The 58,681-nt window shown below is 47.1% G+C and overlaps 5 protein-coding genes and 1 long non-coding RNA gene across 12 annotated transcripts in view; 3 read left to right on the plus strand and 3 right to left on the minus strand.

The window, feature by feature from the left end:
* Positions 1-95, minus strand: part of LOC111949311 (uncharacterized) — a 7,573-nt gene extending 7,478 nt beyond the window's left edge. For all 3 annotated transcript variants that reach the window (XM_023966337.2, XM_023966336.2, XM_078936814.1), the window contains exon 1: positions 1-95. This exon is cut by the window's left edge and continues 55 nt beyond it. The gene's annotated coding sequence lies outside the window, so the exon portion shown is untranslated.
* A 5,397-nt stretch (positions 96-5,492) lies between these two features.
* olgc8 (membrane guanylyl cyclase) lies at positions 5,493-19,351 on the minus strand. 2 transcript variants are annotated; one of them, NM_001104651.1, is given in 24 exon segments: positions 5,493-5,833; positions 5,902-5,993; positions 6,069-6,167; positions 6,240-6,392; positions 7,327-7,466; positions 8,554-8,641; positions 8,935-9,028; positions 9,207-9,326; positions 9,416-9,517; positions 10,663-10,711; positions 10,853-10,991; positions 11,981-12,102; positions 12,206-12,349; positions 12,427-12,513; positions 12,592-12,736; positions 13,682-13,754; positions 13,834-13,979; positions 14,537-14,639; positions 15,557-15,661; positions 15,871-16,003; positions 16,089-16,221; positions 16,736-16,847; positions 17,032-17,131; positions 17,228-19,351. In NM_001104651.1, coding segments are annotated over 23 exon segments (2,580 nt in total). In that variant the 5' UTR covers positions 17,062-17,131; positions 17,228-19,351; the 3' UTR covers positions 5,493-5,662.
* LOC144987439 (uncharacterized) lies at positions 12,266-13,365 on the plus strand. The gene is made up of 3 exons (XR_013651327.1): positions 12,266-12,386; positions 12,465-12,757; positions 12,858-13,365. It is a non-coding gene; the product is annotated as an uncharacterized LOC144987439 (long non-coding RNA).
* LOC101170304 (nephronectin) lies at positions 18,314-26,445 on the plus strand. Its single transcript, XM_004079541.5, has 13 exons — positions 18,314-18,454; positions 19,364-19,464; positions 20,330-20,422; positions 20,693-20,812; positions 21,856-21,972; positions 22,041-22,175; positions 22,257-22,328; positions 22,989-23,651; positions 24,294-24,377; positions 24,839-24,937; positions 25,580-25,763; positions 25,831-25,915; positions 25,989-26,445. Exons 1-13 carry the CDS (start codon positions 18,387-18,389, stop codon positions 26,073-26,075), a joined length of 1,908 nt encoding a protein of 635 aa, XP_004079589.3. The 5' UTR covers positions 18,314-18,386; the 3' UTR covers positions 26,076-26,445.
* LOC101155147 (Fc receptor-like B) lies at positions 24,468-34,031 on the minus strand. 4 transcript variants are annotated; one of them, XM_023948974.2, is made up of 11 exons: positions 33,804-34,031; positions 32,401-32,436; positions 31,960-32,220; positions 31,640-31,885; positions 31,378-31,551; positions 31,201-31,281; positions 30,372-30,462; positions 28,403-30,295; positions 25,588-28,284; positions 25,318-25,374; positions 24,468-25,117 (listed from the first exon to the last, which is right to left on the minus strand). In XM_023948974.2, exons 1-7 carry the CDS (start codon positions 33,823-33,825, stop codon positions 30,392-30,394), a joined length of 891 nt encoding a protein of 296 aa, XP_023804742.2. In that variant the 5' UTR covers positions 33,826-34,031; the 3' UTR covers positions 24,468-25,117; positions 25,318-25,374; positions 25,588-28,284; positions 28,403-30,295; positions 30,372-30,391. The 4 variants fall into 4 exon arrangements, with proteins under 4 accessions (XP_023804742.2, XP_078792948.1, XP_078792947.1 ...); XM_078936822.1 differs by having other exon boundaries at positions 25,588-25,731; positions 25,891-30,295; XM_078936821.1 differs by having other exon boundaries at positions 25,588-30,295.
* Positions 34,032-36,600: 2,569 nt separating this feature from the next.
* LOC101169813 (myelin-oligodendrocyte glycoprotein) lies at positions 36,601-40,657 on the plus strand. Its single transcript, XM_004079539.5, has 3 exons — positions 36,601-36,760; positions 38,712-39,077; positions 39,149-40,657. Exons 1-3 carry the CDS (start codon positions 36,700-36,702, stop codon positions 39,226-39,228), a joined length of 507 nt encoding a protein of 168 aa, XP_004079587.1. The 5' UTR covers positions 36,601-36,699; the 3' UTR covers positions 39,229-40,657.
* Positions 40,658-58,681: the final 18,024 nt, after the last annotated feature.

The raw sequence follows: 58,681 nt of genomic DNA on the forward strand, positions 1-58,681 counted from the left end.
GCTCAGCAGACGGACTTTGGACAGGATCCAGTCCACGGTAAAGTCTTCTGACCGGATCTCGCCGGGTTAGCCGGGAGCTAACGGGATTAGCATTTAGCTCATGTAGCGGCTGAGAGAGACGCATAAATCACAGACGTTTCTATAAATTATTTTTGTTTTTAACCAACACATGAGACACAACAACGGTTCTGAAATGTCCAAAAAAGCTTTAAAAAATAAACAACTATCTGGGATTTGCATTTTTATTTTTGAGCTGAAACCGCAGGATATGACGTAAAACTATTTCATGGTTCCGTGTCCCGCAGGTTCTGTTGGCCGTGGTGGTTCTGTCCTGGTCTTATGTGATCTACGCCGGCAGGGTGGCGGCCCAGTGGATGCTGGAGAAAAGGACTGGGGTCCAGAACTGAGGAAGACCTGGATCCTCAGGAGCTGGAGGTCCAGAACCTGCTGGAGACCCAGAACCTGCTGGAGACCCAGAACCTGCTGGAGGCCCAGAACCTGCTGGAGGTCCAGAACCTCCTGCAGAGCCAGAATCTGCTGGAGGCCCAGAACCTGCTGGAGGTCCAGAACCTCCTGCAGACCCAGAATCTGCTGGAGGTGCAACAGGAGAGGATGGAAGACCTGCAGGTTCGGTCCAGCAGAGGGCGCTGTTGACGCCTTTGGTCAGTGCACCGCGTGATTGGATGTTGGACCGTTTCCTGTTGACACAGGAACGCGATACGTACATTACATACGTTGGCAGCGACAAACCAATCAGAGAACGACACGTACCTTATCCACGCCTCCAGTTGGTATATATCACTGGCACGTCGCCAAACGAGCCCTGAACATGGCGCCCGTGAAGAGACAGGCCTACGAGGCGCAGTTCAAGCTCCAGGCCATCAGTTACGCGGTGCTGAACGGGAATCGAGCCGCCGCCAAAGAGTTCCACATCAACGAGTCGATGGTCCGGAAGTGGAGGAAGCAGGAGAGCGAACTGCGCCAAGCCAAGGAGACCAAGCAGAGTTTCCGTGGCAACAAGGCGCGGTGGACGCAGCTGGAGGACCGGCTGGAGGACTGGATCGTGGAGGAACGGGCCGCCGGCAGGAGCGTCTCCACGGTCGCCATCCGGCTGAAGGCCACGGCGATGGCTCAGGACCTGAACATCCAGCACTTCCAGGGCGGCCCGTCGTGGTGCTTCCGCTTCATGAAGAGGCGCCGTCTGTCCATCCGCCAGCGGACCGCCGCGGCGCAGCAGCTGCCGGAGGATTACGACGAAAAGCTGTCCGTCTTCCGGCGCCACTGCTGCAACAAGATGGCCGACCGGAAGGTCCCGCCCCACCGCGTCACCAGCATGGACGAGCTTCCGCTCACGTTCCACGTCCCCATGAAGCGCACGGCGGACGACGTGGAGGCCGGCGCCACGGCGCACGACACGCCTGTGTTCTCTGTGGTGCTGGGTTGTCACGGTAACGGACAGAAACTTCCACCTATGGTCATTTTGAAGAGGAAGACGCTGCCAAAGGAAGCGTTTCCCGCCGGAGTGGTGGTCAGGGCCAATCAGACGGGCCGCATGGACGAGCAGGACATGGGGGTGTGGCTGAGGGAGGTGTACGTGCAAAGGCCCGACGGTCATTCGCACGCCACGCCGTCCCTGTTGGTCTGCGCCTCCACGCACGCCCATCTCGCCGCCGCCACCGCCGAGAACCGAGCGGAGCTGCTGAGCTCGGAGCTGGTCATCATCTCGGCAGGTTTGACGAAGGAGCTCCTACCGCTGGACATGGGCGTGGCCAGAGCGTTCAAGGGGAAGCTGCGAGCGGCGTGGGAGCGATGGGTGACGGACGGCGAACACAGCGGGTGGCAGCGGCGGGCGAGTCACGCCGCCATCTGTGAGTGGGTGCAGAACGCCTGGGCGCAGGTCTCTGCTGTCACCGTCGCTCGAGCCTTCGCCAAAGCCGGCTTCGCCGCCGAACAGACGCCTGGCAGCGACTCCGACACGGATGAGAGGGAAGACGGCGTGCTGGACGGCGAGGAGGCCCGGCAGTTCGGTTCAGACACAGAAGACGAGGACTTTGATGGATTAGTGGGGGAAGACTGACAGATGGAGTCAGACTACTGTCAAAATGAAACGCTCGCTCACCCACGCCGCTGTGCACGCCCCTGTGCACGCCGCTGTGCACGCCCCTGTGCACGCCGCTGTGCACGCCCCTGTGCACGCCGCTGTGCACGCCCCTGTGCACGCCGCTGTGCACGCCGCTGTGCACGCCGCTGTGCACGCCGCTGTGCACGCCGCTGTGCACGCCGCTGTGCACGCCGCTGTAGGATCGGTTTCACGTTTACTATGTCTGTTCGTGAACTTTCTCTCTTTTGAACTTGGAACAATAAAATAATGACGACACGTTTATGTCTGTGGAGGTAAAACTAAAGAAATATGAAAAATCGTTGTAACGTCATTTATTCAAACTGGCGCCGCAGCAGAACTCCGCCCACTTTAGTCCAGCGTTAGCTTCCATGTCTCCATCAACCTGTGACAGACGCAGACCTTCTGTTTTGACCTCATTCAATGCCTGCTGCTCGGTTCTGCTCTTCTGCGGTGCAGCGTTTACACCATTAGCTGTTGCCTAGCAACAACAAACCAGCTGAAAAGGTGGGGGGGGGGGGGTCGCTGTCCTCATTCAGTAATTGTTTCAGCAGTTATGGTAACAAATCTACAGCGGTGACATCAGTAAAGGTGAGTTCTGCTGCAGCTGAATGAGCCTCAGCCGCTGTTTCAGGACTCAAACCTGTGACACCCCCCCCCCCCCCCCGCATGTGTGTTTGACTCAGAGGTCAGAAACAAAGACAGACGTTTCCACATGAATCTAAAGTCTTTTTTTTAATGTCTGTGTGGTTCAGAACGTCGTCTCTGAGCAAACGCTTCATTTGAACACGTGTGACCCCCCCCCCCCCCCACAGTGAAGTCACTGTTCTGTTACCTGTTACAGGCTGTACGTTTACGTCGACTCTACGTCTTCATGTTTTCTCATCTTTATTGGAGTCAAATCTGTTTCACTCTCTGGGTTCTGCTGCTCCTTTAGCCTGATACTGATGATGATGATGAAGATCCCCCCCCCCCCCCCCCTCACAGGCTGTCTACCCCCCCAGCAGAGGAATCAGCTGGTAAAGCTTCCTCTGGAGGGCTGCACTGGAATCAAAGTGAGGATGTAATGACGTCATTGACCAGCAGGGGGAGTAGAGATCCGCACACAGCTGGACGGTTTAACGGAGAAATCCGGTTTACCGTCAAATGTCTCTGTGGTTTCAGGTTCATGAAAAGCTTTTAGTTTTTCTGACTTTATTCATCTTTTTCAAATAATTCTGCATCTTTGTGTCCAACAGGATTTTTCAGTTTTGTTGTTTTTTCATCCATCATTAAATAAAGTTAAGTTCTTTTAACAAATCATTTCATCTGATTTTCATTAAAAACGTTTTTCTGTCACTTAGTTTCTGACTATTTGCAAACAAATCGTTTCATCTAAATCCTGGTCGTTTGTTGTTCTGTAAATGTTTCCATCATAAATAAAGTTGGTTGATGGATTATGGGGGTGAAATGCTGTTTTCTGCTCCTCTAATGTATTCTGTAACTAAAAGCCCCCCCCCTCGGGTCATTGTTGCAGCTTCTCCTTCATGATCCTCAGATGTGGAAATGTGGGCGAGCGAGCCTGAGCTTCAGCAGGAGAGAGAGCAGCACGCATTCATCTGCAGCTCTTCAAACGCCGGAGCGAGTCGTGTCATCTGTGATTAAAACCCAGCTCTGCCTTCAGAACAGCCTGGATCCGTCTGCAGGCGGTTCTGGGCGGTTCTGCTCATGAACCCAGAGATCATTACCATCACTGAAGCTTTCAGGCAGCGAAATGAAGCAGCTGAGCCGCTTTCTGCTTCAAACTGCTTCACTTTATGGCCGTAGCAGAAATAAATGTGTTTCTTAAAATGAAAATTCAGAAAAAAGAAAAACATTCCTAAAACAAACTTTTTAACGTGAAAACAACAAATCTTTCTGTCCGACAATCCGGCTCCAGAAAACCAACAACTATCCACAAACTTCAATAAAACCGTCAGTCTGGTCGTTTTCCTGGTTTTGAAATAAACATTTCACGTCGACACGTTTGTGAAGCTCAAACAGACGTGTTCCCGTGAACAGCAGAGCGTCGTCTGCATACGTCACATTCAGAGGAAGGCAGCTGGGAAAGTCTAAAAGATTCTGACGAGGGACGATAGATCAAGGGTTACAGTCCAGATTTTGGGACAATGTGGATTCAGAAACACATTTTAAAGATCAATACTTTACATATTTATGTGTGTTTGACCAGAACCCATTTCTCCTCCTGTCTGTCTGTTTTCTGCATCTGCAGGTCAGATCCAGTCTTTCTCCAGAGACAAACAGGGAAACATGTTTTGGGGGGGGCGGCCTCCTCTGAAGAGGCGGCGGGGGGGGTCAGTGTTTGAGGGGCGCCGTCTCCTGCAGCTGCTCTGCTCTGTAAAGATCTCATGCAGATGAGGAAACGTCTCTTCATCACCCAGCAGAACCTCGGACCGGTTCAGTCCAGAAAAGTCCGTTTAGTTTGGGCTGAAATCCAGATTTACTGTCAGTTTATCCAAAGTCACCGTTGAAAACCTCTAAAACGTCTGAACTTGATTCAAACCTGTTTCTACGACTCATGAACTCTTTTCTGGAACAGACCAAACTCAAGATTCATGAATCTTTTCAGGCACAGAAAGACAGAAAAAGAAAATCTGGTTGTTATTTTACTGACATTAAAATCACTCAAACAGTGAATAACTGGAGAAACTGAAGTTAAGACACAAAACAGGAAAAGAAATGACTTTGTTGAGCATTAAATGACATTTCAAGATTTGGACTCAAACTGACAGAAAACATTTATTTCTATTCTCTAATTTATCTCTTTTCTCTCATTGGATGGACTGAAATCTGCAGAAATGAGGGCAAATCAACCTCCTCTTTACTGTTGCCATGAAGACCTGTCTGTTGGGGGGGGGTTAAGACAGCAGGGTAAAGGGGGAGGAGCCAGAATTTTCTGAATTTAACTTATTTTTCTTAGCTTCTCACTGTAAGCTTGTAAATATTTTTCTTATTCTGGTCACGTGTTCCTCATTTCTAACAGTCGGCTGCAGCGAGGAGCGTGCACGTTTCACGTGAACAGCTCTAGCAGTCTCCTCGTTAAGTCTGCAGGATTTGGGGGGAGTTAAAAAACAGAAAATCTGTCTGACACGCCTGCGTCCCCCCCCCCCCCCTGACTCCCCCTCACGTGTTGTAAAGTGTTCTCTACGACCTGTAACCGCTGCATGACCGTAGAGAAATGTGGTGAACATTTTCCTCTACGGGTTCACTGAGCGCTCTACACCTGAGGGTTCACCTGTGTGCCGTACAGGTGTGACCATTGTTCACCTGCAGATCCACCTGTGAGGACGGCTGGTACGACTACGGCTGAACAGGAAGTGATGACAACATTCAATACAAAATCAACAACAGTTTTAAACATTTCTGCTAAATAAAGAGAAAAAACGGTTTGAGTTTCTACAAAAACGACATTTCCGTCAAACACGTGAGACGCTGAAGCTTCAGGAACCTAACACAAACTCAAACACACGTGTTGGTCCTTCTCTAAACCCACTGAAGGCGTCTTCAGACGGGATCCATGAGGAGATCGTCGCTCAGGAACCCGGGAATGGCCGCTTCCCTCTCTGCCTCCGTCTCCATGGTAACGGCCTTGGTGGGTTCAGACTCCTTCACATCCCTGGTGACCGGAGTGGTCTTCTTCCCCTGCAGCCAGTAGGTCACCATGTCTCCTTTGCCCTGCAGGAACCCGCACAGACGTCACAGGTGGTCCGCCTGCGGCGGCGGTGAAGGACGCCGCGCCTCACCTTGACCTGCTGAACTCCCCGACACTCCAGGACGTAGCCTCCGATCTCCTCCAGCAGGTAGAAGGTGCTGGAGCTGCACTGGATCTTCAGGGCTGCAGAGACAGAACACGTTCATGAAACGCGTCCAGCTTCGGCGCAGAACCTCCCCGTGGGTCAGACAGCATCACCGGTGCTGGTGGACTCCATGCGGGACGCCGTGTTCACCGTGTCCCCAAACAGACAGTACCGCGGCATCTTGGTCCCCACCACTCCGGCCACCACCGGCCCTGAGGAGCACAGGAGAAGCTGTGAGACGGACCCCCCCGCAGGGTTCTGTGGGTCTGCGGGCCGTCCGGTACCAGAGTGGATTCCTGCGCGGATCTGCAGCTGCATGCTGGGTTTGTGGGGGATCCGGAAGGTCTGGCAGACGCCCACCAGGTCCAGAGCCATGCTGGCGATCTCTGAGGCGTGGAGGATGCCGTTCTCCTGAGGAACCCCGGACACCACCATGTCTACGCCCGAGAAGGAACCGAAGGTTATCAGAGGGTTAAGGCTTTTCAAAATAAGAGCCCGATCAGCTGCACAAAAGGTCTGAGTTCTATGAGGGAAACGACGCTGAAGCTTCTGCGGAGCAAAGAAAAGATGAAGACCCAAAACTCTGAGGTTTACACCAGAAAACCAGCTCAGTGGGAGAGTACCGGCTGACAGTTGTGGGTTTGAATCCACCGTCCTACTAAAAGGTGACAGACATGTCTTCCTGTTTGACCCAAGAACAGTAGGAGCAGTCAGACCAAACGTTGTCATGGAGGGATGGAAACCCACGTTTAGAAACAGAAAGAGTCATGGATAAAATACTGAATGTAATAAATGTGACCAAAAAGACTGAAACTGTGGTTTTAACTGTGGTGAAAGGTTTGACTGACATCTGTACCAAACCCAGAAACCTGCAGGAAACCTGCTTTACTATCACTTCCTGTTCAACTCTCAAAACCAGAATATAAGGCCATGTTCAACCAAAAAGCTTTATAAAACTCAAGGAGGCTGTGTGAGAGTCAGACACAAAAACTAAAGTTCAGATGAAAATGTTGGTGTCCAGACCAAACCAAACCAAACCAAACCAAACCAAACCAAACCAAACCAAACCAAACCAAACCAAACCAAACCAAACCTCTGATGCTTTTAAAGAAGCTCTGACATCCTTTAGGTAAATATGAGAAAAGGAAAAGCTTTTTGATGGACTGCTCCTTTGAGGAAATGTCACAGATGAGAGGGTCATCAAAAACACGTGAAGAATGGCGTTCCAGCTCCAGACGCCATGTGTGCGGTCAGTAAGGAGCCGGTACCAACGACTAGAGTGCGGCGGATGTTTGAAGCTTTTTAAGGGTGAAATGTGTGGCTAAAGCAGTAAGGCAGACACAAACGTCAGACATGAAGTGTGATCCTCACAGGCGTCGCCGATGGTCTCCACCTTGTACACGTCATAGTTGTCAATGATGTTGTCAAAGGTTGTGTAGAGCTTGTTGAGGAAGTCCACCACCTGGTACGGCGTGCTGCTGCTGGACAGCTGAGTGAAGCCAACGATGTCGCTGTGGTCCAACCGGGACAGCACCAGAGGAACGCCAAGAGAAAGCAAAGCATGGAAACTGGATCACATGGGAGTTCTGACAAACTGGATCCACCTGGACTGAACTGGACCAGAAACTACACGGACCGGGGAGATTTATGGGTCTAATAAACCCATTTGATACCATAAACCATGAGATTCTATAGAATAACCTGGATTATAGGGCATTAGAGGTGAAGGATCACAATGGAAGAACAACAACAGAAGTTGTTACGGTCGCAGGATTATTGTTCAGATTGTCACATGTGGCGTCCCACAAGGGTCAGTGTTAGGACCCAAAGTACTGACATTTTATTCTAACCATTTCAGTCGAGTATGTAAAATATTGAAGACTGTTTGTTTTGTTTTGTCACACGAAAACTTATTAGAGAGCGCCAGAAAAAATAGAATGGTTTATTCTTAATAAGTTAACAATAATTGATTTGATTTATTTCAGGCAATTTTAGCAAAAAACAAAAGATGAAAGGTATAAATCCCAATTTGACCAAAACAAAAAGGATTTTCTTAGGATGATGCACAAAGCAACGTTTTCCATAGAAGGAAAAATATTGTAGGGTTCTCCAGAGAACGATGCCTGACTTGGATTCTCTACGACTCTCTTGTTCTTCCATATGTTCTCAGTGTGGAGCAGTTAAAAACACGTTATTAGATGTATGACTCTCAGATTTGTTTTCCTTTGAATAAATATTCTTTAAATTTGATATTTGACTGTGAACTCGAGTCGTGTAATGGCAGTTTGAGTATTAAATGTGGATGTGCTGGCATGTGTGTATAGAGTTTCTGGTGTTCAAAGCATTTTAATAAATAATCAAATGAAATCTAAAATAAGCTCCGCCCCCTCTTGAACAGACTGTTGGAACCTCATCAACAGTGGTCATTCTCTTAAATGTTTTGGTTTTGTTACTTCTCCTGTTTGCTTTAATACTTTTTTAAAGATCTTTCTAAAGTCTTCCAGGCCCGTCTAGATAAAATAAAGGGGATAAACTGAAAAGCCGACTTTTCTGACGGTTTTGGACACACATCTCAGACGGGCGTAGAGCTGGACCCACCTGAAGAAGACGGTGGCGCTGACGTAGCTCTGCGCCTGCGACGGTTTCCCCTGACGTAGATCGTCGGCGACCTGCTTTGGGAGCATACCTGCAGCAACCAAAAACTGTTGCAACTGTTCGTAGACGTGACGAGGCGGTTGTGTACTTTGAAACAGACACTCTGATAGGATAAAGCCTACAGTTTGTCAGAATACCGGTCCAAATGTGTGATTTAAATGTTAAATGTCTGGTGAAGAACACAACTATGAAGTAGCAGATGAAGATTACAGGAAATCAAGAATTTGGGTTTTAATCTGAGATATGATCATATCATCTGCATAGAAGTGATGATGCAAACAACCAGCAGATCAGCTGGATATCAACGATGTGGATGCGTCTCACTGTAAAGCAGCCGGTCGGTTTTCTGTTTCTCGTGGGTCAGATCCTGAGTCCGCTCGGCCACCAGGACCTCCAGGTGTTTGCTGTACTTCTCCATCTGAGAAGAACAGGTGGATAAAAAACAGAAGAAGAGCGGGAAATGAAGCCGTCAAAGAGGATTTAGGAATGTCTGAAGAGTTAAAAACATGCCATGCTTTGACAGAACGGGAGACTTTCCATCAGATACGATGAACGGTTGAAGATGGGGTCTTTATGTGTGGATGTTGGGTTTTTACCAGGTTCATCATCATGTCCACTGGGCTGACTTTAATGGGGTTGATCCGGTGGACAAACTTTTTAATTTGCTCAAAGGTGGGCCGGTGGGCGGGGTTATGAGAACGGCACCGACGAATCAGCTACAAGAACACACGTGGGTCAAAAACAGGAACAGAAAGAGGTAAGACGGGCAGTTTTAGTGAACATCAGGAAGGGGTTTCCTCCTCACATCGACGTAGTCAGCGGGGCAGGGGCAGGTGTTGTCGGTTTTACTGGAGATCAGCTCAGGCAGAGGAGGACACCAACCACAGTCCAGACTGGACTCTTCTGCCTGAGAAACGAGGATGATAAGCACAATGTGCAGCTGAAGAGCATCACTACCAGGTTTCAGTGTTTCCTCGTTATGTCCTGGTATGACTTTCCCGCTCACTGTTTCACAGATTTTTAGTAGAATTTTGTACACTGCATTGTGTTCTGTGTCCTGATTGGCTGTAGAGCATGTCAATCAATCTCCTCCGTGACGTTTTTCCTGTACAGAAATCGTTCAGTTTGTCAAATCTACATAAATCTTTGATCGTGATCCGATCGTTGTTATCATTTTATGATCCTAAACACATTTTTCCATAAAGGTTTGAACTTTAAATGAGAGAGAAAAGTGTAGAAATGTTCATGTGTGTCTGAGAAACGTGGAAAATGTGTGTAGTGACGAGTTTTACAGCCTCAAACATCTAAACAAAGATCCTCCTGGGACAAACAAAGGAACAAGTCTATTCTTTAACAACACCGATATAATAAAGCAAACATGAACTAGATTCAGAAGAAGGTTTGAGTTGATCGTTTTATGCTTTTAGATGATTAACAACATTTGTAGAATAACTAACTGCAGCTTTAGCTAAACAATGTGTCGTCATACTTTCAGTCCAGCTCAAAGTTTTCAATCAGAAAATCGTTTTCAGGTGAAAACTATAAAGAATCTCAACCTTCATTTCTCTAAATAAACTGTTTTGTAAAATAACCTAAATAATGAAACTAAAGTTCTTCACGTTTGAGGAGCTACAGACCACAGAGGTTGAAATGACGGCTCATGTTGTTGTAAGTTTCTCCATTTAAACTCCTTAACATCCGAGCTTTGGCTCCAGTGGTTACGTTCTTTGGAATACTGTGACTCTTCAACCATCCACAGTAAAGTATTACTGTGATCACTGATATACAACACATTACTGAGGTGGTTGTGTAATCATTGTAAATCAGCTGTAAATCAGCTGATTCTGGTGCATCAGAATCAGCTGATTTATCTTCATGGCGTAAACTGATGAAGACTGTTATTAAATGTCACCGACGACACCTCCGGTGATAAACGGTTAAACTGATAGTATCACAAACAGTGGTTGTCAAAGCTGCAGTCATTTTTCCCTCTTTTTAAAAACATTTGTGTTTCATCATGAAGCAAAATCAGTGGTTGACACTTGGACTTACAGGGACGGGGTCATTCCGAGTGGCTATCTCCAGGAGAATTATGGAATAACTGGGAAAACACAAGTTCAGAGGTCAGTAGCAAAACTTTTGTCTTTCCTTTAAATGCGGTGCTTTGTTGTGTTCACTTTAATCTTGATGTACGGCAAGTATCCATTGACTGAGTGTGTTTAAAATGTATTCGTTTTAGCACCTGAAGACGTCTCCAGCTAGCGTTGGTTCCATGTTGGAGTTCTGAAACTCGGGTGGCATGTACACCTCCATGAGCCTCTGCTGATAGGTAGACAGCGGTTCGGTCCCATCGTCTCTGCGGTACATCCTCAGTCCATAATCTGGCAGCAAAGATCACATCCATCAAACAGGTAGAAGAGGTTTTCAGTTCACTCATTGCAGCAGGTTTACGTCTGTGGTCTCAAAGTGACGCTTTGTACACAAACACTATCAAGAAACAAGCAAAGAGCTCGGTGGTCTTGTGGGGCGGCAGTGGTTGAGCAGGTCGGCCAATCGCTGGGGCTCGATCCCTGCTACACCCAGCCAACCATTTCCTTTGGCAAAACACTTCACCCTCACTGATGTAGCCCAGGGCAGATGTGGCTACAGCAATAGCTCACCATCACCAAGTATGAATGAGGAGTGAATGTTAATGGAGACACATTGTAAGCACTTTGATCGTCTGGAAAAATCCAATCCATTATCTTTAATAATATAGACAAGTCTGCTTATGTTTTCTGTAGATCCTTGATTTCTTAACTTGGATTGACAGTTTTTAAATTAAATTCTTAATGCAATATTCAAATAAATCTATTCTCAGTCTCTATTTCATATTGCAATTCCTCGACTTGAAAAGGATCGTATCATTGCACAAGTTTAACTTAGAAATAAATGGGGGCTTGTCCGGGATCAAAATATAGGACTTAGTATATGTGGTTCATACCAATACTCTGAAGAAGACTGTTGGACATTTTCCTAAACAGTTTTCCCGATGAAGCATTTTTGAATCATTCCTATGCACTATTTGAGAAACGACCACAAACATCCAAGTCTGCATTTATTTTTATCCTCCAGGACCCCGTAAACCTAAACTTTTTCAAATTATTTTTTTTTAACGTTTTCTTAAATGGGATTTAAAAAAGAATATGTATACCGATATTTCTGCATTCATTTGTTATGAAATATTGTTTCCTTAGAGGCGATAGTCAGCAATGAGGTTTCTAATGGCACCAAAAAACGTATTTAATGAATTTTTCACTTTGAGTAAAATGTTGAAAACATTTTAGCCTATTTTAGGAATGTATCCGTGACATCAAACCCCTCCTTTAACCTGTTATTTTGCAGACCCAGCGGTCATCCAAGACACAGTTCATAGACTTCAGTCGCCCGTGACAGATCTTGTGCTGGTGGAGATACGACATCCCTCTGGCGATGTCCGCAGCAAAGGAGAATCTGTCAGACAGTCACAGTAATATGATTATGATTACTTACATTTGTCCAAACAAGCATTGTTCATTGAAAACAGCTGTGTCTGCAGATGGACAGGAAAGTTCACCTGAAGCCCCAGTTGATTGGGATCTCCTCGTTAAGAAGGACATCGTTAAGGCTTCCCTTTGGGCAATACTCTGTTATTATGGCGATGTTTGGAACCTCAATACAGCCTCCAATAAACTTGCAGAGATTGGGGTGATCCAGTTCCCTGGTTCAGGAGAAAACAGAGGACTTGGACAGAGGAGGTGGTTTGATAAATGAGAACTCATGTTGGGCATTTGTTACCTGACTTGTTTGACTTCTTGTCTGATGGTTTTGGACAGTGAGAACATCTTTGTCTGGATTATCTTGATGGCTACGGTCCTGCCGTCACTGTTGGAGAAAGAGCTTGTAACTATGACACCAGTGAGGCCAGGCTAACCAGCTGCCACAAAACATCAAGAACAGTACTATATCCCGGTGCAGATGAATGGAGTCTTTCGGGTTCCAGGTTGTCCTGTACAGGAATTGAGCCCAGTCAGACAGCTGGTGTTGCTGTCACAGTTCCCCACAGGAACACTCATTATACTGCCCATGGTCATTCGTGATTCCTGATCTGTACAGATAAGAGCACTGTGTGAGTAACAATCCTATCTCTAACTTCTTTACAACTTGTTTTTGGGTGTTATTCCACCCATCCATCTGGTTTTTACACCTACTGAATGAATCCCTTCTAGGGTCACAGGATTATTGTTGGCCAAAGTTGGAAAGTGGAATGCATCAAACCCTGTGATGGACTGGCAAACCATCCAAGATGAAACTTAACCTTACCATGGACATTTATGCCAATTCATGCCAATCACCAAACTCCTTATGGTCCTGTGGTGGACTGTAGGACTATGTAGTTTCTATCCCTCCCCTACTGTCCCCAAAACTGAAGGAACCAGTAAAGAAATCCGACAGATGGGTTGAAAAGTAGCAATCAAACAAATGAGATTAGTTTGATTGGTAAGATTTTGATTGTAAGATCCTCTAAAAATGGAAGGCACAGGTTCCACATCCTGGAACCTAAATATTGTCTTGTACTCATGCAAGTAATCCTTATCTCATTGGACTTAAACCAAGCCGGCATCTTGTTCTCCTTATTTGGCTGCAAATCAAAATGTTGCAGTTCCTCCAAAGACCACCGGAGGCAGTTTACAGAGGGACGCAATTTTCCATTGACTTCCATGTTAAAAAGTCGAATTTGACACCAAAAATAAATGTTATCAAAAACATTTATGTTTAAATTCTTGTTTTTGATTCATACAAACTTGGGTTGGGAGATTTATTTTATTATTTTAAATCTGCTTTTTTGGTTTTGAATGTGTTTAAACTTGAACATCTTTAGGGAAGCCTGTGGTTTTGATTGGCAGGTGGGTGGACCCAGCAGAGGGTCATCTAGACTTTTCTCATTGAACTGCCATTTTTGCAACATTGAGTCGGGTGGCGTACACTAAGGTCAACTTAACCAATCAGCCTGAACTTAACCCCAGCCCTTTTAATCTGGATTTTGGAGTACCTTGTTTGATCATTGAGAAGTCGATGATCCAGCTCTCGTCCCACAGCAGCTTCTCCTTCTGGTACCTCAGCCACTACAAAGACAAAATCTTTTGAGCATTAAATCCATTATTGTTTGGCGGTTTGACTTTCTTTCAGCTGTGTGAGTCTCACCACTGCAGTGAGGATGAAGGACAAGCAGAACAGGCTGACCGGCAGACTGATGGCCATTTTGGTCGTCATGGTCATGGGACAATCGCCACAGTCGGCTGGACAGGTGGAGCAAAACTCCCCCTCCTCACAAACATTGTTACCACAAACTGAAGGAAGGGGGGATAAATGAAAAACTGTTACTTGTTTGGTCTGATATGCTTTAGCAACCAGACAGTACAGAAATCTTCCCAATGCTCAGTGTCCGATGACCTAGACCTGCGCTTGCTTTCCTTCCTTCTTTAGAAGCTGTCAAACTGACAGAGGAATGCTCTACCATGACAGCTTGATTCCAGCTTGTTCCATCGGAATAAATGATAAAATGTTTGATTTTAGAGATTCCAGAATCAGAAGTGGGTCCTTAGAGGAACCAGTGCTGCAGGAACAAGGTAAGCTTCAGGTACAGATGACTCATCAACACTAGTGACTTTGAGCTGGATTCAAGTAGTAGAGACAATGTTCTTTTCAACGACAAAAGCTTTTGCAATTTTCAGGACCTAATATGGGTAGTTCATTAAAAATGGGAGAAAACAACAGCAACCAAAGGAGCTGCTCTGGTCAAATGAAACCCTGTGGCTATCTGGAACAAGATCCATTAACTAACCCCAGACTTACCCTATGTTGTCAGTTGATGGTTGTCATTGGGATGAACACATAAAAAACCTACCCATAGCTGGCAGCACAGTACTTTTGGCCTCCAGGGCAGCCTGCATGATTCCAACTCGTATGTGAGCAATGAGGGAGGTCAAGCCTGCATGAAGAAGAACCACCTGCAACATTTGGGTGGAGCTTGAGAATAGTTTCCATGGTTTATCAAAGACAAAGCAGTCACAACAGATCAAAGATGACCAAACTGTCTGCAGTAGTAGCTACACATTGATGGTTTGGGGAATCTTGTTGTTTTGTCAAAATAGATCCTCACCTTCAAAGGAACCTAAAAAATCCTGAACACCTGAGTGACAAACGGCAGTTTGTCATCTGCATAAAACGACACACTTGAGTGTTTAGTACGGTGTGTGACAGATGTAAATCCTCAAGACTTCAATAAAGCCAAACTAAGACCCATTCATCCATTTTCCCAACCTGCTAGACCCCTTTTGGGGTCAGAGGGTTGCCAGAGCATGTGCCGGCTACTGTTGGGCGAAGGCAGGGTACACCCTTGATGGGTTATCAGACTGTGGGAGGAAGTTGGCAAAATGATGAAGAAACAGTTTTCTGTACTATTGAAGGTCCACACTATTGGTAGGCAGGTCCAGGGCTAAGGGCAGATGTGAGGGGTATGTTTGAAACCAAGATGGAATCTGGCTCTTGGCGCCCAACCCTGGCCTACACCTTTTGGCAATCCCAGAAAAGCAGTATTTTAAATAAAAGGTCATGAGACAGTTCTGGGCTTGTGGTGCAATAGAACCATAAAAATCTCAAATCTGTTCTACTCTTTGGCGCTTTCAACACATTTTTGGAAGGAATTTGTAGACACTTGTCTTTCTCCTTCTTTACTCATCAGTTATGTCCTTTCAGTGGAATAGGACTTGTTTAGAAGAACCCATCACTGTCACAGATTGGGTTTGTGGTAGCACATCTGCCATGAGTAAAACGTTATTCAGTTTTTGCCTGTTTTTTGCCGTTTCAAAGACCAGTTTTGACACCTCGACCTGACTGAGACACCATCTATGGTACTTCTGGTTACCTTGGCAGTCCAGTTGGTCTGGGACATCTTGCCGGAGGTGGAAATGGTGTGGGTGAAGATTTTTCCATCATCAGGGATCCAGGGGCCACAGATGCTCTCTGTTGTCTGTCAGGAGGGGAAGATCTGAGCGTCAGGTGGGTGTTTAACCATCAGACCACGGCATATGTATCAGAACTGTTTTGTTAAATCCTCTTCCTGTTGCTAAATCTAAATGTTTTTGTGTATTCTGTCTACCATGTGTTGTCCTCCAGCTGCCTCAGAGGACTGACACTTCCTCTAAAATGAAGATGAACTGAAATCATCAAATCCTTCACCATGTATCCCAGAGGACAGGAGTGGATGTTAGCGTGATGAATGCAGCAGTTCTCTCCGTTGGCGTCTTTCCAGTTTGCAGGACACTCGTGACGTTCGCAGAAGCTCCGAGCTGAAGCGGCGTCTGTTATGTCACTGAAACACCACAAAAGCACATCAGCAGCTCAGATCGGGCAGGCAGACTGGACGACCGGTCAGTCCCATGCAGTAACAGATTCACCTCTGAGTGAAGATGTGGTTTTGGATCGCCCAGTCGTAGAAAGAGTCGCGGGCCGTGACAGAATATGTGACGCTGAACACCTCCCCGCTCTTCACCAGCTCTGGAGGACGGACGACCCACGCCATCTCCAGACCTGAACGACACAAACACCCTCAAATGGAAGCATCCAGACTTCTGCTTCATTCTCAACGTTTACTCCATCATTTCATTACTAGTGATACGCAGGTCCAGCTGTCAGCGATTCGTAACATCCAGAGTTGAGTTTCTACCAATTTTATTCATGAAAAAGCTTTTATTCCTAAAATTTAATAACTGTCACTGCTGCATTCTGGGTAGCTGCATGTGATCATAAAAACCAGGAGCATCACAGAGCAGAGATCCACTTATGTCTTTAGTGAAAAGGCAGATTGATAAATGTTTTTGTCTTTAGGAATTATTGCTCTGATAAGAACCTTTGATGGACAAACTTACAGTTAAAGAAGTTAAAAGCGTCACAAATACTGTAGGAAGACATAAAACCTCTAAAACCTTCATGTAAGGTTCTGACGTTTGAAGATGAACAGAACTGTCCTCACACAGAACCCACCCATCCTCATTGAACAGAACCATCCTCACAGAACAGAACCACGTTCCCGGGTCGGACTCACCTCCACAGTCAATCATGTTGAACTCGTTGGGTCCCTGCAGAGGCCAGCAGTCGTACTCGCTGTTGTCCAAGTCGTGCCAACAACACACAGGACCAACACAACAAACACACACCTGGTGCACAACAAACAAAAAGAAACAAAACAAATACAAAGGTTTGTAAATTTCAGTAAATCCTGTTTTCTTTTCTGGGTAAAAATAAAAGCTGAAGTGCAGCTTCCTGCTGGATCTTCACTCTCCGGTTGACATGTAGCCTCAGTAACTGAACACCTGAACGTGGAGTTTCCAAAAGTCTCACCAGAACCAGAACCTGGACCCATTTCTTCATGCTGTCGGTCAGACGGAGACAGGCGGACTGATGGACGGACGATGAAGAACATCTGAATAAGTGAGAAGAGCTGGAGGAGGAGAACCCTGGAATCAGATGGGTGAACCAGTGACGCCCCCTGGTGGATAAACTGGTGTTGAACAAGCAGCAGGAGTTTTTACTGCACCTTTTTATGTTGTGCAATTCTGCAGGCTGCAGCCAGGGGTAGTTGCCTTTTTTCAACTAAGTGACTTTAGTTGAAAAGGACCATTGTCGTCATCATTGATGTCACATAACTTCATTTTATGGTTTTGAATGGATCGGACATTATTGTGTTTTATTTTTTAACATTTAATTTTGATTTTTTTTGTGTGAAATGTTTCATTTTTATTCTATTTCAGTTTGTTCTAAAATGCAGTTTTTAAATATGCTTCAGTGTTGAGTGATTTGACCTTCGGGGCCACCGTACAATCTTGAATGATTAATGACATGATAATTAATGGTGGATCAATTACAGTAATCGATGCTTCCAACTATTAATAACCAGGAGTTCAGAGTCTGGCCACAAGGGGGCAGAGTTCAGTCATTTCTGGTTCCGTCCAGTCTGGGAAACTTCAAGGGTTGAGTTGAGAAGCGGGTCCAACAGAACCAAAGCTGGGTCGGTAACCCGTCTTCATCAGAACATGTTTAACGGACTGTTGGACGGTTCATCAAAGGGATGCCGCGAAAAAGGAGATCCACGAGAGGAAAAAACGGTTTTTGTAAAAAAAAAAAAAAACTTTTAGTGTTTTTCCCCAAAATGTTTAGACTAAAGGTCAAAGTTTCTTAGAAAACAAAGCTAAAAATGGTTTGAAACAAGTTTTTTCCTGAAACGTTCGTGAGCGGTTCTGTGGTGACGGGTTCCGTCCCGTTCCGACTTATCTGAACATTTTCCATCAGACGCTCTGTTGAGTCCAAACTTCATGTTCTGGTTCAAATCTGTCAAACATTTCCCGCTCTCCGCACCACAACTCTCACTAAACACTCAACTCCAGCCGTTAATGTGGAATCGGAGCGCGCGCGGTCAAACGTCCCGTGCGCGCGCGCGCGGAGCTGCTACTGCTGAGCTCGCGTGGAAGAGGTTGAGCGTGGAGGAGAGTCTGACACGGAGCAGTGATCGTCTGGATAAAGTCCGTGAACCGGAATCTTCCCGCTGCGTCGCTGCAGTGACCGGAAGCGGAGGATCAAAGAGCGTTGATGACGGAACTCTGAGGATTTGCCTTTTCTGCGTCTCTGGTCTAATCCACCGTTAAACCGGACTCACTCTGGATTAGTTCCCGTTGACCCGTCGTGGGTCCTGAAGGAGGATGCTGGCCCTGGTTCTTCTGGCCCTGACCCAAACCCTGACCCGGAGCCAGCGGCTGGACTACAACAGGTGCGGACTCCACCTTGTTTGTGAGCGTGCAGGAGATCACAGGTTCAGATGTTCCTCCTCTGAGAAACGCGTTTGCTCTGAGTGTTCCTGAACGCATCACTGCTTCTGCAGAGTCCAACGTTTGTTTGGAAAAACGTTTTCCTGCAAATTAATGAGTCCAGACAACACGTTCTGACTGTTCCTGCATGTTCTCCCCCAGAGAACACATGATGGACTGTTCATGTCCATGTTCTGTGAAAGGAGAACATGCAGGAACAGTCCATCATTAACATGTTCTCCCATCGGAGATTCTCCTGTCATAGAACAACATGCAGGAAGAACATGGACACGTTCTGCCTGCATGTTCTTCTCTTAGAGAACGTGGAACAGGAACAGTCCATCATTAACATGTTCTCGCCCCAGAGAACACATGATGGACTGTTCCTGCATGTCATATGAAAGGAGAACATGGAGAAGCAGTCCAACATGAGGAGAACACGTCCATGATGGACTGTTCCTGCACGTTCTCCTCTCTCCTGGACCTTCTAGAAGGTCTGGGGAGTGGAAGGCCTCCTCAGGGGGGGTTCGGCCTCCTCCTCATGACGGCTGAGGCTCTCAGACAGGAGGCATGTGGAGGAGGTGCAGGAGGAGGAGCCCCTCCCTCCGGGGTCTCGTCCTGGTGGCGTTCATGTTGGGACAGGCTCCAGGAAACTGGAGATGCCAGGAATGTTTGGACGCAGCTCCTCGCTCACCCGTCTGGACTGGCAAAGGCTTCTGGGAGTTCCTGCAGTTCTGACACCAGATCTTAGCCCCAAGCGCCCCCCCCACACACACACAGGAAGTTCATCCGATCCTCCGGGTTGTTTGTGTTTTGTTCATCCAGTGGACCCCCCCCAATACTTTTAATGAGTCCATCTCACTTTCTTTCAGCTGGTTGGACCAGGCGGCGCCGTCCGATGGTCTGTGTCGCTATGGCAACAGCGTGGAGTGCTGCTGGGGCTGGAAGCAGGCGGACGGGGGCCGATGTCAACGTGAGGACGCCGTTGAACACGTGTCCGACCTTCACGCCCGTCTGGGTCACGTCTTCCTCACGCTTCTATTTTTTACTCTAGCATCTGTTTTCCAGACCCAGAGAAAACTTTATTGTCACAAACAGAAGCAAGACAATTGGGGAGTTTTCGGGGGATATTATTCAATAAACCATCAATATTTTTATCTTCAGACATTGGACTCATAAATAATCGTCCCAAAACGCTCATGTTCATTAGATTTTAATGATGTCACATCCGCCGTTTAAAAAACAGTAGAGAGCGTCTGAATAGTTTTTCACATTACTCTGCTGCACTGTGAGTGGGGGGGGGGGGGGGGGGGGTTCAGGCACAGCGCTGGTCTTTATGTCTTTGCTCTTCATCCTTTGTCCTGCCTCTTCACGCTGACCTGTGGCGGGTTCAGAACAGGACTGTGGAGCAGTGAGGAGTCACTGTTTGTTTACTTGTGTTTGTTTGTTTGTCGTACTAACAAACAAACAAACAAACAAACTGAATCTGCTGTCAAAACAGAGTTTCAGTGTCGTGGCCGTTTTTCTGTTCAGGCGGGGGGCAGAAGGTTCTGGAAGAACCTCCAGCTTTTGTTGGTTCTGCATGCAGGATCCCTGCAGACGGCTGTGCGTCAGCGGCCTGCCGGTGGTCGGTGCAAAGCCCCCCTTTCTGCCTCATTTGCAGAGCCTCATCTGTCAGTCAGGAGGGTCTTCTGGAATCTGTTAATGGACTGGAACGGGCTAAAGTCTGGCGGCTTTGTTTGTGCTGAGTCATGGAAACGTGTCCGAACTCGACGGGTGACCCTGTGTGTGTGTGTGTCTGTGTGTGTGTGTTGGTGGGTGTGTGTGTGTGTGTGCAGCTCACTGTCAGCACGCCTGCAAACACGGAGACTGTGTCGTACCCGACAGATGCAAGTGCCACCCGGGATTCAGCGGCAAAGCCTGTAACCAAGGTAACCGCCTGACACGCCCACAGTCTTCTGATTTCCCATCATGCTTTGTCAGAAACATTCCTGCCATGCCCGTTTGAGGGCGTGTCCCACCTGCAGACCCTCAAACACACACTGGGTTCAGATTAGAGGCGGCGGCGGCGCTGACTCACATCCTTTCTGGAAACGACTCTGTCATAAAGCTGCTGCGGTGCCCCCCCCCCCATGCAGACACATTTACGCGCTCAGACGCCGCTGAGGTCAGAGGTTAATCCCCCTGGTTGTGTGTTTCAGACCTGAACGAGTGCGGCCTGCGCCCGCGGCCCTGCAAGCACCGCTGCATGAACACGCCGGGCAGCTTCAAGTGCTACTGCCTGGACGGCTACGAGCTGCAGCCGGACGGCAGCTGCAGGAGTGAGTCCAGAGCCGCGGCGCCGCCTGAGGGGCGCTCACGTGGACGTCAGAGGCGTTAGACTTCCATGGTCCAGATGATTGTTCCTCTAACCCCCCGTCATCGCCGTATTGGACTGATCCTTTTCCAGCTTTAATGTCCCTAAAAAAAACTAAACAACAAAATTAATTAATTAAAAAAAACATTAATTAACAGAGTTAAATACATATTTATCAACATGGCAGCAAGGAATGACTGAGAACTGGACTGAGTGACTCCGCCCCCTGGCCTTCCAATCAGGAAGTGGCTCCAAGGAGCCAAAATCCCACAGACTTCGTTCTGGTCAGACTAACCGTTCTCTAAAATCCTCATTTTTTCATAATATTTTTCTGTAGTTCAGGTTATTGAAGTCATAAACTGACCAATCAGATGCCTCAATAAAGTAGGCGGAGCCTGCTTGCCCCACATCCAACATTTAAAACATTGGACAGATTTGGGAGGGGTGTGGCCTTCCAACAAACTCAACTTGGCCAGTGGTTGCCTTAGCAACCTAGATTCAGACTGACTCGGACCAATCAGTGCTTTCTGAACGACCTCTGGCACTAACATGCTGACGTCAGAATCACATAAAAAATGTATTTTCATTTGAAATTGGTCAACAAGTTTTCCTCATCTCTGCAGTTGTTTCTATTTGAAGTCCAGACTTTAATCTTGAAAATCAGTTTTTAAAAATGTCTCTACAGAAGCTGGTCCTCTCTGCTGTTACCATGGTAACACCAACAAATAATCCCACTCGCAGACTTTGTTTCCATGTTGAGATATGCTTTAGTCTTTGTGGCTTTGGGTGAAATGTTTGCTCCTTCATTACCATGGTTACCATGGCAACATAAGATGAGGGGTGGGGGTCTGCATGTTATGACTTCCTCCCCAGGTTGAAGGTTTTCGACACATTTGGTGAGTTTAGGAGCAGCTCTACTGATGATCCAGCAGCTTTCAGGTTCTGAGGTGATGCAGAAACCGGTTTTGGTTGTGGTTCTGTCAAACCCGTGTCTGTCCCGGCTTCCAGTCAGGACCTGTTACCACGCCAACTGCCAGTACGGCTGTGAGGTCATCAAAGGCCAGGTGCGGTGCACGTGTCCGTCTCCGGGGTTACGTCTGGGTCCGGACAGGCGCACCTGCGTGGGTCAGTCTGCGTCTGTCTGCAGCAGCTGCAGGTGTCGGGGCTCCGCCCTCATTCTCTCGTCTCTGCAGACGTGGACGAGTGCGTGTCCGGTGGCGGCGTGTGTCCTCGCCGCAGGAAGTGCGTGAACACGTTCGGGAGCTTCATCTGCAAATGCCACCTGGGCTTCAGGCTCACGTACGTAAACGGACGCTACACCTGCCTAGGTGAGTCTGCGTTCTCGCTGCGCCCGTCTGGATCTTTGAGGTGAAGCAGAGAAAGAACGCCGTTTTCCCCTCCCCCTCCAGATAAAGACCCGCGGCCGTTCTGCTCGCTGAACCCGTCCTCCCCAAAGTGCAGGTGTAAAGACGGCTGCACAGGTAACGTCCCACCTGAACTGCTGAGGCGTCTAGTCCTCAAGCCCAGGAAGACTTTACTGAGCACTCTCCAACATCCACCAGCTGATCCGTCTCTACCAACTGAACGCAGAGTCAGGAGATTCGGGAAACAAGAAGCCGGAAAAAACATTTAGAGAAGTTTTGACCAATTCCTACCATCGCTCCATGAACAGAGGTGAAGGCCGTAGTCTCAGCTGTCCTCATAGATGCACGGGAAACTTGAAATATCAAGGTGGTAGAGCATGTAAGGATGACGTATGACATCATCATCTGTATGTCATAGTCCATGGATTACATGAAATCTTACCACCTTTATCCACCTTTGTCATGGTGGGGAGAACACGCCAACGTAAGGATCGGGTCATTTTGACCCCACAAGATGGGTTAAGATGCAGACGGTCTTCTCTACGACTCCCAGATGACACAAAAACCGGCAGAACCCGTACGGGTCAGCCCCCCTATGGTACTGAATGAGGCTAAGGCTTTAGATGTTCCTCCACCCAAATTCTGATTGGAAATCTCCACCTCATGAGCTTCCATGCTGAGGATGTTGATCTTCTGTCCTGGTCTGGGCTTGACCGGTCCGTTTTGTTGTGGGGGCTGTTTACAGCTGGTCTTGTTTGTTTGTGTTTATGTTTCCAGTCGTCCCCAAAGTGACTGTGTACCCGCCCAAACCCAGAACCCCGCCCCCCCTCACCACCACGGCTACAACCGCTGCTCCTGTAACCGCAGCTCCTCCCACAGCCGCTACTACTGTTCCAACCATAGCAACCACCGTTACCTCGGTAACCACTGCCATGGAAACAACCCGCCCACCTCTGACTGATGCTTCAACCACTACAGCTTCAACAACAACAACAATGACAACCAGAGTTCCAACAACAACCACAACACTGCCCACAACAACAGAAATGGATACAACGACTCTAACCACCACTTCTACCACCACTACAACTACTGCTACTACAACTACTGCTACTACAACTACTGCTACTACAAGTACAGCTACTACAAGTACAGCTACTACAACTACTGCTTCTACAAGTACTGCTACTACAACTACTGCTACTACAAGTACAGCTACTACAACTACTGCTTCTACAAGTACTGCTACTACAACTACTGCTACTACAAGTCCTGCTACTACTACTACAGCCACTACTGCTAGTACCATGTCTGCTGTTATCACGGTACCTACAGTCGCCTTGACAACCACGATGCTGCCAACGTCCTCCTTAAAAACAACAACAATAAGCAACAGAATCAACAAGGATGTGACACAAAGACAGAGAGGAGACGTGCACAGTAAGAACACACACACATGCACTAACACAAACACAAACACACTTTCTCAGCCGGTTCATTAAAAAATTAAACCTCGACTGGAATCCTCTTTGTTTTTTCTACTTATGTAAACAAAATACTTTTTCAACATTTTTATTTTATCTACAATTTTCTTTTATTTTCTCTGTTGCTTCTTTGGTTTTTGCTGCATTTCTTCACTTTTTTGCTAAAACACAACTTTAACTGTAACCCTTGTGCCATCTTAGGCACTTTAACATTGGGAGTTGGGTCATCTAGACCCACTAGACAGTGCTCTGAACCTTTTTTCTTCAATGATTTGTGAACCTCACTGGTGTCCATGGATTACATGAAATCTTTCCACCTTTATCCACCTTTGTCATGGTAGGGGGAACACCTCAATGGAAGGGGGGGGGTCACCTAAGATGGCACAAGGGTTAAAGTTGTGTTTTAATTTAATGTTCTGGAGTCGTGTTTGCAGCGTTAAACATCTATGATGGATTTAGTTCCTGACCTTTGTTCAGCTAAGGTCAGCTTTGACAACTGTTTCAGTTTTTGACATTATCACAGGAAATGATTGTTACTGTTCTACTAACTTGTTGTACATTAGCTTATAATTGACCCGTGTGTGTGTGTGTGCGTCAGTTCCTCGACTGCCCGGTAACAATGAGGACTGGGATTTTGACATCGAACTGGGAAACACAGCAGAGGACGCCCGCGATGACCCCGGTACGTCCCAGGTTTACGTTTGCGACTGTAATTGGATCGTAAATTCAGACGTTTCTCGTTGTGAGACACAGACGTCTCGGACACTCAGAGGGTTTTCATCAAACATTTGTATTCTTTGGACTGTTTAAAACCCTTCAAAGTTCCCAGAAATCAATGTGAATCCTGGTTCTGTTTACTGAGCTGGAACAGGTTTTCTGTGGAACACGGCGCTCAGAAAGCCGTCCGAATGTTTTAGTACGACAGAGGTGCACCGGTTGATGGATTGATGGAGCATTATGGGAACTGTAGTCAGGACCCTGGCGGCCTGGTATGTTCTGTGCTTCAACATAAGGAAGTGAGGTTATAGTTCACTGTGAAGGCTGTGTGTGGAAGAACCCAGCGCCTCAGAACGTTGGTTTCTGTTGGATGAAGATACAGATGGATGCTGCAGGAACTCTTTGATCTCCCTGTTTGTGCTGCAGAGGCGGGCCGGCTGCACTGCACCTTCCACCGGGGCCTTTGTTCCTGGATGTCGGACCGCGACGGAGACCTTCCCTGGGAGGCGGAGCGGAGTCCTGCAGGTCTGATGTGAACTCTGAACTGTTACCCATCACTGCACTGCTTCTTTAGATGCCATGGATGACTAATACTCACACGTTTGGGTGAATTTGTGTAACAGGAGACAATGGTGGACATCTGTGAGGATCAGTTTGGTTTCATGTAGAAGAAGAGAACCTCAGATGTTTGCTTTGATGAGGTTTCTAGAAAAGAAAATAGAAGGTCAGAAGGATTTGCTTCATGTCTTTAGATCCAGAGAGAGGAGGTGTGGTTTAGGAGGAAGTAGAGAAGAACGTTTGAGTTTTTCAGGACATGAATGAGAGCTGGAAGACAGCGGTGAGATGTTCTGTAGGTTCTGTAGGGACTAAACCGAGGACTAAACCATGGTAATAAACAGACTCACAGATGAGGTCAGACAGGAATCTCTGTGGATCATGATGTTTGCAGATGACACCGATCTCTACAGAGAGCAGAAAGCAGGTGGAGGAACATTTAGACAGGTGGAGGTTTCCTCTGGTTAATGGTCATAATGACATTTCTCATTGAAAAGCATCTCTCAGGTCATCTTCAGGAACATCTAGAATGCTTTACTCTAGGATGCCTGTTTCTCTGCTGGTTTTTTCACTGGTTCCTCCTGTGAGATTACTGGTGATGTTGGGTCTTAGGTCAGTACCTGTCTGTTCCTGAGCTGAAGGCGGGACAAAGAAGCATCCGAGGAGCCCGATTGGCCCTCCAGGTGCCCCCTTCCTGGAGCCACGGCGACCTGTGCTTCTCCTTCTCCCATTGGCTGACGGGTCATCATGTGGGCGTTCTGCAGCTGTTCATCAAGAAGAAGGGACGCGATGAAAGGTCTGCTTCCTCCACTCAGACACCTGCTGGAGTCAGCTCAAACACTGATGCTGATTGGCTGTTGCAGGTATGGCCCCGCCCTCTGGAGCAGGACCGGAGGACACGGCTGGAGACGAACGCAGGTTACCTTGACAATGCGATCCGTGGACAGAGTGAGGCCCACACCGACGATGAAGATGATGTAGTGTGGATGAAGATGATGAGGATAGTGATGATGTGTTTCAGGTTTTGATGAAGGCCGAGCGAAGGAAAGGTCGGCGGGGACAAATGGCGATTGATGATGTCACACTGAGTCAAGGGGCGTGTCGATGACATCATGAGGGCTCACATGGACTTGTGGTTGACGTGTCTGAAGGACTTCTCTGCTGTCGGAGCTGCAAGCAGCAGACTCCGCCCCCAATGGATGGATGACTGTTACCCACCTGACCAGGGGTCAACAGGTCACTCAGGGAAGCTGCAGGGCAGAAAGCAAACATTTACCCCAGGCTGAACCGTCGTCACACTCCGGATGTCAGCGAGTCTCCTGTCAGCTGACCTCTGACCTTCAGTGTTTGGCTCCACCCCCTGAGTCTGTCCAACTGCATGGATGAAGCTCCTCCCAGTTGAAGTTTCACTTCCTGCTTTTAAACCACATTTGCACAAAAACGTGTTACTTCATTAAATAACAGTTTGATGTTTTTGATCCAGTGTCTGTGTGATGTGTCCACAGCGAGTTTGGTAGACTCCATGATTGGTAATTGGGGGGGTTGTCCTGAACCCCGCCCTCTGGATTTTCACAGCTGCAGGACGTTAGCATGAAGCAGAAGGAAAGAGGACAGGACGGCGGCGCTTGTTGGTTCAGACTGTTCTGAAAATTCATGGAAACCTGCAGTTTGTGACGAGAAATGAGCGGCAGGACTTCAGTCTTCAGGCAGGACTTCAGTCTTCAGGCAGGACTTGGGTCTTCATGCAGGACTTGGGTCTTCATGCAGGACTTGGGTCTTCATGCAGGACTTGGGTCTTCATGCAGGACTTGGGTCTTCATGCAGGACTTCGGTCTTCATGCAGGACTTCAGTCTGTGTTGATCTTTACCGAAACATGTTGTGTCATCAGCATAGAAACACATTCGACTGCTGAAGCCTGAAGAAAACCTGGCATCTGACAGCAGGTGAAAACACTCCACCTATGCTGTTTCACCTGCAGGTGGAGGGAGAGACAGAGGCAGCTGGGCTGCTGGTTTGTGTTGAACATCTGCTTCACAGGACACAAACACACAAACACACAAACACACAGGCGGAGGTGCACAGCTGGGCGGAGCAGCTGCTGAGATGATTGGTACTTTACAGCCAATCTTCAGATTCCTGCGTTTATAGAGAGGAGCTGAAGGCTGTGATTTACTCCCCTCTGTGTGAGTCTGTGTGTGTGTGTCTGTGTGGGCGTGTGAGATGGTGTGTGTGCGTGAAGGAGGGGACGCTCCTTGTTAACCTGTCATTACCACAATCAGCGCCGCACTCTCTCCTCACAGCACTTTGAAGACCAACGCTCCTCCTCCTCCAGAGGAGACATCTGCTCCTGCTTGTTTCATGTTTGATGACGAGTTCGGCGTCAACAGCAAAAATACAGACTGTTTTTAAACAATCTAACTTTGTGTCTTCACGCTCTTCTTCAGGGACAAAGGTCTGATGAAAAAGGACGACGATCAGGTGAAGGTTTGCCTCCACCCCTCATCTTTAGATGTTGGTATGATCCAAACAGAGCTGGGTTGCAGCTCCTGCTGTTTGTTTCTTTCTTTAACATCTACTCTGTCGTCCTCTGAATCCTCTTTGTTTGGTGTTTGCTGCCCCCAGCTGGACATGAGCTGTAACTGCATATTTTAAAAAACAACCATAGAAATGATCAAACCCCAGGAGTCCAGAGGTTTACACTTGATTTGCTCTGAAGCTCAGTTATGAAGTTTATCTGACCACCGATGACGTCTGTCTTCTAGACTTTCTTGTGGGTCGGAGTTTTTTAATTTAAAGCTATGAAGGCGAGCGCGTCACCATGATTGACCTTGAACTTCCAGAAAAAGTTCCTGTTTCTGTTCATTTCAGGGGTTCTTAGTGGAAGACCAAAGTTTGGGTTCCAAAAACCAAACCAGATTTTTTTATTTCATTAAATAAAATTGTCCTTCAGATGATGAAAAACTGAGGTTCTAGACGGGAGAACTGGTTCTGATCCATCTCAGGTCTTCCTGCAGAGGATTTTCTTTGGTTCCTGACGTTTCCAGCGGCAGCTGAAGGATCTGCTCGTCTGTCTGGAAGAGTCCAAATGGATCTGCAGCAGATCTCACCTGTTAGCAGAAATGGTGACGTCCACAGCTTCCAGTTAAAGAGCAGGTCCCGCCTCCAGAACCGCCAGACCCTCCAGAACCTCCAGAGCCTCCAGAACCTCCAGAGACAAACCAAGGACCTCCATCTGAGCTGGACGCTTCATCAAACCCTTTCAGTTTGTTCTTCAGCGTGTTAGATGTTCCTCAAACCTTCTGTCAGTCTATCTCTACTGCAGGATCAACAGGAAGGTCAATGATTAAACTGTGACGTCATGTCAGACTGTGTCCAGCAGGGGGCAGCAGCCCTGCATAAAGCGCATGAATGGACTAAAAAGTTCCTGTTCTTACATGAGGTTCTGCAGCACATCAGGACGATGAGAACTTCAACCCTCAACGCAGTTTCCTGCTTCAGCTCACTGTCCAGCCCTTAGCGGAAAGTATTCTGGTTAAATGTACTACAAGTATACTCACTAAAAGTGAGGCAGTATACTCAAGGTTTACTGTTTGTACACCATAGATGTTTTAAACTTACGATAAAGAAGTATTCAGTCAGTACATTTCCTACACATGTCTGAATTATACCTGCTGTACTTATACTCTAGTATATGTAATAAATGTGGAGTACTCCAGATTTGCTGAGATTGCTAAATCACAGACGGAAGCAGAATGAGGTCAACGACAAAACACAATCGCTGCACAAAACCACAACTTTAAACAAACTGCACACAGCTTGGTTCTGTTAGACAAACCACAGCAGAAAACAAGAAGCTGTTTAGGCCGGGGGGGTCTGAACTACGGGGGCAGCACAGGTTTTATTGACCTGCTGAAGCAAATTTTACACATCCAGCTGGAGTCCCACTTTATTCTGTTTTACCTGCAGGTGGCGCTAAAACGAAGCAAAGAAGAATCTTGGAGCATGACTGTAAACCTGCAAACACAATGAGTCAGCAGAAATGGCTGCACAAAGGAAACACAAACGAGTGAGAGCAGAAGATTTCAGACACCAGTGTCCTCTGATGAGACGCCGCAGAAAGAACCAGAATAAGAACCAGAATGATTGACAGCATCTGTGAAGGTCTACGTGTCTCAACCACCAACCTTTCTGCTGACATGCTCACCATCCTCCAGTCCAAAACCAGTCACTGCTCCCACTGACACCAGAGTCTCTGCTCCCACTGAGTTCTTCTCACTACAAGCGAGTTACAAACACACACAATGTTCTTGTGTCGTTGTGCAGCCTTGACTTTTAGTTTTTCTACATTTGGACCCCAATGAGGAAACTTTAGGTCTATGGGTGTCACATGTCTGCCCGTCCAGGAGAGACTTCCTCCCTTCATCTGCTGGTGTAGCAGTGGAAAAGCACCACACTGCCCCCTACTGGACGAGGGAACATCCACAGCATCAATAGGGGCTGAACAGGGACAAGCTGGACCAGCAGAACCATCCTGAACCGGTCCATTGTTTCATTGTTTCTTTATTATATCATATTTTTTGGGGATTTATTTACATCTGATTTTATGTTCAGCACTTTGGTTACCTCTGCTTTTACAAGAGCTCCACCAATAACACATTGATTGATTGGTTGATTGATTGATTGATTCCAGCAACTGGTTCATTATGGGTCTGGTTGACCAGGTTGTTGCCATGGAGACGAGCATGGCAGGCTGGAGGAAGTGGTGTTGGCGTGCTCTGCTGCCTCAAGTGTGGCGTCGTGCGTTTTCAGTCTCACACTTTGACCTGAGTTTGGATTTATTTCATGACGGTTTGAGGAAAAAAAACAAAGGTTGATCAGGTCCAGATGAAGAAGGTTGAAGAAGAGTTTGGATGTTTTTCTCCTGAAAGTTTCTCTGAACCTGAGCTCCGTGGTTCCTTCAGACACGGACTTCCTATGACTGATGCAGTTTACATCTGCAGGTTGACGTCTGCAGGTTGGCGTCTGCAGGTTGACGTCTGCAGGGTGGCGTCTGCAGGTTGGCGTCTGCAGGTTGGCGTCTGCAGGTTGACATCTGCAGGGTGGCGTCTGCAGGTTGGCGTCTGCAGGTTGGCGTCTGCAGGTTGGCGTCTGCAGGGTGGCGTCTGCAGGGTGGCGTCTGCAGGGTGGCGTCTGCTCATCTGAATGCAACGAGGTCACGGAGAACCTCTGAGCGTCCTCAGAAGACTTCAGACGCCCACAAAGCTCCGAGGTTCCTGCAGTACAAACAGCCACAGGTTGTTTGAAATCTGATCTCCAGCGAGTCTCTCCTGAACCAGAACAGAGGAAACCACCAGTTAACGATCGAGCAAAGAACCCAGAAGCTGAGACGAAGCAAACACCTACATCAGTGACGGTCTGAGGGATCAGACGGGCGGAGCCGTGGTCTTCCTCACTGTAGAGTAGACGATCTCTGAATCTGATGAAGACTCTAAAACTAAAGAAACAGCAGAGAGAAAAGCTGAAGATCTGCAGAACTTTACAACCCAAACCTGTTCAAAGAGACGCATGACACGGACCGGAAACGGTTCTGTGGACCGCCAGAACATTTGCACCAAACGCTTCATGTTTCTGGGTTCAGAACAGTTCTGACCCAGAATCACAGACATCTCAGGGCTCAGAAGAGTCCGCTCCTTGAAGGAAACGAAGCGTGGAGCGTTCAGAACCATCTGGGTTCAGAACCATCTGGGTTCAGAACCATCTGGGTTGACCCATTTTCACACTGAGCTTTTGAGAGCAGAGCAGAGCGCCACCTGCTGTTCCTTTGAGGACAACAGTCAGGACAGCAGTCGGTCCAGAACAACCGTCCATGCAGACCTGCATTGTTCTTCAGCAGTTCTCGTGTCTGAAGGAGCGTTGGAACTGATGTTTCTTCTTCTGTGGTGGAGCCTGAGCAGCTCGTCTGCTGCTGATCAAACAGGAAGTGACTGCAGAGCTTTTAGATCGCTATCGGCAACGGCCACATCCTGCAGACACTCATCTCTGCTGCTCAGCGAGAACGTCACCCCTTCAGAACAACAGAGACTCTCCTGTCACTCCGGTCACGGATCAAAGAGACATCCTAGTTTCCACGGCAACGGTTGATCCTCATATCAACAAATCTAGTCTGAAATAAACCCAGATTTGACTCGGCTTCATCCTTCAGCTGGAAACAAACAAACACATGAACGTTTACCTCGGCTGCCTCTGATTGGCTGCTGCTGTAAGATGGTGAGGTGACTGTATGTGACGTCATCTTCTCTGGTTCTTCTTTCAGCTAAAAAAGGACAAATGTTTGGTTTCAGGAGTTTCTGTCCTGACTGTTATAAAAACAAATCTGATTTCCTCATGAATTCTGGGATTGGCGTCTCACTGTCAGACTTCCTGCTAACGCAGACGATCAGCAGAACCAGGAACACCAGAAGAACCAAAACACCAATGCAACCAGCAGGTAACCACATGTGAAGAGGAGGAGAGGAGGAGGAGGGAGCAGTAGATGATGAAGGAGCAGAGGAGGTTAAGAGAGCAGAGGTGGTTGTGGGTTTCTCTGAAACAGACCAAAGATGATGATGAAGATGATGATGAAGAACAGAGAGGCTGCAGAACCGGATCGGGTCCCTGAAGGAGCTCCTCACCTGAGACAGAGATCCAGCTGGATGGAGACTCTCCATGAGCGCTGATGTGACACTTGTAGAGACCTTCATCAGACCTGGAAACATGCTGGAGGGTCATGTGACCTGTAGGCTCAGTCCTGATGAGGGAGCCATCTTTATAGAAAGCAGCTGAGGGCTTGGAGGGAGGGGTCTGTGATTGACAGCTCAGAGTGAGGTCATGACCCTCCATCACAGGGAGGACAGGACTCTGCAGGATCACTGATCCACCTCAACACAGAGACAAAGCATTTCATCCATCTGCACACAGCTGCAGCAACACTAACTCCACAGTCTGATCTTACCAGAGACACTGATGTTCACGCTGATGCTGGAGGCTCCTCCCCCTCTGGACTCACACCAGTACACACCACTGTCTGATGTAGAAAGATAGCTGATCTCACAAGAAGAAATGTGTAACTCTCCCCATTCAGAACAGTTGGTGTTTTCTCCAGTTGAGGTGTTTCTCCTCAGAGTCCATCCTGCAGAGCTGTGGTCCTCACACTTCAGAGTCACTGATTCTCCTCTGAAGAACTGAGATCTGCTGGGACTCACAGTCAGACCAACTGCAGGAGTTGGAGAGAAAAACTGTCACTGCTGTCCAATCCATAAACAACAGATAAAACCTCATTCTGTTAACCGTTAATAGTTGCTCTCCTTTAATTTTCAAAACCTGAAATCATTCAGTGAATGTTGAGGATGTGACAAATGATGAAGATGTGACAAATGATGAAGATGTGACTCACTTTGGTTTGTTGGACAGCATAGCACAAACGTCAGACCTGCAGAAACGACAGAGAAGCAGTGAAAGCAGGAAGTGAATCTCTGCCAGCGTCTCCATCTGAGAGTTTCTGAGCGTTTCCTCCTGCAGAACCACCATCAGCAGCTTCAGGACGAAGACCTTCAGGATCCACATGAAGATCTAGTCAGAGGATCTCTGCTGCCTCATCACCCTCCCCCCCTTGGTGATGGGGGGAGCGACATGAAGCACAGGTGATGCAGAGATGGTTACCTCAGGTGATCCAGTCAGGTGATCTAAAGCTGCAGCAACACGTTGGCCCCCAGTTTCCACAAATATCACCTTCACCTTCATCATACTCCTGGCTACGCCCAAACCATAGCCTTTATAAGAGAACTGGACTGAGTGGCCCCGCCCCCCTGGTGTTCCAAACAGGAAGTGGCTCCAAGAAGCCAAAATCCCACAGACTTCCATAGAGAAATAAACATCTGCTATTCAGGCGTTCTATTAGTCAGAAGAAACATTCTGGATCTGATAGATTTTTTCAACATCTTCTTGATAATCCTCGTTATTTTTCCTGTATTTTAAAATATTTCAGTCATAAACCAACCAATCAGAAGCCTCAGTGAAAGTAGGAGGAGCCTGCTGGCCCCCACATCCAGGTTTGACAGATTTAATGTAGCCCCCCCTTCAGTGGTAGGAGTGTGGCCTTCCAACAAGCTCACTCCTGATTGGTGAGAGTGGTTGCCATAGGAACGATGACTCAGACCAATCACTGCTGATTGGTGAGAGGGGTTGCCATAGGAACGATGACCAGGCCGGCTCAGACCAATCACTGCTGACTGACGAAGGGTGGCTCCAACATGACGATGACCGAAGAATGAATGAAAAGAAATGTGACTGAATTAACTGGATTTGGTTGGAGCCGGAATAAACCATTTTCTATGGATGACGTGACTCAGTCCAGTTCTATGATACAGACGATGGTTAAAACAAGAGCTAGCTTGGAGGTTCACAGTCCATGTGTGTGTGTGTGTGTGTGTGTAACAGATGCATCATCATACTTTTTCAGTCTTTTTTTTAGTTTGTTTCCTTTCTCTGACAAATATTCAGACAATAAAAGTTTCAACTGTTGGTTCACTTTTACCAAGATAATCCAGAAACCTGCTGCTCTTCCTCAGCTGGATCTGCAGAGTCTTCCTGGTCTAGAAGGTCCAGCTGTGTTCTGGAAGCAGCAGCTTCTAACTAGCAGCAGAAAGTTCAGCTCCTGGAATCAGAACAGCTGAACTCCTTCTGTCCTCCTCCAGCTGCTCCTCTCCTCAGCCTGACCTCCTTTTCATGTCACCTCCTCCTCATCATCAACACCAACAGAGCAGACAGTCAAAGCGGACAAACAGCTTCTGTACTTACAGAGCAGACATGTTTCCTTCATCTTCCTCTCTGGTCTGATCTCTGCTTTCTGCTTCCTCACTCACACCACACACAAGCCCCGCCCCCTTCCTCACGTCACTGTCTTTAACCAGCAGCAGTGACTGATGTCAACATTTGAGGCAGTTTCTGTAAATGACCTAGTTTATGTGTTTACACAGTATGGTTTCAGATTCTATCTATCTATCTACCGACTGACCCGTCTGTCTGTCTATCGATGTTTAAGAAGTAAAAGAACATCCTAAAAAAGAGTGTTTAAACAGGGCTCTCCTCACGGGCCCCAGTCAGGCCGAGGGAACGATTTGGGAGCACCACCCATAGGAGACCTCCAAAGGGGGCCAGTGCAATATGGTTTGGGCGGTAGTCAAAGGCGGGTGCCTCAGTGGCCCAAAACTTGGCTTTTGGGACGTGGAACGCCACCTCTCTGGGAGGGGAGGAGCCTGAGTTTGTGCAAGAGGTTGAGAGATACCGGCTAGAAATGGTCGATCTCATCCCCACACATAGCCTGGGCTCTGAAACTCAGTCCTCAGAGAGGGGTTAAAGTGGGCAGGGCGAGGGGAGTCTGGACATCTTTGCTTAGACTGTTGCCCCCCAACCCTGTCCTGGATAAGAGGAAGAAGATGGATGGATGGATGGATGATGGATGTATGGATGGATGATGAATGGATGATGGATGATGGATGGATGATGGATGGATGGATGGATGGATGGACTTTTATCGTGAAGGCTCGCTCTACTTCTAGTTTTCCAGTGAAATCTCTACGCATACATCAATTCAGCAGAGAATAAACAGGTATTGGCTGATGCTCTGGCAACAAGAGAAATGGGGTGATGTATGTTTAAATCCATAATTTTTAGCATCTAGCTGGAGGACGAACATCTCTAACTCCAGGATTCCAGCAGGACTTGATTCAGACGACGCCCTCAATAATCACAACAGCTGTGACTATGACTGTGGACTACAGAAATGTGTTAGAATACCCATCAGTAGTGATCATTGAGTGCGTCGTCTGAATCAAGTCCTGCTGGAATGCTACTGCTTCAGAAATAAAAACATCGTCTGAACCAAACTGAAACACCAACGTTCCTCCATCACCGACTTCAGGACCTTCATCCAGGAGCTTCAAGCTCAAAACTTTCTTCTCCTCAAACAGCTGACTTTAGGGGAGTGATACACAGCTGCTGTAACCATGGAAACCTACTCTGGGAGTCCCCAATCCGACCCTCCCCTCAGAACCCCAACAGAAGTAGAAAGCTATAAAACAGAACCAAAAGTAGAACAAGGCAGACAGACGAGGAGGGTTCTGATGCAGCCTGCTGGGAAGCCAGACTCTCCTGAACAGGAAACTGAACTCTGGACGTTCTCTGTGTCTACCAAGAAAACTAGCTGGTTACTGTTGGATGACAGCCGAGAGAAAAACATGCAGACAGTTTGTTTGTATTCTTGGAACCAGTCAATGAATGGCACTTTCGTTTTTGCCTGAACATAAGGAACTGTGTCGTCTGCATATAACTGTATTTTTACATGTAGACCTGTATATTTGATCGGTCATTTAAGTACAGAGTAGAAAGGAGAGGCCCCAGTATTGAGTCTCGGGGAACTCCCACTAAACGATGTAGCACAGATTTGCTCTGCTGGTGTTCTGTCCACAAGATGTGATCTGATCCAACAAAGAGCGCTTTCTGAGAAATTACAAAAGACAAAGTTTGATAAGGAGGACATCGTGGTTAATTATGTCATAGGCATATTTATAGTCAAGAAAAACTGCAGCCACCACTTTTCACCATTTTTCATAAATGTTGAACAGCATGTCAGTATCAGTGGAGAGATGTTTCATTGGGTGGAGAGGCGTTGAGCCATCATTCAGATGTAAAGGCAACGTGTTGTCCACCAGTTCTCCTTTGAAGTACTTGGTAACATGTTTATTGGTCTGCAGTTTTCTAGCTTTGTTCTGCTTCCTGCATTAGATATTGGTGGAACTCAAGCACTTTTTCATGTTTATGGACTACATAAAATAAAGGTTGATTTTCTCTGAAATCAGACTTGACTTCATCAAATGTCAAGAATGGGAGGTTTTCATGTTGTTTGTAAAATTATGTTAGTCAAAATTAGGTTTTTTTAATTTACCAAACGGCCACTAGGGGTCAGTATCCGGTCATTTCCATGTGTTTTTTTTAACGCTAATAACGATAATGCTAATAACAATGAGGCGTTGGCATATTTATTACAGAAGGTTTCAAACTGCCCATCATTGAAGGGATGTCATCATTAGACTGAAATACTGGAATGAAATGTCAGGAATCTGCCAGAAAACATCTTCTAACCAATAAAGTGACAGAAATCTCCTTTAAATGAATCCATAAATTCTACCTCAAAGATTCAAATAAACATTGATGTAACCTCAAGAACTCCCTGAAGATTCTGTAAATGTATTTTGTCCTTTTTCCTCCAAACTCTAAAGTTAGTAACTGCATTTCCACATAGACTCAGACTTCCTCCTCTGCTCAGAACATGGACTGTTTGGCCTCATAAAAACAATCGTATATCATTAAACTCATTATATTTTTATGCATATGCATGAATCCAAATTTTTAAATCATACTCCTCATTTTTCTAACTTTGTCAATGAAGTCAAACAAAACATGAACAATAAAACATTCTGACCATAAGAAACAGTTAAAACTCTCTCTCTGAGCGTCATTTCAGTGTCTTTGTGTGACATGTTATGACAGTTCCTCTGGCTTCTTCTCCTCCTGTTTCGGATTGAATCATTGTGACTAATAAAGTTCTTGTGGAAAAAAAACTCCCACAGGAGCTGCGAGGAAGAAGCAGGAAGTCATTTGCCTGAGTTGTCATGGAGTCCTGAGGAAGAGGAGGATGACTGCTCTTCAGCTCGCCACTGCGTGTGCGGTTCTGCTGAGTCTGCGGGTTTCTGCGGGTGAGGGGCAGCGGGAGATCAATGAGAATGAAATCTATGCTTTTACTTTGAAAAACACTCAGAGTTTCTATTTAATCAGCTATAACTTCAGCTTGAAATGAAGGATTTTAACTGTTTGTTGAAGCGAAAGTGAAGTTTAAACCTGTAGAGAAACAAAACTGTGAAACATTTCATCTAAAGCTTTTTCTGTGTCGCTTTCGGTTCGAGTCTCTTTGTTTTCCGCGTCTCCATCCATATTTATAGGAATCCTCTCTGTTTCCGATAAACACTGGGTGAGCGCGCGCGGGGAGGGAGGGGGGAGGAGGAGGGGGGTGACGTGTTTATCCAGATGACAGCTATCAGCTGTTTGATGGCAACTCTGTCAGGCTAACTGAAATTTATGAAAGCAAAGTCAAACATAGGCAAAAAACGGGATAAGACACAACGAATGAAAAACACTGGTGTTGGAAACGCAAAAAACATTCTCACTTTTTAGTGGACATCCTGCAGCCAATCAGAATCCATGCTGCATACCTGTGCGCGACCATAACGTCTGACCCTCTTGGTGTCCGGTTCAAAACCCGTCTTGTACTTATCGCTGCTGCATCAACCGGGTTTGAACTAGGGATGGGTACCGTGCCCCGGTATTGAACCAGCCCCGGGGCCACATTCTTCAAGACCGCAGTATCGTTAAGATCTGACCTGAACGGTTCTGCTATCGGTACTGGAGGAGTTACTTTGTCTTTTTTTCTTTTTTTGTGTCCCACAAAATATAAGCGTTATCTGCCATATTTAACTCACCAAGTCAGTCAATTTCCGTTAATTAATGATTATATTAATTTCGGTATTCTCGTTGAAGCGGAGAGCTCTGTCTGTCTATTTGTGTGCACGGGGGGCGGGGCTGTTGTTCAGAGCACGCGCCGCGCGCGCACGCACACAAGACAAGGCAGCGCACACACAGTCAGTGGTGATCTTGTAGGGGACACGTGAGCGCCCTAGACTAAGAACTAACGTTTCTGCGTAAAAATTATTAAGTTTGCCTACCATGCTGTCACCTTGCTACTACGATGACCGTATGTTGCGCTGTTTGTGCAGAACAGGCTGGGGCAGCGGGAGGGGGGGTGGGGGGGGGTGTTGCACGCGGAGCATACAACAAACAGGTAGAGAGGCGGGGCTTAGACTCACCGCTTATGATTCCAGACCCGCAACAAACTATCAGCTGCTTCCTAATACTTAATAATAATTAATAACTAATGATAGTTGTCATCCGTAAAATTAATATCATTTATTGGGTTTACTGGATTTAAAGAAAAATAAATGGAGTTGGCAAAATAGAAAGGAGTCTGCATCAAAGTGAATTTGTTTCCATCATTTAACTTAACTTAACTCTGGTGTTTGACAGACAGAAAAGTCTATTCAAGGTTGTGGAAAATGGACAAAAGATCAAATGAAACATCACACTCATAAAGAATAAAAACAATTAGATTAAATAATTAAATAAATATCCTGTCTGGAACATTCTCATGTATAAAGTGTTGTTGCATAGTGAGGAAATAAAACATTTTATGTTCTTAATTTGTTATTTATTTATTTTTTTTCGTCCTCAAAAAGTATCGATAAGAGTACCGGCTCGATAAGCAGTATCGATAAGAGTAGTAGTATCGTTAAAACCTTAACGATACCCATCCCTAGTTTGAACTCCACATGTGTGTCACTGACACGTGAACACGTGGAGATCCTCAGGGATCTAACCTGGAGCTCCTGACTTTTGGCCTTCAAATGCGTCCATCTACCATGACTCTGGTAAGGATGTTCCTGCAGATGACAGAGAACCAGACCGGTTAGAGCCGGAACGTTCTTCAGGAGCAGCAGGAGAACATCAGGATGTGACCCATCAGTCATGAAGCAGATGAGGAGGAATTCTTCTGGATCCATCGGTCCTCAGCCCGTCTGCTGTGTTTCTGTCCTGCAGAGATGGTAGACATCAGAGCCGTGTCCGGACAGGACGTCACTCTGCCATGTCGAGCGCCAAACAACGACTCCATCATCGCCATTGAGTGGTTCAAACCTGCCGAGGAAGAGACCTACTTGCTCCTGTACCGGGGGGGGCGGATCCTCACGGACAGCCAGCATCCGTCCTACCAGAGCCGCGTGACGTTCCAGAAGGAAAAGGTGAAGGACGGAGACGCGTCTCTGAGTTTGAGGACGGTGACGGAGGAGGACTCGGGAACGTACACCTGTTTGGTCGCTCAGAGAAACCAAAAAGCCACATCTGGGTCCAGCAATGGGAGAATTCCCCAGACCTACATCCGCCTCACGGTTGACTCCGCCCCTTCCTGTGAGTTGCTGCAGTTCACTTGTTCTGCCTCCGCGTTTCACTCGCTGACATCCCACCTCTGTTGTTCCCAGCTCCGGCGTGCAGAGGAGGCGGGGCTCTGGGGCTGGTCGCCGTCCCGCTGGTTCTGGCTGTGATGGTCGGTTCAGTCTGAGTCCAGCTGCAGGGATGGACTCCAGGGAGAGTCTGGATCATGTTTGGGTCGGCAGAACCGTCTGAGACACCGACTGATGATTCATGGAGGAAAGCATCTGGGCGTGGGGGCATCAGAGGGCGGAGCTTTAACCTCCATCTGCATATTTGAACAAAACAAACATTTCACCTGTTAGCATGGCGGCGTTACCGGTTTCAGACAGACGTCTAATGCTACGTTCACATCGGAAACCGCGTTCAAGCAGTCTGCATAACGCACGCGTGTGCGCGTGTCAGGTTCCCGTACGAAAAGTCCCATGTTCCGGCGTCGATATGCAGGTTTTTTGTGGGCGGCTGTAGTGCAGCAGTAGGGCGGTCGACCCATGATCGTAAGATTGCAGGTTCGATTCCCGCCTTGCACGCCCATGAGTCAAAGTGTCCTTGGGCAAGACACTGAACCCCACCTTGCCTCTGGTGGTAGGCAGGCGCCTGTGTTTGGCAGCGGAGCCGCCACCAGTGTGTGTGTGTGTGTGTGTGTGAGTGGGTGTGTGTGTGAGTGTGAGTGTGACTGTGTAGCACTATGGGCTTTGGAGTTATGTAGAAAAGCGCTGCATAAGTATAAACCATCTACCATTACAGGTCTGTTTTCAGGCTTTACGTACAGACGCTCTACTATAATAACAATAATCAATTTTATTTTATGTATTTTATTTTATGATTTCCTTTTTGGAACCAAAGGTTGTTGTACATAAAACAGTAACATGGCGTGTTTAGCATGTTCTTAAACATGACTGGTGTGAACATAGCATAAAGAGTTAGTTAAGTATTTATAGTAATTTCCACTTTGGTGAAGGAAAGGGGCGGAGCTAAGGTTTGAAAGGACGTGTTTTTGAGTCAACCTGCTGTGTCCACATTTCTTTGAGTTCACATCTACATTTATTGTGTTTGTAGCAGACACTCGTGTTTGTTTGGTGTTACTGTCACCTGTGTTGGAGTTGCCAGTGTTGCTGGTTGCTGGTTGCTGCTTCTGAAGCTGTGAAGCCAAAACAGGAAGTCGTCACAGCCTTTAAATGCTCCAATCAGCAACTGGACAGACGTCCACAGAGACTGTGAGGGACAAACCATGAACTTATTTAATTTCTATTTGCTTTTGTTGGTTATGATTCATTTCGTTCTATTTTTTTCACTAAGAGATCAAGTTTTGAGTTTAGTCTTGTTGTCTTTGTAGTCTTTGTTGAATGTTGTTAGTTCCCCCTGTTGTCTGATCCGCCAACATAAATGCCCCCGCAGTGTTTTTGGTGCGATCCGTTCGTTTCTTTTTCTTGGTCTGCTCAGTTGGTTTAGTTAAAGTTAAGTTTGTCTCCTGAGTTGATATTGTTAACCTCTTATAAATGCCCAGTTTGTAAATTATTTATGTTCTTTTAGAACAATTAAACAGTTATCTTTTAAAACAATGTCTGTTTTCCTGATCTCTCCCATGTGACCAAAGTAACAAAAACCTCCACATCTTTCCGTTTACTGATTTCCTAACCCCCACCCCCCCAGGCGACCACAACATCCCGCCTCCTTGAAGGAAGCTGCTGCAGGGGGAGGGGCTTCCTGGATGTTGGTGAGAAGCGGGAATTCCCATCTGAGTCACCGTTAGGCCTCACAATAACACGTCTGACGTCACACTGAGCATAACAGCCACAGTCAAGCTCCACCCACACAGGTTCACACGCCACCCAGAGGGTTCTAACCGTGGAGCCTGACGGGTTCATTAGGTCTGCTCAGCAGAACCATCCGTCCCAGTAAGATCAGGTCGATGTCGTAAAGGTCGAGTGCAGAACGTAGAGCTTTTATTCTGAAAGGGGAGACCATTGACTACGTTTCCCATCAGCCCCTCCTTCTCATTAAAGAAAGAAGTGTCTCTCTGAGTGACGGATGGTCTTTGTGCTGTTCAGTTTGAGGTCAGCTGGGTGTTTCTGGTTCTCAGGTGTTTTTGGTTCTTGGGTGTCTGGTTCTCGTGTGTTTCTGGTTCTCCGTCTCATTTTATCCACAGACATGTCTCCCTCCAGCTGACTCAGAACCATCCCAGCGGTCTGGAGGAGCTGGAAGAACCAGCCTGAGGTGATGCAGGCTTTGCTTTATTGTGATGTGAGTGGGCGTGTCCTCCTAAAGGTGTCATCACCGTTCTCAGGTGTTCAACACAAAACAACTCACAACACAACACAAAATAATTAACACAACACTATCACTCACTATACAAAACAAGTTATTGTTGTGAGTTATTGTGTTGAGTTGTGACCCTTCTGGGCCTCCGTAGTTCAGGTTTCTCAGCAGCAGACGTGTCAGGAATGTTTGCTGGCGGCGTTTTTCTGCAGCTGCTCCTGTTCACACAGCCCCAAAACATGTAACCGTTATAAACACACGGGAACATGTCCAGATCTGCTGTGAACACGCCAACCAGCACGCCAACCAGCACGCCAACCGTCCTCTGACACAGAAACTCAGGAACCCGTCCTTCTGTCATGTCTGCACAGGAGTCATGAAGCTGCAGGGATCCTAACTGCAGGTTTAGTGTTTTCCTGATGTTGGGATCTCAGGATCAGATCAAGGCGGATCTCAGCTCGTTTCTGATTGGCTGAGGCCGGCAGAAAGTCCCGGGTTTCACGTTTCTCCTGTGGTTCATCTGCAAACATGCAGCTGCTGTTCAGACTGCAGCATGTTTGCATGAGGGAGGGGGGGGTCGTGTTTTACAGAATACAGCAGCACATCTACTGCACATGTGCAGCAGAAGCTCCTCCTCCTTTAGAACTTCCTGTTTTAAGTTTTTTTTCTTTATTCAAGACACAGATGTCATTCAGTAAATAACAAAGAACATTAAACTGAACATCAATTGTTGGAGGTAAACGCCAAAGAGAATAAAAACACAAACTCATATTAGATCATGAAGCTGAGTAAAATGACACGTTTTCATTAATTTTGTGAAATAGAATATAAGTAAAACCTAATTAGGGCTGATAAATCGACAAAACTGGAAGCTTTATTGCCCCCTGTCTGTCTCCCCCTCCCCTCAGGTGAAAAGTCTGGGTGTCATCCTTGATAGCTCCTTATCTTTTCAGTCCCACATCAATAACATTACTCGCTCAGCACATTTCCATCTACGTAACATTAATCATCTTCGCCCCTCCCTCACTTTCTGGTCACTTCCTGTCTAGACTACTGTAATTCTCTCCTCTTTGGTCTCCCCCAAAAACCCTCAATAAGCTCCAACTGTTCCAGAACTCAGCGGTCCATATCATCTCCAGAACCCCCTCCTTCAGTCACATCACCCCGGTTCTCCACCAGCTGAACCAGAACCTCCACAATCAAACTCCTCCTGTTCACCTTTAAGGCCCTCCATAACCTCCCCACTCCTTATCTCTCTGACCTCATCCATATCAAAACCCCCCCTCGTTCTCTTTGGTCCTCCTCGTCTGTTCAGCTCTCTGTTCCTCTGGCCCGACTCGTCACCATGGAAACCAGAACCTTCAGCTGCTCTGCTCCCAAACTCTAGAATTCCCTCCTGATCTCCGTGTGGCGGGGTCCCGCCGAGAAAGGATGCAGAGGAGCCAAGGTGAGGAGGTTCGGTCTTTATTTCCAGAACAAAGTTCCACAATTGCTCCACGCAGGACCACACAGCGCATGGCACCTCAGTCTCACTCCTCATTTCACTCCCTGTGATGCTCACTTTTGAAGAGCGAGCCCCTCCCATTGGGCGTGGCTCTTAATTATTGTGCAGGTGGCACCACAGGTAGTGATTTTAAACATAAAATACACGAATACATAAATAATAAAACACAGTGTGGTCCCCCTCGTCATCTGACGGTGCCACACCGTCACACCATCCCCCTCCTCTGAGGGATCTACGATGTCCGGCGATCCAAAAACAGCAGCCCGCTGCCGCGCAAGCCCCACGCCAAACCACCAGACAGTTCTGCAGGCGCCCCTCATCCAACGTAGAGGCCCTGTAGTCCATCGGCCAGGCATCAGCGGGTCCTTCCTCCGGCTCGTGCTCCTCCACCCACGTCCTGACGTCGGATGGATGCACTTGCGGCTGCGGCCCCATGGCGACGATGCTCCCGCTCTGCTCCTCGGTGCACCGCTCCGGTCGGTCCCCCCCCCCCACAGCGCATGGCACCTCAGTCTCACTCCTCATTTCGCTACCTGTGGCTCCCTTTTGAAGAGCGAGCCCCTCCCATTGGGCGTGGCTCTCAATTATTGTCCAGGTGACACCACAGGTAACGATTTTAAACATAAAAAACATGAATACATAAATAATACAGTGTGGCCCCCCTCGTCATCTGACGGTGCCACACCGTCACACCATCCCCCTCCTCTGAGGGACCGATGATGTGCGGCGGTCTAGTCCCGCCGTCCGCCACAGTGCAGGCACCACGCCGATCCACCCGACAGTTCAGCAGGCGCCCCTCGTCCAACGCCGAGGCCCTGTAGTCCATCGGCCAGGCATCAGCGGGTCCTTCCTCTAGCTCGTGCTCCTGCACCCACGTCCTGACGTCGGATGGGTGCACTTGCGGCAGCGGCCCCATGGCGACAATCCTCCCGCTCTGCTCCTCGGTGCGCCGCTCCGGTCGGTCCCAGCCCCGGCAAAGGCCCTTCAAACGGCAACACGCCCCCGCTGGTCCCCTTCCGGATGGCACCCCAGCAGAACGGAGCCGCTGACAGCAAATTCCAGGCGAGATGTTGCGCCTCTCCCGGAGCACTCCGTGGACGACCCGGTAGATGTGGGTCCGCCCCCTGTCCATCGCCACGCAGGCCTCCAACGCCTGCGTAGGCGGCTGTTGAACCGGGCGGTGTGCCCATCCCGCCTCCGGCCGTTTCCGCGCTCCGGCGGTCCGCCCTTGCTGTCCGCCCTTGCTGTCCGCGAAGTCCACCGCTCATGGACGCCGAACCAGACGCCGTAGATTCTTTCCGGGCCCCTGGCCAGGCACGAAGCACCGCCAAGGCCACCCGGATCCACCCCCTCTTCCTCAGAGGTTGGACTTCCTCGACGGAGGAGCTGCGCCTGTGGATCTTCCTCACCACGCCACTGCGCCCTCACCTTTTTGTGGCCTCCTCTGCGATCCCACTTCTGACACCAAATGTGACGGGGTCCCGCCGAGAAAGGATGCAGCACATCAGAACATAAACTCTCCTCAAACTTTTAAATCTAAACTCAAACTCATTTTTAATCTCTGTTTTGTAAAGTGTCCTTTGGTTTCATGAAAGGCGCACTAAATAAAATAGATTTTTTTTATTATTATTAAAAATTAGATGGAAGTGTATAATCAAAATTAAAGAAATCAAATAAGATGTTTTTTATGTTAAAGTAAAGTATAAAATGTATAAATGTTAGTTTTGATCAGATTTTTTCATTTGTCTCATATTTTTTTTCCAGTGTACTTGTCATGGTGCCTCTGGGAGTCCTCCACTACCAGTTCCTGACACAATGACCTGACCACATTGGACCCAGCAGGAGAGTTTTGTCAAGCCATTCCATGCCACGCCAGATGGGTTTTCCTGCAGCCACATCATGCCAATCCAGATCCAGTTAATCTGTACCTGAGGAGGGTAACCATTCATTCCCCCTTGGCTATGTCTCCTGGTCCAGAGGAGGGTCACCAGTGCTGCTCCTCTTCTGAGATGGCGCCACGGACGGCTGCCTCGGTGTTTTGGTGCGCTTTACTTTGTTTTACTTTATGTTTTAATTCGGTTTTATGCCTCAGTTCTGGGGGCTCCTTCTCCAGGGACGAGCTCATGAACATCAGAGCTACAACCCCCGTGGACCTTTTTCCTACATTTCTCGCTTCTACCGTGGATTTACTGGCTATTTTGACCCAGCAGGCACGTAAGAAGGTGAAGCGCCGCAGGAGAGGCACGCGCTCAGGAGCGCTGGTGCGTCTCCGCCGGCGCGGATTTCGCACTGCGCTGCCCGGAATATTCCTCTCCAACGTGCGCTCACTTTGCAACAAAATGGACGAACTGAGCGTGCTGCTCAACAAAAACAGAGACTTTTCCACTTCCTGTGTTTTGTGTTTTACGGAGACGTGGCTGTGCGACTCCATACCGGACGCTGCACTAGAGCTTCGGGGATTCCAGCTGCACCGAGCGGACAGATGCGCGAAGCTTTCCAGCAAAACGAAAGGAGGTGGAATATGTTTCTACATAAACAGCGGCTGGTGCAGCGATGTTTCAGAAGTTTCTCAACTCTGTTCTCCGGACCTAGAGACCTTCATCATCAACTGCAAGCCTTTCTACTCCCCCCGTGAGTTCTCCTCATTCTTCCTCGTCGGCGTTTACATCCCACCGCAGGGCGACGTGCGCGCCGCTCAGCGAGCGCTGGCTGAGGAGATTCTGAGCGTAGAACGGACAAACCCAGACGCCTTAGTCATCGTCCTGGGAGACTTTAATAAAGCCAACCTATCATCTGAACTCCCCAAATATGAACAGTTCATTAAATGTCCGATCAGAGAGGGAAAGGTACTAGACCGCTGCTACACCACCATCAGCGGTGCTTATCGTGCCGTTCCCCGTGCTGCTCTGGGCCTGTCGGACCACATCATGGTGCATCTGATTCCAGCCTACAAGCAGAAATTAAAGCTCTGCAAGCCGGCTGTGAGGACCTGCAAGAAATGGACCAGCGAAGCTGTGGAGGAACTTCAGGAGTGTCTGGACTGCACAGACTGGGACGTTTTCAGGTCTGCCACCAACAGCTTGGATGAGTACACAGACACTGTGACGTCCTACATCAACTTCTGTGAGGACAGCGTCATTCCAACACGCACCAGGGTGAGCTACAACAACGACAAACCCTGGTTCACAGCAAAGCTCAGACAGCTGAGGTCAGAGAAAGAAGCTGCATTCAGAAGTGGGGACTGAGGCAAATACAAAGAGGCCAAGCACAGATTTAGCAAGGAGGTGAGGAAAGCTACATCAGCCCATGGTGTGAGAATGGAACAGCAATTCTCAGCCAACGACTCTGCTTCTGTCTGGAAAGGGCTCAGGACAATCACCAACTACAAGCCCAGAGCCCCCCACTGTCTGAACGACCTGCGTCTGGCCAACGACCTGAACACATTCTACTGCCGCTTTAAGCAGACAGCAGGCAGCCCCATCACCTTCCCCCCCAGCCATTGTCCAGCAACATCTTTTCCCCCCACAACCACTCCCGACCCATTCACACAGCTTCACACCTCAGCGCCCCCCCTCCCCCCACTCCCCCCTCTCCATCACAGAGGGAGATGTAAACAAACTTTTTAAACGGCTGAACACCCGCAAAGCTGCGGGTCCGGACTCTGTCTCCCCCTCCACCCTGAAGCACTGTGCCAACCAGCTGTCTCCAGTGTTCACAGACATCTTCAACACCTCACTGGAGACCTGTCATGTGCCAGCCTGCTTCAAATCCTCAGTCATCATCCCTGTCCCCAAAAAGTCCAGAATCACAGGACTGAATGACTACAGACCCGTTGCCCTGACCTCTGTAGTTATGAAGTCCTTTGAGCGCCTCATCTTCACCTACCTCAAAGACATTACAGACCCCCTCCTGGACCCCCTGCAATTTGCCTACAGAGCCAACAGATCGGTAGACGATGCTGTAAACATGGCCCTCAACTTCATCCTCCAGCATCTGGACTCTCCGGGATCCTACGCCAGGATCCTGTTTGTAGACTTCAGCTCCGCGTTCAACACAATAGTTCCATCCCTGCTCCATGACAAGCTCTCCCAGCTGAATGTGCCTGACTCCACCTGCAGGTGGATCACAGACTTCCTGACGGACAGACAGCAGTATGTGAGGCTGGGGAAGCTCGTCTCAGATACTCGGACCACAAGCACCGGATCCCCCCAGGGCTGTGTCCTTTCACCCCTGTTACTCTCCCTGTACACAAACAGCTGCACAGCTGGTCACCTGTCTGTCAAACTCCTGAAGTTTGCTGACGGCACCACACTCATCGGCCTCATCTCTGACGGAGATGAGTCGGCCTACAGGAGTGAAATAGCCAGGCTGGTGTCATAGTGCAGCGCTAACAACCTGGAGCTTAATGCTCTGAAGACAGTGGAGATGACAGTGGACTTCAGGAAGGCCCCAGCCCCCCTCCCCCCTGTCATCCTCTGTGACTCCCCGGTGACCTCTGTGGAGTCCTTCTGCTTCCTGGGAACCATCATCAGCCAGGACCTCAAGTGGGAGCAGAACATCAGCTCCATCACTAAGAAGGTCCAGCAGAGGATGTACTTCCTGAGGCAGCTGAAGAAGTTTCACCTCCCCGAAAAGATGCTGGTAGACTTCTACACTGCTATCATTGAATCCACCCTCACGTCCTCCATCACAGTCTGGTTCGCTGCGGCCACGGCCAGAGACAAGGCCAAGCTGCAACGCGTCATCCACTCAGCAGAGAAGGTGATCGGCTGCCACCTCCCGTCTCTTCAGGAGCTGCACATCTCCAGGACCTGGAGGCGGGCAGCCAGGATTGTAGCCAACCCCTCTCATCCAGGACATAATCTCTTTCGGCCCCTCCCTTCTGGCAAGAGGCTCCGGTCCATCAGGACCAGGACCTCGCGCCACAAGAACAGCTTCTTCCCCACTGCAGTCAGCCTGTTGAACAGTACCCCAACTCCCCCCAGCTGACCCCCCCCCCCCCCACCAAAGGTCTATCGCTGCTACTTACAGACCATCCCAGTCCACCTGTGCTCCCACCTTACTCAACTGTATATAGTGTTGTTATGTTAATTTAATTTTTTAACTTATTTTAATTGTACCATATACACCAAGACAAATTCCTCGTTTTGTAAAGTGCGCTCTACTGAACCTGGCAATAAAACCTATTCTGATTCTGATTCTGATTCTGATTCTGGGGAAGGGTTTGCCGTGTCACCCCTCAGTTCTGCTAGGCTGCAGGAAAACCGTGTTCTGGACTTGTTTTCTTCTTTTCTGTTCCTCCAGGTCCCCTCCTCTAGGGATGTGTGGGCATCTGTCCATGTTCTGGTTTCCTTTGTCAGTCACTCCAGTTTCAGGTTCAGGATCCACAGCTGTCTTCAGTTCAGTTAATTACCCTCAGAGTATTTAAGTGTCTATGTTTCTGTTCATCTGCTCTGCTGTTTCACCTTTTTGTTTTTCTCCATAGCTTTGTCATGTTTCAGTTTGGTTTTTAAATCTGTTATTTTCTGTCACCAAGCCTGGTCTTCTGCATTTTGGGTCCTCCCCCACCAGTTCCTGACAGTATTTACAAAAATATGCGTCATCGTTTCTTCAAACTAAAAACAGAACAGTTTTAGTAATATCCTGTTTTAGCTTTTGCATAAACTGATTTGTTGGATAAAACCTATACATAATCTAGAATGAAATCTCTTTAACTTTGTTGTTGTTGTTTATTAGACATTTGTTTGGCAGAAGCCAAAACTTTTCCCACAAACTGGACCATGAAGGGAAGTCCAGAAAGTTCTTCCTGCTGAAACCATCTTTAGACGCTTTGTTTTGGCTTCTCAAAGTAGAGAAGCAGAGTTTTCCAAGGCAGTTTCTGTCATGTGAACGCTGGAGTTGGGAGCAGATGGAGATCCTTATAGAGATGGAGAGGTTGATGGGAACAGCATAGAGAACAACTGAAGAGTCCTTCACAGAAACATAGATCTTAAGATGGATTCAGTGTAAATGTAGAGTCTGTTGATCTGATTTTATGATCAAACCACTGTGGGATGGGCGCTAGCGAGCAGGCAATGGAGTAGGTCGCATGTTTAGCGTGCTCTGCATAAATGAGCAAAAAAGAGCCATAATACTCTAAAAAGTGCCAAGAAAACTTGTGCAGCTTAAAAACCTATCTTCTTTCCTCATCGCCTGGATTTTATTCTGCAAGCTGAGATGGCAAGTAGTCTCCGCAAATATAAATATACGAGCAAAGCTGCCGCGGCTGCCTCTGCTAGCAAAACGTGCTCAGATTCAGCTAGCTCCACACTTAGCACACCACCTGAAGAGCTAGGAGCACCAATGGAGCCGTGTGAACTGTCTGAGACGGGACTTCTAGATCTGAAGAGCGACATACTGGCCTCCATCAAATCACAAATCACCCAGCTTTTCCAGACGGAGCTCGCAAAAGTGATAGCGAAGGAGTTCGGGGAGGTGAAAATGGAGATGCAAGCGGTCCGAACAGAGTTGGCCAACAACGCCGCCACAGTGCGGTCAGAGTTGAAAGCAATTCAATCTACTGTGTCAGAGATGGAGCGAGGACTTTCAGGGTGTTCAGATGACATAACAACTTTACAAAAATCTGTCCAGCAGCTGGAAAAAAACGTGTCGATCCTCCAAGAAAAGTGTGTGGATATGGAAGGACGCATGCGGAGATCAAACATTTGCATATTAAATGTACCCGAGGAAGTTCCGACCACACCCGATTCAATCTCCAAACTACTCAAAGAGGTGTTGAAGATCGATAAAGAAGTGCTGATTGACAGATGTCACCGCGCTCTACAGACGAGACAAGCAGATGGGAAAGCCAGAGCGATCATCGCGAAGATGCACTACGATCAGGATTACACTGAGATCTTCCGCCGTGCCCGAGCTGCAGGTCCTCTCCTCTACAAAGGTGCCACCGTCCTCATTTTTCCCGATTATCCACCGAGTGTAGCCAGCGCCAGGGCGGCCTTCAATGAGGTCAGCTTCTGCGTGGACGGGAGAACGTGCGTTATGGGCTGCTTCACCCGGCACAGCTGCGGATTACACACAATGGAATTGAAAAACGATTTAAGGATGCAGCACAAGACATGACGTATGTGAAGGGAAATATTCTTTGAGGAGTGATTATTTTGAGTTTTTTCTCTTATTCTTTTTTTCCTCTATTTTTTACTCATCTACGTTATTCCTGTGGGTTTTTTTTGTCACACCGGGAGACTGACGGAAATGCTCATCTGTCACACACAAATCATACTTCCACTCTATATGACCACTAAAAGGATGGTAATCTGAATAAATAGGTAAACTCTGATCGGAATGAGCCATTCCTTTTCCTCCCTTTTTTATTATTAAATTTTTTAATTTAATATTTTTATTTTTGTGTGTGACCTCTTCACCTGCACCATTTACATGGACATTTAATCTGAGTGTCAGATGTTAAAAGGCTTTTTGGTATTTCTACTCTTAAATATTTTTGCAGAGCAAACTGGACGCTAGAGTTCTAACAAGCACATAATGTGTGGATTTTGTTGTAAGAGGGTTGTTTATGATCACCATGTTCTTGTTGGTGATGGGTGGGGTGGGTTACCTGTTGCACCTAAAGATATTTTATTTTCATCTGTTGCATCTATTTCTGTTAAAGTGATGAGATCTCATGTCTAACAGGTTGTATTTACTTGCCCAGATTAATGCCTTAAAAATACTGTTTTTCATAGCCAATGGCTAGTCAGTTATTCAATAATCAGTATGGCTGTTGCCCAGTTAATTTTGTTAGCTGGAATGTCAAATCACTAAATCATCCATTAAAACGTAGGAAGGTGCTCTCACATTTGGAGCAGCTGAATACTGACATTGCCTTCCTCCAAGAAACTCATCTAAACACCTTTGATCACTCCAGACTTAGAGGGGGATGGGTGGGACATATTTTTCATTCTACCTTTCATTCTAAATCCAGAGGTACAGCCATTCTTATTAAAAAATCAATTTCTTTTAACATGACAAAAGTAGAAGCTGACCCGTCTGGAAGATAAATAATAGTAGTGGGAAGATTGAATAATACTCCTGTTATACTGGCAAACATATATGCTCCTAATTGGGACAATGGTGTTTTTTTTACTGAAATTTTTTTCCCGAATACCAAACATAGATTCGCACCATCTCATCCTTGGAGGTGATATAAATTGTGTACTAACTCTTTCCCTTGACCGCATTTCGCCTAAATCCACACAACTATCACAGGCCTCACAAGTGATCAACCAGCTTCTTAAAACGTATGGAATGTTTGATGTCTGGAGATTCCAGAATCCCAATAGCAGAAGTTACTCTTTCTACTCACCAGTACATAAAACCTTCTCACGAATTGATTATTTTTCCTTGATAGCAACCTACTTTCTCTAGTCAATAAGTGTGAATATCAAGCAATAGTTATATCTGACCATGCACCATTGTTAATGACATTGAAAATGCCAAGTCCAGGTAATAAATATCGACCATGGAGATTTAATACTCTACTGCTTTCAGATAGAGAGTTTGTTAAATTTATTTCAAAGGAAATAAAGGAATATATCACACGTAATAGCACCCCTGGAATGTCCTCTAGCTTAATTTGGGAATCATTGAAAGCATACCTTAGAAGCCAAATTATATCTTATAGTGCTAGAACGAAAAGACTTCTAACTGAAAAGATTAAGAGGATTGAAAATGATATTCTCCAATTAGATGACATGCTAGCTAACTCCCCTTCATCTGACCTGTTCAAGAAGCGCCTAGCTCTTCAGGCCGAATATAACCTGTCGACTACACGGCAGATTGAAAATCTTTTAAATAAATGTTGATATAAATCATGTGAACATGGGGAAAAGATAGGTAAAACACTCGCCCATCAGCTTCGTCATCAGCAAGTGGCTCAGGCTATTATAGCCATCAACACTGAACAGAATGTGAAATTAACTGACCCTTTAGAGATTAATCAAAGGTTTCATGCATATTATACACAGTTATACACCTCAGAATCTAAAAAGGATCAAGTACTTTTTGACAAGTTTTTTAGCAAGCTTAATCTGCCTAAAGTAGATGAGGAAGTATCTCAAAATCTGGAGAGACCTTTTAAAACAGAAGATATTCAGAAGGCCATAAATTCTATGCAAAGCGGGAAATCACCAGGACCAGATGGCTTCCCAAGTGAATATTTCAAAACCTTTGCAAAAGATTTGTCCCCTATATTACTTTCAGTCTATGATGACTCCTCCCTCTCAGGTTCCCTCCCAGAGACTATGAGACAGGCTGTTATCTCTTTGATACATAAAAAAGGTAAAAGTCACTTAGAGTGCAGTTCTTACCGGCCTATCTCGTTATTAAATGTAGATAGTAAAATCTTTGCTAAGATATTAGCACATCGCTTGGAAACTGTTTTGCCCTCTATCGTATCTGATGATCAAACAGGGTTTATCAAAGATCGTCATGCTTTTCATAATGTTCGAAGACTCTTAAATATTCTTCATCATCCCTCTCCACCATATACATCAGAAATAGTTATCTCGCTTGATGCTGAGAAAGCGTTCGACCGTGTGGAGTGGGACTACCTTTTTAAACAATTTTTTTTTATTTATTTATTTTTTTTTACTTGTCCTGTCCAACAGCTGGGCAGACAGACTCTTATGTTGGACATATTTTACTTTAACAAGAGGGGTTATTAATCTTCAGACAAACCGAAGGTATGTCTGAATAAACCCCTTTTGTTATTGAGGCCAAACTTTATTCATTTCAACCATGTCTGAAAATCTTTGGTGTTGGACCGGACGGAAAAGGAAAGAGGGGAAGAAGAGAGAGGGACGCTAGAGAGAGAGGGGGGTAGGGGGTGATAATCGGAAGGGAAAGGGGGTAAGACCATGAAGCACCATAAAGCAGACAGGTTTACTGGTTGTTTATCGTTACGGTACGGTTCAAATGTAGTACAAAAAGGGCGGAGCCTGTTCACACACATTCAAATATTATCAACACACCTGCTAGCTGCAAAAAACGTTCACATGTCAACATGTACACAAAACAGATAGTGTTCACGAACGCATACCTTTAAACCAACTAGTGTGAAATCTTTCATTCATTCAATCATGCAAACTATTAGTGCAAAGGTGAGCTAACACCTGTGCTCAGGTGAGTGTTTATGTTCTTCTAAAATGGATGGTGGAATGTGAAAAGAAGGAGGAGGAGCGCCCAGCCACCCCCACACCCAGACCCCCGCCGCAGCAGCAGCGGCAGCCGGAATTCCCCCAACGCCACACGGGAACAGGCAGGGAACAACCGCCCCCCGGGCGACCAAGACCGCCACCCAGGCCAGGGCCCCCCCAGAGCCAGAGAGCAGGGAGGCGCGGAGGGAAAGAGAGCGCCGCCCCAGCCCAACCAGGAGAGCAGCCCCCCCGCCGCGCCGGAAGAGCCCAACGCAGGGCCCCCCCGGAGAAGGACGCCCACAGCCCCAGACGAGCACCCCACCACCACCCAGGAGTTCCGGGCATCCCCCCGCCGCAACCCCAGGTACGAGCCAGGACCCCCCAAGGGAGATCCGCTCCGCACTCCAGGCAGCCACCCACCCGGCCCACGGTTGGTCCAGGGAGGAGCAAGGCAGGGGCCCGCCGCCCCCGCCCAGGAGGGGGGAACCCCGGGTAAAAAAGGGTGGCCCACAAGGGGTGTTATAAATATGGCCCGACCAGGCTCGGCCATGTTGGAAGTTTGGCAGGGCCCAGCGCTCAGGGGCAAGGACCAGGACCCACCCCCCAGGGACACGAACACCCCCGGCTCAGGTGTAATATGAACCCCCCCACCGTGCGGAGAGAGCACCGCCGGGCCAGGGAGCCGGCACCCAAGGGACACGGCCGCCATCGCCAAAGGGCCCGCTCCCCCCACCAGGGAAGGGGTAGGGGACAGATGGACCCAGGTCCCACCTTCCTTGCAAAATGTGTGTGCGTGTATGTGTGTTTGAGAGGGTGTGTGTGTGCATGTGTGTGTGTTTATGTTGGAATGTATATATTGAAGGGGGAGGGGTGTGTGTACTAAGGGGGGTGCAGTTAAAATTGGCGAGTAGGGCACTAAGGGGACATCTCCTGATTACTCACAGGGATGTCCCCCCACCTTCCCCACCAAGGGGCCCTAAATGTCTAAGGTGCGGTTAAAATTGGCGGGTAGGGTGCCAGGAGGACATCTGCTGCTTGCTGGCAGTGATGTCTAAGCACCCCCCCTACCAAGGACCCTACATGTCTAAGGTGCAAATAAAGCCGAAAGAGGGGGGCCCCACTCCATACGGCAACCATAGGAGGGGGGCCACTGCCAAGTAGCCCCCCCCAAGGCGCATCGCAGGCTAGACCCCGCACCCCCTCACCCTAATATGAGGTTATATGAGGAAGGGGGTAAGTTGGGGACAGCTGACAGACTGTCCCCTGGTGGTCAAACAGCTGTCCCCCCCCCCCCCAGCATAGGGGCCAGGGCCACCCAGCCCAGGGGCCCCACCCCCGGAGGCGCCGACACCCCAGGCCCGGCACCACCCACCCCACACAGATAGAGAGAGCAGCCCATCCGGCGCCGCTGCCCCCCCCCCCCCCCCGAGCAGGGCCCCCCGCCCCCCCCCAGCACAGGCAAAGGGACCACCCCCCCAAGCCAAGCCAGACCACCCCCCCCCACCCCCCCACCACGCACCCCCACACCCAAGCCCAGAGGACCATGCAGCGCCCCAGCCCGCCCCACCCAGGCACCGGACCCGACCCCCCGACCAACGGAGCCCCCACCAGGCACCGGAGGCCCCGACCCCCACCCCAAACCACAGCAGAAGGGCAAGGAGCAGCGACGACCAAGCCCCCCACCCCCTAAGTCATGGAGTCAACCACAGGAGACCAGAGAGACTGAATTCTTTCAAAGTTACTTGAACTTTGGGCTGACATTGTTTCCAAGCTGATATGATCAAGCAGCAGATTTCTGTGTTGACTTATGTTTATATTTTTCTTGTTTTTCCAATTTATTAAAATAGTTTTTTTGGCATTACAAAGGGTTATGAAAATGATAGATGCTAATCCTTCTTCTATATCGATGGCACTCATGTCACCAAGCACACAAAGTGACGGTGACGCCGTGATTGAAACCTTAAGCCAGACTGATAGATCGGCACATACCTGCTGCCAGAGAGCCTGGACAGGAGTGCAGAACCATAGTGCATGCATGTAATTATCGGGTAGATTATTATCACAGTGCTCGCAAATGTCTGAGTTACTGAGACCCATCTTGAACATCCTCTGTTCAGTGTAGTAAATTCTGTGAAGAGTTTTGAGATGGATTAGCTGCAGATTTGGACTTTTTGTCAGTTTAAAGGTGTTTAGACAAAGTTCTGACCAAAAGCTTTCATCTGTGCTGATGCTCAAATCTGCATCCCATTTTGTTGTTGGAAGGGCAATATTGTTATCTAAATTACATAAAAGTTTGTATATTTTGGAGAGAGTTTTATTCATTGAAAAATTAATCAGAGTGGTAACTACATCTGGTAGCTTTAAATCGTCGTCTTTAATTTTATACTTTTTAGTAATACTTGATTTAAGTTGCTGATATTCCAAGAAGTTATTTATTCCATGTTTGTCTTGAAGTTCCTGGGGAGTTATGAATCTTCTATCAATAATTACGTGCTCTAGTTGTTTTATGCCCCCTGCTTGCCAAGCTGGGAAGTGAATCATTTTTTTGTTAATAAGGATGTCCGGGTTGTTCCAGATGGGTGTCATTTTGCGCGGTTGAATTGATGATTTTGATATTTTGAGAAATTCCCACCAGGCTGTTAAGGTGGCATTTATATTAATGCTTTTGAAACCATCCTGTTTTTTAACTGTTTGGCTAATAAATGGTAGCTGTGACAGGTTGATCTTCCCACATAACGCCTGTTCCAAGTCTAACCATGAGTTGGTTTCTGGATTATTTTTTAACCATTTTAAGATGTATTGTAATCTATTTGCAAGAAAGTATTTGTGGAAGTTAGGTAATTCTAATCCTCCACAGTTTTTTGCAGATTTTAAAGTTTTTAGACTAATTCTTGCAGGTTTGTTGTTCCATAGAAAGCTTGATATGGATGAGTCTAATGTTTTGAACCATTTTAATGGTTGTTGTGAGGAAATCATTGAGAAGAGATAATTAACTTTGGGTAAGATTTTCATTTTTACCGTGGCTACCTTGCCCATAAGGGACAGAGGCAGGTTGGTCCAGCGTGTTAGATCGTCCTGTATGTTTTTCAGTAATGGGGTGTAGTTTAGCTGCACCAGTTCTGATAGTTTGGGGGAAAAGTAGATACCCAGATATTTGATATTTCCTGTTTTAACTGGAATCATGAGTCTTTGTTCCATATTCCTGTTGAGTGGTAATAAAACAGACTTATTCCAATTAATGGAATAGTCTAATATGGAGGAGAATTCATTTATGATCATCGCTGTTTCATTTACAGAATGTAAATTCCTTAAAAACAGTAATATGTCATCCGCATAGAGACTAATTTTATGATGGCTGTGTTTGGTTTTAATTCCTTTAATGCTCTCATTCTGTCTTATTGCTGCAGCTAGAGGCTCAATGAATATTGCAAAAAGAGAAGGAGAGAGTGGGCAGCCCTGTCTGGTTCCTCTTCCAAGAAAAAACCTGTTTGAAGTCTGTTTATTAGTTCTAACTGATGCATTGGGGTTGTGATATAATATTTTGATCCAATTGATGAATGATTCTCCAAACCCAAACTTATGGAGGGCAGCAATGAGGAACTTCCAATTTACTCTGTCAAAGGCTTTTTCAGCATCCAGTGATAGTATAGTCATTTCCTGGTTTTTAATGGTGGCAAAGTCTATTATGTTTATAAGTCTACGGACATTATCATCCGAGTGTCTGCCTTTGATGAATCCAGTCTGGTCGAAGTGAATTATGTGAGGAGTGATTTTTTCTATTCTCTGTGCTAGGGCTTTGCAGATAATTTTTACATCTGCATTGATTAGAGAAATAGGGCGATAGCTTGAAGGACTAGTGGGATCTTTGTCTGGTTTTAGAAGAAGGATTATGTTGGCTGAGTTCATGTTAGGTGGCATTGATTGGCTCTCATTGATAGATGTGACCGTTTTATAAAATGTTGGTGCCAGTTGTTCCCAGAATTCTTTATAAAACTCAGCAGGAAAGCCGTCAGGCCCTGGTGCTTTACCATTGGGCATAAGTAACAGAGCTTCATGAAGTTCAGACAACGAGAGCGGAGAATCTAAGTTTGTGATTTGATCCTCATTTAACCTGGGTAGGTTTACATTATTAAGAAATGAGTCAATACTTTGCTCTGACGGATTGATCTGTGGTGTGTACAAGTTTTTATAAAAGTTTTCAAATGCGTTATTAATTTTGACCGGGTCATGGGTGACATTCCCTGTTTGGTCCATAATAGAGGTGATTGATGATTTTTCTCTATTAATTTTAAGCTGATTAGCCAGAAATTTGCCAGATTTATTAGAGTTTTCAAATCTTTCAAGTCGTAGCCTTTGTATTTGAAATTGTGTTTGTTTATTAATGATGTCATTTAACTGCAGCTTTAAATTTTTCAGATCTCCCAGAATGTGTTCCTGTGCAGAAGCAGCATAAGCAGTCTCCAGGGTTTGGATTTTATTTTCTAATTCTAATAAATCTGCTTTCTCTTTGCGTTTTTTATGCGTTGAATAAGAAATGATTTTCCCTCTCATGACTGCCTTTGCTGTTTCCCAAAGAACGCACAGAGATGTCTGGAGTATTGTTGAAGTCTAAGAAGGTTGCCCACTCTTTTTTAAAGAATTCAATAAATTCCTGGTCCTTTAACAGAGACGTATTAAACCTCCAGGTTGTACCAGAGGGTGTGGATTTTTCCCTAGAAATGTTTACAGAGACTGGTGCATGATCACTGATAATAATTGGATGGATATTGGAGCTTTGAATATTTTTTAAAAGAGAGTTACTGATTAATAAATAGTCTGAACGGGAGTGTGAATGGTGAACTGGAGAAAAAAAGGTGAACCCTTTAGTGCTTGGATGACATGAGCGCCACGCGTCGCAGAGACCCAAATCATTCATGTACTGCTTTAGAATACTTGCAGACTGCCATGTACGCTGATTTGCTGCTGTGCTGAGTCTGTCAAGTTCAGGGTCCAAAACAAGGTTGAAGTCTCCTCCTATAATGATTGTGGAGTCAGAGTGAACTGAGAGTGAGGTGAAGAATCTGTGAAAGAAGGAAGAGTCGTCAACATTCGGGCCGTAAACACTCACTATACAAAAGTCCTTATTCTGAATGGATATATTAATGATTACAAATCTGCCTTCTGGGTCAGTAACTGTATCCTTATGAGTAAAATTAAGATTTTTATTAATTAAAACAGCAACTCCTCGTTGTTTGGAGTTGTAACTGGCAGAGTATATAACTGGAAATTGTAAGCAGCACATAAGGTGATTCAAAGAATTCGATAAATGGGTCTCCTGCAGTAGAGCTATATCTGCTTTTAGACCATCCAGGTGATTTAAAACTTTCAATCTCTTTGGCTCAGAGCCAAGTCCACGCACATTCCAGCTAACGATGTTAAGACTGTTCATAACTGCTCTGACTGAAAAGGTGTAAAGCTAAGTGGTGCTTGTGTACCAGTCCGTGTGCGCGTGCCCGCATTGAGAAGCGCTGTGCGCGTGAACGTTTTCTGGCTATGTAAGCTGCGTGTCGCGTGCGTCCTATGAGAGCCTGTGTGAGGTGATTGCAGTATGTCGGCGTGTGTGTGCGGGATCGCATGTGCACGCCCCTGTG

Source organism: Oryzias latipes, chromosome 18 (genome assembly GCF_053564925.1).
Source record: "Oryzias latipes strain Hd-rR chromosome 18, Olatipes_Hd-rR_3.1".
NCBI classification, from domain to species: domain Eukaryota; kingdom Metazoa; phylum Chordata; class Actinopteri; order Beloniformes; family Adrianichthyidae; genus Oryzias; species Oryzias latipes.

Excerpts from the sequence above, each read along its gene's own strand:
- olgc8 (XM_020711401.3), bottom strand. The coding sequence starts at position 17,061 with ATGAAGAAATGGGTCCAGGTTCTGGTTCTG. Across the intron at positions 12,103-12,205 it reads CCAATCAACTGGGGCTTCAG|ATTCTCCTTTGCTGCGGACA; the intron begins GTGAACTTTCCT and ends ACTGTCTGACAG. Across the intron at positions 6,393-7,326 it reads GGAGACCATCGGCGACGCCT|ACATGGTGGTGTCCGGGGTT; the intron begins GTGAGGATCACA and ends TCTCGGGCGTAG.
- LOC101170304 (XM_004079541.5), top strand. The coding sequence starts at position 18,387 with ATGCTGGCCCTGGTTCTTCTGGCCCTGACCCAAACCCTGACCCGGAGC. Across the intron at positions 18,455-19,363 it reads CAGCGGCTGGACTACAACAG|CTGGTTGGACCAGGCGGCGC; the intron begins GTGCGGACTCCA and ends ACTTTCTTTCAG. Across the intron at positions 22,176-22,256 it reads CGGACGCTACACCTGCCTAG|ATAAAGACCCGCGGCCGTTC; the intron begins GTGAGTCTGCGT and ends CTCCCCCTCCAG.
- LOC101155147 (XM_023948974.2), bottom strand. The coding sequence starts at position 33,825 with ATGAAGGAAACATGTCTGCTCT. Across the intron at positions 31,886-31,959 it reads CGTGAACATCAGTGTCTCTG|GTGGATCAGTGATCCTGCAG; the intron begins GTAAGATCAGAC and ends CTCTGTGTTGAG. Across the intron at positions 30,463-31,200 it reads GCCAATCAGAGGCAGCCGAG|TTTTAGAGTCTTCATCAGAT; the intron begins GTAAACGTTCAT and ends CTGTTTCTTTAG.
- LOC101169813 (XM_004079539.5), top strand. The coding sequence starts at position 36,700 with ATGACTGCTCTTCAGCTCGCCACTGCGTGTGCGGTTCTGCTGAGTCTG. Across the intron at positions 36,761-38,711 it reads GAGTCTGCGGGTTTCTGCGG|AGATGGTAGACATCAGAGCC; the intron begins GTGAGGGGCAGC and ends TCTGTCCTGCAG. Across the intron at positions 39,078-39,148 it reads GGTTGACTCCGCCCCTTCCT|CTCCGGCGTGCAGAGGAGGC; the intron begins GTGAGTTGCTGC and ends TGTTGTTCCCAG.